This window comes from Crotalus tigris, unplaced genomic scaffold (assembly GCF_016545835.1).
Source record: "Crotalus tigris isolate CLP2741 ecotype Arizona unplaced genomic scaffold, ASM1654583v1 scf7180000024350.909852, whole genome shotgun sequence".
In the NCBI taxonomy this organism is placed as follows: Eukaryota; Metazoa; Chordata; class Lepidosauria; order Squamata; family Viperidae; genus Crotalus; species Crotalus tigris.
In genome coordinates, this window is record NW_024100519.1 from 734,619 (window position 1) to 795,566 (window position 60,948).

Sequence of the window (60,948 nt, forward strand, 5' to 3'; positions counted from 1 at the left end):
AACAGCCCTCGGCTGGAAGCCTGTCCCAGTCCCTGAGTCTCCCCAACTGAGTCTCAAACGGGAAGGGAATCCTTTTGGATCGCTTCCCTCACTGGCCATGACGATCATGATCAGTGAAACCAGAGAGACAAAAGAGATGCACTATTCCTGATTCCATCTGTGTCGACCCCCTTCTTTAGGCCTGGACCCTTGGCCACGCCTCCTTCGCCCCCTGCCACTCACCTCAGCCCAGCTACAGCCCGCTTTCCTCCTCCGCTGCCCTCCCCCAGCCATTCTCCAGGGCCAATGGGCCCTCGGCCCTCTGCCCGTCGCCCTTCAGTCCGGCCACCCACCAGACCCCTTTGGTCCTGGGTCTTTGGCTGTGGGGGAAGAAGAGCCCCCAGCCCATCGGGTAGCAGGCAGGAACCATGGGGCTGCGGGGGCAGTGCGTGATGGGCAATCCCAGGGGCTGGGGGGGGGGACAGCTGGGATGCAAGAATCACCAGAATCAGAAGGAGGAGGAGTGGCAGCAGGAGTAGCAGCCACCGGTGCCCCTGGGGGGGGGGCAGTCAGGCAAGAGTATGTTGGGGGGACGAGGGAGGGAGGGGGGCCACAAGGGGGCTTCACAAAGACAGCTTGACTCCCAACTCAAACTGAAGAGGAGGAGCAAAGCCGGAACAGCTTCTGCCATTGCCAGGGGTGGACTGGGGGGGGACGCACAGGCAAACAGCAAGGGAAGCGCTGGGAAATGGCAAGGGCTGGGGATGATGGGACTGATGGGACTGCGTGCGCCATCCTGGGAGGGAAGGGAGGGCAAATGGGAAGGGCTGGGGCTGATGGGACTGCGTGCGCCGTCGTGGGAGGGAAGGGAGGGCAAATGGCAAGGGCTGGGGCGGATGGGACTGCGTGCGCCGTCGTGGGAGGGAAGGGAGGGCAAATGGCAAGGGCTGGGGCTGATGGGACTGCGTGCGCCGTCGTGGGGGGGAAGGGAGGGCAAATGGCAAGGGCTGGGGCGGATGGGACTGCGTGCGCCGTCGTGGGAGGGAAGGGAGGGCAAATGGGAAGGGCTGGGGCGGATGGGACTGCGTGCGCCGTCGTGGGAGGGAAGGGAGGGCAAATGGCAAGGGCTGGGGCGGATGGGACTGCGTGCGCCGTCGTGGGAGGGAAGGGAGGGCAAATGGGAAGGGCTGGGGCTGATGGGACTGCGTGCGCCGTCGTGGGAGGGAAGGGAGGGCAAATGGGAAGGGCTGGGGCTGATGGGAATGCGTGCGCCGTCGTGGGAGGGAAGGGAGGGCAAATGGGAAGGGCTGGGGCTGATGGGACTGCGTGCGCCGTCGTGGGAGGGAAGGGAGGGCAAATGGGAAGGGCTGGGGCTGATGGGACTGCGTGCGCCGTCGTGGGAGGGAAGGGAGGGCAAATGGGAAGGGCTGGGGCTGATGGGACTGCGTGCGCCGTCGTGGGAGGGAAGGGAGGGCAAATGGCAAGGGCTGGGGATGATGGGACTGTGTGCGCCGTCGTGGGAGGGAAGGGGGGGCCTTGCTGTTTCCCTGTGCGCCCCCCAGCCCTCCCTGGCAATGGCAGAAGCTGCTCCGACCTTCCTCCTCCTCTTTCCTTTGAGTTGGGAGTCAAGCTGTCTTTGTGAAGCCCCCTTGTGGCTCCCCTCCCTCCCTCCTCCCCCCAACATACTCTTGCCTGACTGCCCCCCCCCCAGGGGCACCGGTGGCTGTTACTCCTGCTGCCACTCCTCCTCCTTCCGATTCTGGTGATTCTTGCATCCCAGCTGCCCCCCCCCAGCCCCTGGGATTGCCCATCACGCACTGCCCCCGCAGCCCTGTGGCTCCTGCCTGCCACCCGATGGGCTGGGGGCTCTTCTTCCCCTACAGCCAAAGACCCAGGACAAAAGGGGTCTGGTGGGTGGCCGGACTGAAGGGCGACGGACAGAGGGCCGAGGACCCACTGGCCGTGGAGAATGGCTACGGGAGGGCAGCGGACGAGGAAAGTGGGCTGTAGCTGGGCTGAGGTGAGTGGCAGGGGGCGAAGGAGGCGTGGCCAAGGGTCCAGGCCTAAAGATGGGGGTCGGCACAGATGGAATCTGTGAGACCCACCCTGGGAGGGAGACCCTTTCAATCCCCGAGTGAGCAGCCGGGGCGAGTCACACGGGAGGAGTCAACAGCGCTCAACTACAAGCCTCCTCCGGTGCCCCAGCTGAGTCTCAACCTGGAAGAGAATCCTTTTGGATCGCTTCCCTCCCAACTTCATACCCTGAGAAATAATGTCAGCTGCAGCCAGATCTCTTGGAACCAAAAGCAAACTTGGTGACGCACTTTAATACCAGGCATTGCCATCTCAATAAATTAAAAAGTAGTGTTTTACTAGGGTGAGACATTATGTCCTGGAACTGGAAAATAAATCTGTGTGACCCTTTTAAATTCTCTATGTGGCCATTGAAACCCTGAGTAGATTCTTGCCTGGCTTAATTTAGGCACGATGTTGGTTCTTAGAACCAGAAAGCATCTCAATGGCCCTTTTTAATGTCTGGTGTGGCCAGTGATTAATTATAGATATTATAGTTTTCTGCCTGGCGTAAATTTAGCCACGACAATGGTTCTTAGAACCAGAAAGAAAACCTCAACAGCTCTTTTTAATGTCTGGCGTGGCCAGTGATTGATAAAAGATTTGTATTTGGAATAATTTTATCCTCTGCTGTTGTTTAAAATGTGTAAGTTACGTTTTGACTGATAAATATTAATCATGACACACAGTATGAGGCGGTCACCTCAAGAATTTTGATTTCTTTTTGTCACACACATTTGTCTTTTTGTTCCTGAAATATCTCTAAATGGGATTCCCGCTTGGTAACATTCTGTTTGACATGTATTTTTTGTAATACAACTGAGTTTTACTCCTGATTTACTGTTGTTAAGTAGTTGTGATGCTTATGGTAGACAAAGTATTTTGTCTTTGGCTTGTTTTTATGTATCCTTTCTTATCACCATCTCTTCACCAAGAGATACCTGTTGTGATATTCATGTATTTGAACACTGAAGTTGTGTTTTCTTTCGATGTCAACTGTGGTTACTTTTACCCCTCACCTTTTTTTTTATCAAAAATGTCATTTTAAATTAGCGAACCACTTAACCCATCATGCTATTGTATGGTTGCTTTTTGCAATTTTTGTGATTATGTGACTTTTTATCATCCTTAAAATATTGGATGAGGCTTTTATGTATTGTATCTTTAGAACTGTATTATGATTTGAATTGTACAAACTGCTGCAGCTGAGTTATGCTTGGAAGATGTGACGCTTATTGTGTTAAACAAACATTAAAATATTTGAAACCACTTCCAAGACTTCCTTGACTATATTTGTGATCCTGAGTCGGGAGCTTGGACCTGTTGGGCACCGTGCGCTCCTGCTCTTTGCCGAAGTCACTGAGGATCTTCTCTTCCGAGGATTTGAGGTTTGGTGGTGTATTCAGAAATGTCCTCTCCTATCAAAATAAGCCTCCCATGAAATTCTTTTTTCACTTTTCATTTTCATAAAATATTTCAATCTCTATCTCTCTATCTATCGATCTATTTATCTACTATCCATCCATCTATCCATCCATCCATTCACCTACCTACCTATCTATCCATCCATCCATCATCTATCTACCTATCTAATCTACCTACCTCTATCTATCTATCTATCTATCTATCTATCTATCTATCTATCTATCTATCTATCTAACTATCCGTCTATCTGTTATTCTATCTATCTCCTATCTATCTATCTATCTATCTATCTATCTATCTATCTATCTCTGTATCTATCTATCTATCTATTACCTATCATCAATCTATCATCTATTATGTATCTGTCATCTATCCGTCTATCCATCTATCTTCTATCTATCTATCTGTCTATGTCTGTCTATCCATCCATCTACCTCCATCCATCCATCCATCATCTACCTACCTACCTACCTACCTATTTAATCTACCTACCTCTATCTATCTATCTATCTATCTATCTATCTATCTATCTATCTATCTATCTATCTAACTAGCCGTCTATCTGTCATTCTATCTATCTCCTATCTATCTATCTATCTATCTATCTATCTATCTATCTATCTATCTATCTATCTATCTCTGTATTTATCTATCTATCTATCTATCTATCTATCTATCTATCTATTACCTATCATCAATCTATCATCTATTATGTATCTATCATCTATCCGTCTATCCATCTATCTTCTATCTATCTATCTGTCTATGTCTGTCTATCCATCCATCTACCTCCATCCATCCATCTACCTACCTACCTACCTATTTAATCTACCTACCTCTATCTACCTATCTATCTATCTATCTATTTATCTATCTTACTATCCGTCTATCTGTCATTCTATCTATCTCCTATCTATCTATCTATCTACCTATCTCTGTATCTATCTATCTATCTATCTATCTATCTATCTATCTATCTATCTATCTATTACCTATCATCAATCTATCATCTATTATCTATCATCTATCCATCTATCCATCTATCTTCTATCTATCTGTCTATGTCTGTCTATCTATCCATCTATCCATCTACCTACCTATCCATCCATCATCTACCTACCTACCTACCTATTTAATCTACCTACGTCTATCTATCTATCTATCTATCTATCCGTCTATCTGTCATTCTATCTATCTCCTATCTATCTATTACCTATCATCAATCATCTATCATCTATCCATCTATCTGTATCCGTCTGTCTGTCTATCTATATCTATCTATCATCAATCTATCATCTATCATCTATCTGTCTATCCATCTATCTTCTATCTGTCTGTCCATCCATCCCTCTATCTATCTATCTATCTATCTATCTATCTATCTATCTATTACCTATCATCAATCATCTATATCATCCATCTATCTGTCTATGCGTCTGTCTGTCTATCTATCTATGTTATCTATCTATCATCAATCTATCATCTATTATCTATCATCTATCTATCCATCTACTATCTATCTGTCTATCCATCCATCCATCTACCTACTTACCTACCAATCTATCTATCCATCCATCTATCTACCTACCTACCTATTTAATCTACCTACCTACCTCTATCTATCTATCTATCTATCTATCTATCTATCTATCTATCTATCTATCTATCTATCTATGTATCTTACTATCCGTCTATCCATCTATCTGTCATTCTCCTATCTATCTATATCTATCATCTATCTGTCTATCCATCTATCTATCTTCTATCTATCTGTCTATTTATCCATCCATCCATCTATCTGCATTTATCTGCATCTATCTCTGTATCTATCTATCTATCTATCTCTATTATCTATCATCAATATTATCTATCTATCCATCTATCTATCTTACTATCCGTCTATCCATCTATCAGTCATTCTCCTATCTATCTATCTATCCATCTATCATCTATCTGTCTATCCATCTATCTTCTATCTGTCTATCCATCCATCCATCTATCTATCTGCATCTATCTCTGTATCTATCTATCTCTGTATCTATCTATCTATCTATCTCTATTATCTATCATCAATCTATTTATCTATCTATCTATCTATCTATCTATCTATCTATCTATCTATCTATCTTTATCCATCTCTCCTATCTTTCCATCTGTCTATCCGTCCATCCATCCATCTAACTATAACATCAATTTTATCTAATCTAAACTATGAATTATCCTTTTCTGCCGTATCTTGGAAAAAAATGCCAAGGACTTTCCTGGCCCCAGGAGGGCAGCATTCCCTGTTTTGCCCTATTAGAAATGAAACTTTAGCTCCTGGAACTAACTTTTCTATTCCCAACAGCCCCTTTTGTGGCTGCTTTGAGCTTTCAGCAAAGTAAAGAAATGAAAGAATTAAAATAAGCCACTCCAGGACTTATTTTGCAAATGTTCCTACACTAGTTGAACTTCTTCCTGCATAATAGCATAATAACATGTTGATTAATAAAAGAATGATCGGATTCCTTTGCTGGAGCCTAGCCTTCCACACGGGATAGTAGCCAGTTCAATACACCATGCAAATCCCCAAACACGTGTGAATCAGTCACAAAGAGAGGAGGCTCGTGTGAATCCGACCTCTGGCTTTTCGGGTTCATGAAAAAGCTAATAAAAAGGGACGAAAAAGAAGTGCCCTGCACCACTTTTCTTTCGCCACGAGATGGCAGCATCGCTCCATGGTTGGGAAAGGAAGGCGGAAAACACCCGTTTAAAGTAAAAGAATTAATTCAGGGGCCTTCCATTTTGGCCCTTTTATGACTTGTGGACTTCAACTCCCAGAATTCCTCAGCCAGCAGCATGCGTGGCTGAGGAATTCTGGGAGTTGAAGTCCACAAGTCATTAAAGGGCCAGGTTGGAAGACCCCTGAATTAAATAAAAGTTTAAACTGATTAAAAGAATATTACACACTTGTGCAAAATAATCTTTTATTTGTTGCAACACACAAATGTCCCGATGCGATTGCATTGAATTCAGGGGGCAGATGGATTTCGTGAGAATCAAAATAGGCATGCGCAGATAGGAGAAGACAAAGGGAGGAACCAGACCCCCGAAATGGGCGGGTGTAACACATATAAAAAAAATATCTTTAAAAAAAAAGTCGAGGAGCTCCATCCGCGGTCGTTCTGGCTCCGCCCACTCGCTTAGTCCCTCCCCTCCGGCTTGCATTCAACAGGGAATTCCTTCCCTAGTTGAATTTCTGCCTGCAAGTTTACTAGCCCACTCCTTAGTCAAGGTTTTGTGTGTGGGGGGTAATGTCCCAGGGCATACTTTAAAAAGTCATTTTATTATTCATAACGTTAACACACAAAACGTTTATTTTATAATCAGCTGAACTTGCCAAGGACATGAGCAGGATTCGAACTCAGAGCCACGTTAAAGCAGGAGCCCGCTTGGAAGACGATATAATCAAATGTCGATTAATAAAAGAATAATAAAATTCCTTTGCTGGAGCCTAGCCTTCCACACAGGATAATAGCCAGTTCAGTGCCCCGTGCAAGCCCCCCCCCCCCCCAAACACGTCCCTAGGCAGGAGGCTTGTGTGAATCGACCTCCGGACTTTCGGGTTCATGAAAAAGCTAAGAAAAAGAAACGAAAAATAAAGGCAGTGCACCACTTTCCTTTGGCCACGAGATGGCAGCATAGCTCCATGTTTGGGAAAGGAAGGCCGAAAACACGCGTTCCCCTTTAAAAGGAGAATAAAATAAAAGTGTAAAGAATATGACACAGTTGTGCGAAATGATCTTTTATTGGTTGAGACCCACAAATGCCTTGATGTGATTGCATTGAATTCAGTGGGAGGATAGTAGTGCCATGAGAATCAAAACAAGCATGCGCAGAAAGTAGAGGACCAAGGGGAGGAGCCCGCTGCCCAAAATGGGCGGGTATTAACACACACAAATATTATCTTTTTAAAAAAGTCGAGGAGTTCCATCCGCCGTCGTTCTGGCTCCGCCCACTCCCTTAGGCCCGCCCCTTCGGCTTGCATTCAACAGGGAATTCCTTCACTAGTTGAATTTCCGCCTGCAAGTTCAGTAGCCCACTCCTTAGTCAAAGTTTTGGGGGAGGTTCAGGCGGCTACATAAAAAAATCATTGTATTATTCCTAAGTTTAATACATAAAATGTTTTTATTTTATGAGCTGTTCCTGCCACTGCGACCGTCATAAATACGAGTCAGTTGCCAAACGTCTGGATTTTGATCACACGATCATGGGGATGCTTGCACTCGTCGCAAGAGTAAAAAAAAATCACAGTCAAAAGTCAACTTTTAAATTGAGGACTACCTGCAGTGACAAATACATTCCATGTTCGTCTGATAAGTTGACTTCTCAAACAATTCCAAAAATGGGTATTTTTCAGGCAAATAGAACAGCCACAGACCGTTTCTATTGCTCCTTGGAGTCAAAACTAGTACAATTTTCCATGCATGCCTTCTGGATCAGACTGGTGTTGTCTCGGAAAACGTTCGACAAATAAAGCTATTGTGTTCCCCAAAAGATTCTTCTTATTAGTGGAACTAGACGCGCACAAAGACGTTTAGAGAAGGAACAATGTTGTACAGAGTCCTCTGCCTACTGCTCTGGGCAAATCACATGAGTGTTTTTCACTTGTCAAATGGAACTAAGTTCCCTGGCATTTAAGTGAAATGAAGAACAGTTGCAGAAACTGGGCACCGTCTTCAGCCCTGAATAAGAACAGCAAAGATACACTGTGGAAGGAAATTAACAATGAAAGCTGGACAGTAGGCTGTAGACCTAGACCACGGCTCTTCAAACTTGGCCCTTTGATGACTCGTGGACTTCAACTCCCAGAATTCCTCAGCCAGGCACGCTGGCTGAATTAAAGTTTCCAGCAACTGCGGCCAAAAACAGCCATTATGTAAAACGCTGGGTGTGGTAGATCTAACGAAGAAGACATTCATGAAAAGGGCGATTAACTTTGGAGAACCCCTTTATACTGGCAGAAAATGTTCCTCCTGTGCGAGAACATTTGTCTGCTTTTCCATCGTTCTTAGGGTGGTTAAGTGGATCCTCCCAAAAAGTTCCCTTTCTTTGCTTCCTGCTTGGAGAAGTTGACTCACCCTTGCCAACTCTCTCCAGTTCTTCCTCCGACCTTCTGAAGTTAACCATAAAAAGGGAAGCATTTAAAAAAGAAAAAAAAATTGGAAAAAGATATTGGGAGAACACGTAGATTTTAAAACTGAACTTCTTTTTAATTAGGTATAATACCAGAAAAGACTGATAAACAAAGTTATACATTTGATTTTTGCATGTTACAACAGGGGCAAGAATTATATTTGCGCAATATTGGGAAAACGAAGCAATGCCATCAGATGAAGGAATAATTTAAAAAAATACTAGAATGCGCAGAGATGGATAGACTATGAGTGAAAGAAAAAGAAGAAACGGAATATTACCAAACTTGGGATTTATTCTATCGATGGCTAGAGGAACAAATAAAGGATTAGGAACTAAATATGTTTTAGTGCATGTAACTCAGACAGCGTGTTTGTTGAATAAATATTATTGAATGTATGGGGGGGAAAACCAATAAAAACCTTTTTAAAAATGAGATGTATTAACAGCTTTCTACCTGCCATCAATAAACACTGGAACACCATAGCAAAGGCCAAACAAAATCATTTTTTTTCCTTTTGGATAGCAACACGGTGCAGATGAGTACGACAATGAAGCTATAAAGCCAATGTTAAAAGTATAATTTTAATTTTCCCATATAGGGTGTCTATTACGTTCCTGCAGAAGAGGGACAAAGAGAGGATGCTGGTCCAGAACATGGTCTCCTTCCATCTCTTGCAAGCTGTGAATCTGTCGCCTGTCAAACCACGGTGAGTGAGGATGATGGGAACTGTAGTCCTAGGGCAGAAGGCTGTGGAAAAGGAGTTGGCTGCTTAGAAAGGATGCTTCAACGGGCATCACCTTTATAAATGCACGGATACTTTTCTGCTGATGTAAACACAGCCGCCTGGGTAGGAACTGCCTTCTGACTTTTTCAGAAAGCGGCAGGGCGGGTGAAGGAAATCTCCACTGGCAGGGACAGTCTACCCCAGGATCCAAGGAAGGAGTCAACGGGTGGGCGCCAAGCTGGCTTCATCAGAGAACTTTGCATGCAGCTCAGGCACTAACTACGGGGTTCTTGGTGTGTGCTGGACAAATATCCCGAAGACTAACACAGTTGGAAGGGACCTTGGAGGCCATCCAGTCCAACCCCCTGCTCAAGCAGGAAACCTATGCAGGTCAGCCAAGGGGCCGTCTAGTCTCTTCTTCAAAGCCTTTCTAGGTTGCTTCTCTCCTGGATTTGTTCCACTTTTACGCACGAACAGCGGCGTGGCCCGAAGCCGGCCAGCCCTGCCCGGCTCCTCCCCGGAGCCGCTTCTGCGTGGCCCGCAGCCTGCGGAGCGCTGGGCGGAGCGCAGGGCGGCGGCGGAGGAGGAGGAGAAGCGGGGAAGGAGGGGGGGCTCGACCCGACCCCTCCCATCCCAGCCGGATCTTTCTCCCTTTCTCTGCCGTCTCCGCCGCCTGAGAGTCTTAAGAGCGCTCTTTGATTCATCATCCACTGCCCAGCTAGGTAGGATTCCGGGGGGTGGGAAGAAAAACGTTGGGTAGACCCAGCGGGGAAGGGGAGACCCCCCCATCCGATGTGGCGCTGCGCTTTGGATACGGCTGGGGGTCCTGGTCAGACCCAGCGAGGGGGTCTCGGGCAAAGCCGGGCAGCCGCGGCGGGAGCGGAACCAAGGAGGGGAAGCGGAGGGGGGGGCTAGATGGAGAGATTTGGGGAGGGGGCGAAGAGGTGTGGCATTGGTGGGGCGCCAAGAGGCGATCCGTGGGGCTCCAAGAAGCCTGGAAAGAAAGACAGCCGGCCGGCGGCAGGGGGGACCTTTGGCTAAAAGAAGCGCTCGGGCGTCTGGCCAGATTTGAGCGCACCGCCCGGTAGTGGAGGCTGAGAAGTTGGGGCGCATCGGTGGAACGCAGGGCTACTTTGACCGGGACGAGGGGAATTCCTTCTTCCCTTCCTTAACTTCCTGCTTCCCTCCCTTCCTCTTTCCGTTCTCCTTCCTCTTTCTCTTTCCCTCCCTCCCTCCCTCTTTACCTCCCTCCCTCCTTCCTCCCTTCCCCCCTTCCTCTTTCCCTTCTCCTTCCTTCCTTCCTTCCTCCCTCCCTCCCTCCCTTTCTCTTTCTCTTCACCTCCCTCCTTCCCTCCAGTGGGCAATCTCCCCAAAGTTTGGGATTTTAAAAAGGGGAAGGGGCAGTTCCAGCCTCTGTCTTCCACCAGGCACTCTCTGCCCCTTACTTCAGAGGCACATGAGGCTGGGTCAGGAATTTGTTACTGTGACCCACAAATAAACCCGCAAGGTGCTTGATCTGTCAGCCAAAGAGTGAGAGATGCTCACCTTCCTTCAGGACAATTTCACAAGCTAGGCTAAGACCAGGAGCCAAAGTTAGATTTTTTTTTTTATTTATTCTTCCAATAGGTCTTTTTTTTTTTAAGTTTTTTTTTCCCCCTTGAAGCTGAAAACTCTCCGGGTCCAGAACCCCTAGGCAAGGGCTGAAAAACAGGGCGTCCTGGACCCCAGAGGGTTTTCAGCTTCAAGAGAAAAAAAAAAACTTTAAAAAAGACATTACAAACCTCCTCTTTAATCCAAAGAATGAATCCTCATCAAATCCTGAATTTGGACAGTAGAATTGCAACTCCTAGGGAACACCTCACCTGAATGTTTTGGAGAAGGTTTTTTTGTTTTTGTTTTTAAATAGCAGTTGTGAAATCTTTGTGGAAGAGGCAGCACAAGTTTTCCTAAAATCCTTTGCACTCTTTGGCAATCAGGAAAAATCTTTTCTTTTCTTTTAATAATAGCCACAGGGTTTTATGGTGTCACTAAAAGCATCTCTATGCTGGATCAGGTTGCCACCTTTCTCGTTAAGTCCTGCTCCTGTGCTTTCTGCAGAAACAATAGGCCAAGCTCTAGCTTGCAAAAAAATAACCCGCGTAGCCAAACGCCTCTTGAAAGGGCAGAATGCAGGAGAATTAACTCTGGCTGGAGTTGAAGGAGGCTAAGGTGATTGTGGCTCATGACGGGGCCGAATTTAGTTCTCCATCTCTCTATCTTGGTGTGTACAAACACAGCGGCTACTCTGTTGCTTGCAAAAAAATAATAATAAAAATTAAAAGGCAGAAGTGTTCAGCGTAGGCTCACTGTTGCTTGGGGCAAGACATAAAACTGACTAACGAATAGTTATTCAGCATAGTAAACGTAACCTTTATGCTTCTTTATTATTTTTTTAAATAAATAATGCAAGGCCGCAAGCATATCTAATATTTCAAGGAAGCGAATATAATATAATATAATATTATAACTTCCTTCCCATAAAAACACTGCAAGGGGGTTGAGCTGAGAGATAGGGACTGGCCCATAGTCACCCAGCTGGCTTTCGTGCCTAAGACGAGACTAGAACTCACCGTCGCCTGGTGACTGGGCCAAAGTCACTCAGCTGGCTTTTGTGCCCAAGATGGAACTAGAATTCACAGTCACCTGGTGATTGGCTGAAAGTCACCCAGTGAGCTTTCATGCCTAAGGTGGGACTAGAACTCACCGTCGCCTGGTGATCGGCCCAAAGTCACCCAGTGAGCTTTCATGCCTAAGGCGGGACTAGAACTAGAACTCACAGCTTCCTAGTTTCTAGTCTAGCGCCTTCACTGCTCATCCAAACTGCCTCTCTTTTGTCTTTTGAATCCTTTGACAAAGATTTGGACATAAAGATATAAAAAAATCCTTTGCCTTTAAAAAAAAATGACAGTTTGGTGTCCTTGGTGGCTCTGAATGTATGACTGAAGTCTGAGGAACATAATAATTATATCAAGTCAGCCCAGTAGCTGATTTAGTTCAGTTCTTTCTGTATACTAATCCACTGCATTCCCGGAGCTTTAGACCCGATTCTTTTTATAGCGTGATTTGAAGATTGGATATTTGGCAAAGCAAATGCAGTTGTTGCAGCAATGAGCCTGCTCTGGATTGGCTAAAACTGACCCTCTGTTAACCAGAGAGCTGTCATCGCTCATCACTTCACTTTTTACAATAGGAACTGGCTTACTGGATTAATCCATTCTCTGGGTTAGCCCAACACACAGGAGCATCTAAAAAAAAAAAAAAAAATCAGACCATGCAACTAAAATCAGGGTCTTGTGTAAAGCCCTTTGCTAGGTTCGGGTTTCATATGTGTGAATACAGCTGTCTTGTGTGAATACAGCTGTTGCCTGCAGCAGGTCTTTGGGAGCTGAAATTAGTTGATTTAACTGGAGCAGGCCAGGAGAAAGGGTGAAGGGAGGACCACCGCAGTGGGAGTCATAAGGCTGTTTGAGCAGAACAGATTCCTAATCGTGTGGAACGTCAATTCCCCCCAATCTCAGATCTACAGATTCACACACCCAGTCCTGCCTCTGTTGGTGTACAGCCTGCTGCACCAGGAAAACATGACTCTACATTTTAAAACGAGAATCCAGTTTACCCAAGAAGGCACATTAGACAGTGGATATGTGAATAAGATGCAATAGAATGGAATACGTGTAGCTCAGGGTTGACCTGTGGGGTCCTTGGTGCTCTCTGAGCTGGGTGGTTTTCTTGCAGACCTTTCATTGCCCATCTAAGTAGCAGAATGGAGGAGGAGGAGGAGAACTGTGGGATCCTTGGTGCTTTCTGAGCTTGCTTGTTTTCTTGCAGACATTTCATGACCCAACTAGGAAACATCATCCATGCTAGAAGGGAGTGGGGCTTGTAGAGAGGAGGAGGAGGAGGAGGAAGAGGAGGAGGAGGAGGAGGAGGAAGAGGAGGAGGAGGAAAAGGACTGTCCTTGGGGCTCTCCAAGCATGGTGGTTTCCATGCAGATGTTTCATTACCAAAACTAGATAACATCATCCCTTCTCATTTAGATTGTCTGCTTGAAAGCCCAAGCAGATGATTTAAAGAAAAGGGAACTACATTTTTTTTCTGAAAAGCAAATCTACAAGGGGGGGGGTTCTCTTTACCCCAGTGGCTTTCCCTCTGGAAAGGAAGTGGAATTCATAGAATCCTGTCAGAACTCCAAGCCTACCCAGGCCAAATTGCTTTCAATTGGAAAAGTGGAAATGAGTCTAATCTGCACTCTCCTTCGGTGCCTGCAGGCCCTTTCTTCCTTGGCTGCTCTCCAGAGGAGCAGCTGTGAATTTTCCTGAGTTTAGATCCCAAGAGGAAGAGGAAAAAAGCAGCGTGAATCATCTTGTGGCTCGCCCTGCACCTTCACGCCCATGGAATGGGTGGCGATTTTCATATGTGCTCTATTAAGTTGACGAGTCAGTGGGCACAAGCCCAATAACTAATAACGAATGAATTCTCTGGAATCCATTGGAAGTTTTGGAGCCCTTGCCGGAGGGAAAGCCCAAAACGCAAAGAGGGAGGAACGGATGGGGGGGGGGGAGGAAGGAGATCCTGTGGGCTCAAGGTTAATTGATAAAGGAGGATATTTGAAGGGGCCTCGGAGGATGTGAAAAAAAAAAAAGCAAGCAGGCGGATCTTCATCCCCCTTCTTACAAATAATGGCATGGCGCCCTCTCCTCCCCACAGTTAACCTTGCCAGGGGTCCATGGTGCTCTTTGAGCGGTGCTGTTTTCTTGCAGACATTTCATTGCCCAAACTAGGTGACATTATCAGTGCTAGAAGGAGGGGGGGGGACAACAATTGTGGGGTCCTTGGTGAGCTGGGTTGTTTTCTTGCAGACGTTTCATTATCCAAAATGCATAATGTTATCAATGCTAGGAGGGGGAAGAGGGGGGAAGGAGGGGGAGGGGAGGAGGAAGATGACTATGGGGTCCTTGGTGCTCTCTGAGCTTGCTGGGTGGCTCAGATAGATGATAGATGGATGGAGGGATGGACAGACAGATAAACAGACAGACAGATAATAGATAGTGATAGATAGACAGCGATAGATAGATAGATAGATAGATAGATAGATAGATAGATAGATAGATAGATATCGGTGATAGATAGATCGATAGATAGATAGATAAATAGATAGATAGAAAGAGATGGATAGATAGATAGATAAATAGATAGATAGACAGAGATAGATAGATAGATAGATAGATAGATAGATAGATAGATAGATAGATGAATCAGATGGTGATAGATAGATAGATAGATAGATAGATAGATAGATAGATAGAGATAGATGGTAGGAGATAGATAGAAAGATAGATGATAGATAGGAGATAGATAGATAGATAGATAGATAGATAGATAGATAATAAAGATGAAAGAGAGAGATTGAGAGATGGGGAGAAAAAAAAGAGAGAGAAAAGCACTTAGTGGAAAGAGAAAGTGGCAATTATCTCATAAAAAATTGCAGTATTTTTTTTAGTATTTTTCCGTTCTGGCCCAGCTCAAGCAGCTGACAGGATGAAACTGCTGATGGGGCATTGACTGTCAAAGCGTTTTTTTCCCCTTATGCCACTGACATGGGCATTTTGCCCAAAGCTGGTTAAAAATAGCTTCAAACTTCATGAATACCAGCAGTGTGAATGGGCTTCTTGATTTAAGGCCGTGTTTACTGTAATTTTATTCCCTCCCCCTTTCCAGATGTTATGGAAAGCGATTCCCCCCCCTTTTCCTTCACAGCCTCTTCTTTTCAGATCTTGTGTTCCAAAGTGGGGGGAGGGGAAGGAGGAAATCTCTTTTTTTTTAAAAAAAAACCGACAACTGCTTGTGTTATTGTTGTTGCTGTGCCTTGCAATGCAGCCATCTAAACCCTATTTAAAATGTTTCCTAGGGAGAGTGTGTTAAAAAAATAAAGTTATGGGGATGACTTGTGTGAAAGACGCCAAGGTAGGAAGCTAAGATCTGCTTTCAATAAATTGCTTGGAATGTTAACATGCCTTTTCCTCTCTCGGGATGTTATGAGACGATCCAACTTTGCTAACCATGGATACTTCTTCCCGCCTTCTCTATCTCCTATCTCCTTTGTCCCCTTCCTCTAGAGTATGTATTTTTTCTCTTCTCGGTGGTCATCTAAGTCCCTGTTTCTTTTTCGCAACCTGCCTCCTCTGCATGAATTGAGATATCTGCCTTGGGAAGCGGGTGGGAAATTTTTTAGAAAAAAAAACCAATAACGACAACCAAGAGGGCGGATGTCAGAGGAAATAACTTTCTCTCTTTCTCAATTGATGTTGACATGTCTTAAGATCTCCATGTATTGATTAAATAATCTGCTTTTTGGTCACCTGGGTTTGTGAGGTCCATAAATTCTACCCTGCCTTAAAAAAACACACACACCCTGTGAGGTATTCTTATTTGTCAGATGCTTAGTGGAGGTCACCTCATGGATCCATGGCTCAAGGAAAACCTGAATGCAAATCTTTGTCTCCTCTTCCATTCTGGCCCCAGTTTTATAGACTAGACTAGACTAGACTAGACTAGATTAGACTAGAAGAGTAGAGTAGAGTAGAGTTAGAATAACAGAGTTGGAAGGGACCTTGCAGGTCATCTAGTCCAACCCAATCCACCACCCAACCAGGCGACCCTACACCAGGGCTCTTCAAACCTGGCCCTTTTATGACTTGTGGACTTCAACTCCCAGAATTCCTCAGCCAAGCAGCTCAACAGGTGGAAAATATCCAGGTGATATTTCAAGCGCCTGCTCTTCCCAACCTCCTTCCTCTTTCCGTGGAAGCTCAAACCGTCTGCGTAAGAAGGACCTGTTGTTCGCGACCGTTTCCAAAGCAGCCATGCGGTTCTCACCACATCCTCTCGCAGATAACTCCGGGAGCCTCTGCGTTCGAAACGCTGCACTTCCTTATTTATTTTATTTATTCGGTTTTTAAAACTCTCCCCTTTGCCGTCCAGTCCTTCCACCAACACAACCCTTGAAACTCTTCCAGGAGGGGCTGTGCTTCCTCCACAAGGTGCAGGAGGTTGGAGACTTCAAACTAGGTCTCCCTAATGGTTTTCCGTCCATCTTTTTAAGCATAATCAGCTCCGGTGCTTTTCACCCTCAGCACCATAAACTCTTGCAGCTCTTGGGCCAGACTTCTCACAAAGCCCTCTGTCTGTCGAAGTGCACAAAATTAGCGAGCTATTAGAAGCACCGAGAGCATCCGTTGTTCTCGGTTCACACAACAGCCGTTATTTAGCAAGATCTGCGTGGAGCGGTTCTCAACTTACAACACTTTGTTTAGTGACTGTTTGAAGTTACAACGGCACTTGGAAAAAAGGGGGGACTTAGGATCGTTTTTCACAGTTAACGACCGTCGCAGCGTCCCCCATGGTCACACGTGATCGAAATTCATTTGCTTGGCAACTGACTCGTATTTATGACCGTCGCAGCATCCTGATCCCCTTTTGGAACCGTCTGGCCATCAAACTCAATTTGGAAACCAGAGTCATTTAACAAGCGTGTGACTAACTTCACATCTGTAGTGATTCACTTAACAACGGTGGCACTAAAAGATGCAAAACTCATTTAACAGATATCTCAGTACCAGAAATGTTGGGGTCAGCTGAGGACGTAAGTCAAGGGCTACCTATATTGGATTCTAACATCCCTAAACCATGTGGCCTATGGGGGTTGCAATCCAGCATGCTATCTAGCCCGGATTAAAATAATACGATTCAATATCATCGTATCCAAAGAGAATCAATTTAAATTGAGTCGGTCTAGTAATCCATTTTTGCAATTGTACTTACAAGTGACTAGTCCACACTGTTTCCTCTATCCTACTTGGTCTCACACATGCATAGCACCTTAGCAAATCTAACCAGCCTTTTAGCGGTGGTTAGTGTCAAAAGACCTTCCTTTGCCTTGATCCACCAGGCAAGCGTAGATTTCATCACTTCCTGTCTGGAAAAGTCAACCAAGCTCAGAGAGCATCCAGGTTACGTCCACACAGACACACAGAGGTTGGATTCACCCCCACAAGCAGGATAGAAGAAACACTGCGGACTAGTAACCTGTGGGTGCAATTGCAAAATTGATAGGCTCAGTTAAAGGTACCCAGCAGATGCATTCATACGACATGCTAGATTTGCTTAGTGGTTAGCCCTGATGTGTTAATTTTGTGTGAATTTAGACAACTGCAGTATCTTATAATCCAAAGCCATTGTGCAAATCCAGGAAAATCCACGGATTAATCCAATAATCTAGTTAAGCAAGCCCTTACTGAACAGAAAGAATTGGATCAAAAATATAGTCTCTCCAAGGGTGTTCTTCCATTATTGTTCTCCCCATTATTGTTCTCTCTTCCACAATAATGAAAAATAAACTTCTGTCTTTACAAAATACGCCTTTCCAATTATGCCACTAAATGTTGAGGGCTGATAGTTCTCTCTTATTAAAAATCTCCAGAGAATAGAATAATAGAATAGAGTAGAGTAGGATAGGATAGGATAGGATAGGATAGGATAGAATAAAATAGAATAGAATAGAATAGAATAGAACAGAATAGAATAGAATATTTTTTTTGGCCAAGTGTGTAGTTAGACACACAAGGAATTTGTCTCCAAGACAGAAGCTTTCTGTGTACTTGCCAAACAACAAAGAAAATAAAAACAGTTATTATGAACTAGAGGTATCAGTAATTATATACAGGCAGCTGGGCAAGGCTTTGGGCTAAAATTAGTAATCACACAGGAGAGTTTCATGATAGCAAAAGTTAATATATAAGGAGGAGCAGGAGAAGGAGAAGAAACATATGAGAAGGAAGAGGAGGAGGATAAGGAAGAAGAAGAAAAAGAAGAAGAAGAGGAGGAGGAGGAGGAGGAGGAGGAGTGAGCGTGTAATACAGTCCCATTTCGGATGAGACGCCTCCCTGGGTCAAGATGAGGGATCGTTTGTGCAGGATTGCAAGGGGTCGATCGGAAGACCATCCTGCTCTTATAGGAACGGAGACCCTGCAAAGACACAAACACAGTTCAGAGAGATCTGCTCAGATCCAACAGAGGTGGAAGGCCACACGATGCAACGCCAGGCGGAAACATTTCCTGCCCCCCCACCAGAATCTGATGGAAAGGAAGGAAAAAGTAGCGGCAGCCGTAGTCAACTAGGGCCAACATGGTCGCTCTTGATGGTCCAAGGGGCAACTTCCTCGCTGCCCCCACCGCCGTTCGTTTATCGCAGCCACCTCAGGGCCTTTTTCTGCTCCACATCCGACTGCCTGGTTACCCAAAGGTCACTTCCCAAACTTCTTCACGAAAAAGCCAGGCCGATTCTTCGGCTGGAAACCGCAACAACGTCAGCATCTTCCATGAGATTCTTCACAGCCCTTCTGGCAGGGGAGTACAAGGCCGCGTCTTGCCCATATTAGGAGCTTGTCAGCTAGCCCCAGTGGCACCATTTCAACAAACGATTGTGGATTTTTCCACCGGACTAAGAGGAAGGGGGGAGGGGGGGAGGAAACCAAAAGAAAGAGGAAAAAAATATATCTATTCCAGCTGTTCGTTCCAGCTCCAAAGGCTGCAGGGATGGAATGGAGAATAGGTCACCAGATGTTCCCCGTTTGATAAGGTTGCCCTCCTCCCGTTTCAAAATACAGGCAGTCCTCGACTTAACGATTATTATTGTTGTTGTTGTTGTTTTCCAAGAGTTCAGTTGTTCTAATACGATAACAGACGGTGGCCTTATATCTCTACATATCAACTTGATTTAGTGTGCATTAGGCAATTTCATGCATCTAAGGACTGGTTTTTCCCACACGGGGAATGAGACCCTCATAGCCACAGGTGAAAACATGCCGTAAAAAAACCCACGTCTTTGAAGCAGTTCGTCATCCCTTGAGCTAGGAGCCTTTTCCTTAGAATAGGATAGGATAGGATAGGGTAGGATAATATGAGATAATATGGGATAGAATAGAATAGAATAGAATAGAATAGAATAATATGGGATAGGATAGGATAGGATAGGATAGAATAGAATAATATGTGATAATATGGGATAGAATAGAATAGAGTATATAGAATAGAATGGAATAGAATAGAATAGAATAATATGGGATGGAATGGAATGGAATGACAGGAATAGAATAGAATAGAATAGAATAGAATAGAATAGAATAGAATAGAATGACAGAGTTGGAAGGGACCTCGGAGGTCATCTAGTCCAACCCGCTGCTCAGGCAGGAAACCCTATACCCTTTCAGATAAATGGTTGTCCAGTCTCTTCTTAAAAGCTTCCAGGATAATTGACTTAGATTTGAATTCCAGTAGTTTCTGTTATCCCCAGGAACGCAGCACTGCCTTTTCTCCCCTTTTCTGATCACTCTATCCCAGTCAAGTCTTGCTTTTCACAACTGGATTTTACGATTCTTCAAAAGAGCCGCCAGGCTTTGCAAACTTTCCCTCCCTAGCAAAGCTTGGGACATTCCTCCCTGCTTGCTAAGCCCAGCTGGCACACCTACAGATGACTCCTACACAAGGCTAGTCTTTTGAGAACTCTAACTCAAGAGAACGGGAACAGATATGTAGGATTTAAGTTACAGGAGGGTAGATTTTTCGTGGAATTTCAGGACAAGCTTCTTAACTGGAGAAGGCGCACATCCTTGATGGGTTTGTTTTTTTAAAGGAGGGGGAACAATACGGAGGAGAAGAAATGTAATCCAGAAATGTAGTCAGATACAAGCGTTGTGTTTCATTGAAGAGTGCGACGGTTTGTTCAGAGGGTGGGCTTCATTCTAAGGCTGGGCTGACTCAGCAGGCACCAAGCCGGGCCAGGATCGGGAGAGGGCGTGCCTGGAGAAATCGCTCTTTTGCGGCTGGGCAGAATGTTTGTTTAGGCCGCGATCCGTACATTGATCAAACCACAATCTGGAGGCACACAATTTAGTTGACTCAATCACATTCCTGGGCACTTTTAGCAGGAGCAAAAGAGAAGGTCTGCCCTGCGTAGAACAGAAGAAGCGTAATGCCCTGGAAGTCAGCAGGAGATATGGATTGGGTTCAGGCAACAGGCTACCCAAGGCACAAATGTAACAGTAAAAGGAGACTTTGGAGGTCTTCTAATCCAACCCCTTGCTCAAGCAGGAGACCTTGTACAATTCCAGACTAATGGTTGTCCAATCTCTTCTTGAAAACCTCCAGTGAGGGATCATCCCCAACTCTTGGAGGCCAGCCGTTCCACTGATTGATTGTTCTCAGAGTCAAGAAATTTCTCCTTAGTTCCAGGTTGCTTCTCTCCTTGACGAGTTTCCATCCTTTGCTTCTTGTCCTGCCTTCAGGCACCTTGGAGAATAGCTTGACTCCCTCTTCTTTGGGGCAGCCCCTGAGATATTGGAACACTGCTATCATGTCCCCCCAGTCTTCCCTTCGTAACACTAGACATACTCGATTCCTAGAACCGGTCATCCTTGCTGTTATCCTCCTTCGTAGGTCTTCTCGGCACTCTTTCCAGAGTCTCAACATCTTTTTCGTACGAGTGATACAAACTTGGTATATGTGACGGAACAGACTTTGGCTGCTTTGGGGGGAAAAAAACTAAATAGACTCCTGCCTGTAGTTCTTGGATGAGAGATCTCCAGGATGTCTGAAGGGTTGCAGATTAAGCTGTAAACTTGAGAAAACAAGCGAGACACGCGATTAGGAGAAAATGCATGGTTGTTCCGTGGTTGTAAGCCCAATTCAAAGGCGACTTTGCATTGGAATTATACATACTCAGCACACTCAGTGCCTGATGGAGAATTAGGATGCCTGAATCATAAATGAATCACTACGTTGTGTTAAGACTGGACTATTGACAAGGGCCGATATTATTATTATTATTTTTGCTAACTCGCTTATCTGTGCCTGCCACTTTCAGTCATCAGACAGCGAAAAACTCAGGGTTGAAATGACGGGTCCTCGGTGCCCTCTGAATGTGGTGGCTTTCTTGCAGATGTTTCAGTACATGATCAGGTAAAAGGGAATGGGGTTTACAGAGAGGAGAAGGGAGGAGGAGGAGGAAGATTGTGGAGTCCTTGATGCTCTCTGAGCTGGGTTGTTTTCTTGCAGATGTTCCATTACCAAACTAGGTAACATCATCAGTGCTAGAAGGAGTGGGAGAAGGAGGAGGAGGAGGATTGTGCGGTCCTTGGTGCTCTCTGAGCTGAGTTGTTTTCTTGCAGATGTTCCATTACCAAACTAGGTAACATCATCTGTGCTAGAAGGAGTGGGAGAAGGAGGAGGAAGAGGAAGATGGTGCGGTCCTTGGTGCTCTCTGAGCTGAGTTGTTTTCTTGCAGATGTTCCATTACCAAACTAGGTAACATCATCAGTGCTAGAAGGAGTGGGAGAAGGAGGAGGAGGAGGATTGTGCGGTCCTTGGTGCTCTCTGAGCTGAGTTGTTTTCTTGCAGATGTTCCATTACCAAACTAGGTAACATCATCTGTGCTAGAAGGAGTGGGAGGAGGAGGAAGAAAAAAAGACTTAGTGCTCTCTGAGTTTGTTTCTTTGCAGACGTTTCATGACCCAAACTAAGTACCATTATCAAAGCATTTGTGATTTATATATACTGTATATCAGATGTTCAAACATATCAAGGTAAAGGAGATTTACCTTTTCCCAACGGCCCGTATAATCTATTCTGAAATCTGATTAAAGAAGGCAAGAAACATAATGTAACTATTTCTTTAGGGTGAAGGCCTTGCCTTCCTACGAATTTTGGATTTTATTTCCTGGTCTGTCTATCAAGACTTTTGCTTTTTTTTTTTTTTTAAAGTGGTGTTCGTGTGCCCTCTGCTGCTTCAATCCAAAACTGAACCACTGGCTTCAGTAACTGTATTTGAACCACCCCAATGAATGTGAGGTTTCTACTTTGGACCGCCAACCTTCAGGAAATTTGAGAAGAGGCGGGACACTTGAAGCGAAATTGCTGGAATTTAGTCCTCTGTTTTGGAACCTGTGGCTTTGTGTTTGCAAGTTTTATTTGCTTGCTTCCTTTGAAGCCATGCATAGATCCACGGATTAACTTTAATGTTTATTTTTTTTAAGTTCCTGTACAGTTCAAACATCTCCTAGAAGATATCTGACTGTAACAGCCCTGCAGTGGTTATTCTAGGTAGCAATTTTGGTCTCTGGATGCCTTTAAACTTGTTTCAAACATATTTTAGCACTGGAAGAGCAAAATAAAAATTTTAAAAAATCCCTTTTTAGCATTGGAATAGCAATTTTCCCTCAGCCAGATGGGTTGGGATGCAATTTTCTGAATTCCCCAGCCGGCGTGGTCAAGAATTCTGTCCCAAACCATCAAGGAGACATCAGGTCTTCAAGAGGGCTGGTGTTAGAACTGAAGAAGCTTCTTGGATAAGAAGTGAAAGGCCTTTAAGTCCAGTTGCCTTTTGAAAAAGCACCTTGGGTCTTCTGCTAACAATGGCAAGAAAAGGCTTGAATTCAGTATTCCAGGCCTATGTTTGGAGAGTATGGATTCTGTTGTGTTGTAGGTGAGCTTTGGGATTGTAGGACCATATAGCTACAATACCTTGTTTGATCGTAGTAGCAGAAAAGAATCGAACTACCTGGAAAGGATCTGACACATTAGATGACGAAAGCATTGGTGGGAATGTTCTTCCTCAAGATCCGTGTTTCCTAAACTGGCTTTCTTCTGCTAAGCTGAGCTGTTGGAATATTGTGCAACAAGCAATTAATGAGTGCTACCGGCATGAGTCAGGTTTTTTTTTTTTAAAAAAAAAATACTCGATTGACATTTATATGAGCATGGAAGTCCTCCAAGACAGCCAGTTTGGTGTAGTGGTTAAGGCATCAAGGTAGAAACCAGGAGACCGGGAGTTCTAGTCCTGCCTTAGGCATGAAAGCCAGGTGGGTGACTTTGGGCCAATCACCAGGAAGTGGTGAGTTCTAGTCCTGCCTTAGGCATTAAAGCCAGCTGGGTGACTTTGGGCCAATTATTAGGAGTCAGTGAGTTCTAGTTCCATCTTAGCCATGAAAGCCTACTGGGTGACTTTGGGCCAATCACCAGGAGACAGTGAGTTCTAGTCCCACCTTAAGCATGAAAGCCAGCTGGATGAAATTTGGGCCAATCACCAGGAGAGGGTGAGTTCTAGTCCCGCCTTAAGCATAAAAGCCAGCTGGATGACTTTGGGCCAATCACCAGGAGAGGGTGAGTTCTAGTCCTGTCTTAGCCATGGAAGCCAGCTGGGTGACTTTGGACCCATCAATAGGAGATGGTGAACACTATCTTGCCTTAGCCATGAAAGCCAGCCGTGTGATCTTGGGCCAGTCAGTTCCTCCCAGCCCTAGGAAAGAGGCAATGGCAAAGCACTTCTGAAAAATGCAGGGACTTACCCAGACACGACTGAATGGGGGAAAAACAAGACTTCCCAAACTTGTTGGATAGATGGGCCACTTTGGCTTTGGGTTAACGTTCCACTGAGCAGGAAGGCTTTTTCTGTTTGTTTTTTGTCATTGCAACTGCTGGTAACTAATATTATTTTCTCCCATGGGTTGGACCCTGGGACAAGGGCCCTCCTGGTACCGTCTGTTATGGGAAAGGACGGGAGCAGAGGCTTAGCCAAATTCAGGCCGCGACCTGAAAACAAAGATCTGAGGACATTCAAGCCAAATTGTTTTGCTTTTGGTTTGGAAAATGAGTCCTGGGGGGAGAAATGGAGTAGCTCCTTTCTGAAAAACATGTAGTACTTTCCTTAACTTGGAGGACAATGATGGAGCAAATCAACACAGTGTTCTACTCCTATTCCCTAGAGGAGGCTCAAATTTGGATTCTGGATTCTGATCCAGACAAACAAATTGTTTACGTTGCCTAAACCCAACCGTTGTAACACTTTGGGGCGTTCAAATGTCCGGTTTTTATTTATTATTCGTATCCCGCCCTGATTGTTTTTACAACTAACTCAAGGCAACAAATTTACCCCACGCACCTCCCTCCTCCTACGGGGAGGCCTCGTCTTACGTCCTAAAACTGGGCTCAACATTTCCGTTCTTAAGTGAGACGTTTGTGAAGCGAGTTCTGCCCCCTTTTACGACTTGTCTTCTCACAATTGTTCAGTGAATCATCAATGCGGTTGATAAGTTGGCAACTCGGGATGTTAAGTGTATCTGCCTTCCCAATCGGCTTTGCTTGTCGGATGGTCACTAAAGGGGGGTCATATCACCCTCTGTGGGACCCTGGGACCGTCATAAATAGGAGTCAGTTGCCAATCATCTGCATTTGGATCACGTGACCCCGGGCAAGCTGCAACGGTGGTTAAGGGTGAAAAACAATCTTTTTTTCAGCCCTGTTGTAATTCTGAACGGACACTAAAGAAAGCATCTGTAATTTGAGGACTCGCCGTATTTCCCCCACCACAATCAAAGGCCTCATCCTGGCCTTACATAACTTGTTGGCAACTCCCATCCCTTCCCATGAATTTCAGCCTGGGAGTCATAAGCACCAGTTGGCTTTCTGCCTTGATAGCCTCCAGGGAGTTGGCCTTTCCTGCACCTTGATTCTTTGTCCCGTACACAGAGGCGTATCCAGCTGTGCGCTTCAGCTGGAGCCGGGCCTGCCCAGGGTGGGATCCAGCCCAAGCAAAGCACACAGAGAGGAGATAAAAAGCAACGTCCTGGATCCCCTCTGCCTCTCCGTTCCAAGGCAGACTCAGAAAAAGAACCGGGCGTGTTCAAGCTTCAGCGCAGGGCCTGGGCTGGGAGGAATCTTTGGAAGTTTTTGGAGAGAGTAAACTGGTGGATCACAATGGCCTTGGGAAGATTCTCTCCTCTTATCTCCTTGATTGTCGTGCTCTTGGCTGGGGTGAGTGACAAGGATTTTTTACGCCCAGGTTCTCGGACCCGGCTCAGTAGCTTGCAGTAAAACCGACAGGAGAATTTGGGGATTAGCAGATGGAGTCGCTAGCTCTGAACTTGTATTTTAAGGCTTATGTTTGTCAAGTTTTTGGCAAGTCAGGTGATGAATCAGAAACACGTCATGTTTGTACATAGTAGGTAAGTAGATACTGTAGATGATATAGATAGATAGGATAGATAGATAGATAGGTAGGTATGTAAGTAGGGAGAGAGAGAGGAGATAGGAGAGAGAGAGAGAGAACAGATACATAATAGAGAGAAAGGGAGGGAGAGAGATAACAGATAGATACACAACAGAAAGAGAGATAGAGAGAGAGATAAAGAGAGAGAGAGAGAGACAGACAGACAGACAAACAGACAGAGAGCTAAATAGAGAGAGGATAGACAGACAGACAGACAGACAGACAGACAGACAGATAGATAGATAGATAGATAGATAGATAACATACATAATAGAGAGAAAGAGGGAGAGAGAGAGAGAGAGAGATAACAGATAGATACATAACAGAGAGAAAGAGAGAGAGATGCCCAGGGTCACTTGATAATGGGATGGGTGGCACATAAATGTAATAAATGAATGAATGTCCTGTTTGAGAACTACCTTTATTCTCCAATTATCGGACTGCTATAGACCCATGCATCTGCAAAGTCACTAGAGGAGAAATGTGTGTGTCATTTTCCGCATGATTTGTTGAGGCAAAACAACTCTCCCAAGGATGAGACTCGAAGGAATTTCTCTATTGAAACCAACTCTCTCTCTCTCTCTTTTAAAAAAAGTGTTTATTATTCATGTCGCAACCAAACTGGTTTGGTTAGTCCACCCTCTTTCCCTTCTCCGAGAAGATTGCCGAAGTCCTGAGAAAGATTATCGGCAGAATCCTGTCCATTCTTTCTAGGACGGTGACAGGATGCCATTTCGGCCTGTTTTTCTTGTGCATTTCCTGGAGTAACCTAAGCGATGCAGCTAAAACAAGACTTTTGAGTCATGTGCATTCAATAAAGCAGCCTTTAGATACGGAGAAGTGGGTTTTAGCAAGAAGTGGCTGAAGGTTTCCTGCAACAGAAGCAGCTTATGTCTTATTTTAGCAGGGCAGAGGAACTAAAGAGAGAGAGGGCTGGCCTTTAGGGCTTATCTCTAGCTTGCACAAAGTCCTGTGTTCCTAAACACCTGGAATCTCGGAAAGCTCATTCTGTTAATGGATTACAAAAAAAAGAGGCCACTGGGGGATTTGGAAGCACTGAACCAGTTGCCACTTGATTAGCAGCTGTGATTTTGTTCCCCCACCTCAAGAAACGACGTGTCTATGGAGACCCTCAGTCATCCAGGTCATGGTGCTTCTTCAAAAGGCAGCTGGACTTCGTTTGAAGACGTTTCTCTTCTCCTCCAAGAAGCTTCCTCGGTTCTGAATGAATGGTGGAGAATGGAAAGATTTACGTGCCTTTCAGTCATCCGCTCATTGGCGCTCCTCCTGAGTCATTGGAGGTTTATCTGTGCCCCCAGGGTCAGCTGAATAGCGCCAATGGGGGTGGAGCCTTCTTGGAAGTGCTGAAAGGACTGTGTTGCAAACAGGAGACAGATGGTGTCCTATCCTCCCCCAAGTCAGAACTGAAGAAGCTTCTTGGATGAGAAGCGAAATGTCTTCAGGGAAAAAACAAGTCCACTTGCCATTTGGAAAAGCAGCTTTGGGATAATGGAATTAAAACTTCCTTTCCCCCCCCCCACCCTGTCGATAAGGAAAACTGCTGTTATTAAGGCAGCTTCAGTTGCACCCTCCTAAGTCCAGGGTAAGCTGACAGTAAATCAGCACTCCGGTTGCCTGACAAGGGGCCCATTTTCCAGCTTTCAATCTTTTCTCTGGCTGTTTTTGTCACTGCTTCGCCAACAATCTGAATAGCTGCAAAACTGAATGCATTTTAGAGATTGAGACGTTCCCTGAGCGTGAACCCTAGCAGTATCCAAAAGCTTGGGGGGGGGAGAGAAACCCTCTGGTCCCGGTGACCGATTCAGATTGGATCCTGCCACATTATTCTGGGACCCGTATATTTGCTTTCGTTTCCTGAGGTCAAATTTGTTGCTTAAAAGGAGCTGCCTTTTGGATGTTGAAGACTGGCTCTCTGGAAATAAGAGGGTGCCTTTGGCTTTGCAAGCAGCGGGAGAAAGTGAGCAAGTCAAACGTGCTAATCCATGAATTTCTCCCCCCCCCCTTTCTCTTCTCCCAGCCGGTGAGCATGGTGGAACACGCCGAGTTCCTGAATGCCGGCAAGCAGCCGGGCCTTCAGATCTGGAGGATTGAGAAGTTCGATTTGGTCCCGGTGCCGAGAAACCTCTATGGGGATTTTTTCATGGGGGATGCTTACGTGATCCTCAACACAATCCGACAACGTAACGGGAATCTGCAATACGACCTTCACTTTTGGCTAGGTAAGGAGAACTCTGTGGGACTCCACTCTCCGAGCTGACTCTAATCGCAGCTATATCAGTTTGAATAATCAATCAATCAAAAAATTAATTAAATGTATCAGCGATCATTCTCCACATCATGTCAGAGTTCAAGATTCAGTCTAAGATTCTATCAATTTTTTTTAAAAAAAATACACAAGTTTCTAGTCGTGAGGGAGGATGCCTGTGCATTGCCTTGCCTGTGGGTGTATATTTCTATGGATGTGAAATGATAAAGAATTCAGCTTGGAAGAATTGCCACGTGTTGTTCTTGGTTTGGGGCCTGGCGCGTGCTGACTGAGCAATTCTGGGAGTTGAAGTCCCCACATGAGGTGATAGAACATATTAAGGAGGTAGGTCTACGGGAGGGAGGGAGGAAGAGGCTGCGTCTCAGAGGAGTAAGAGGCAACTTAGCCTGGATTATCATGTGTGAGAAGCAGAGGGTGAAGACAGGACCTCCTTAATAGTTCCCAGAGCGTACTGTAGATGCAGATAGTTGAGTCTTCAATCTAGCAAAATTCTGTCTATAGGTATGAGACAATGAAGAAGAATCATTATGCATCATTCTTGGTTTGGGGACTGATGTGTGGTGACTGAGGAATTCTGGGAGTTGAAGACCACACACAGTGGCTGATGAATGCTGGGAGTTTGTCCACATGTAGTGGCTGAAGGATTCTGGGAGTTGAAGTCGACACACGATATGATGGAACTTAGCAAGGTCTCCAGGAGGGGGAGAGTGCATAAGAGGCAGCTCAGCTCCGATATGTGTGTGAGAGAGAGGGTAAGGACTGCCCCTTCCTAATAGTTCCCAGGGTGTATTAGAGATGCAGAGATGTTGAGTCTTTCGTCTGTAGGTGTGAAACAATAAATAACTCAACTGGGAAAGACCATCACTTATCTTTCTTGGGTTTTTGGCCTAACACCCTACGAGCTGAGCCCTCTTGCCCTCTTTCCAACTCTTTGGTTTATTTTCTTTTTTTTCTTTTTTCCAGGCAACGAATGCAGCCAAGATGAAAGCGGATCTGCCGCCATTTTCACAGTACAACTGGATGACTATCTTGGGGGAAGGGCGATCCAACACCGGGAAGTGCAAGGACACGAGTCGTCCACTTTCTTAGGATACTTCAAATCAGGACTGAAGTACAAAGTAGGTGCCAGCTGGAAAACTTCTTGAGTGGTGCTCAGAACCCTGTTAGCAAAGAGCCCTGATCCAGAGGGGAACCAATAAGAATAGAATAGAACAACTGCGTTGGAAGGGACCTTGGAGGTCTTCTAGTCCAACCTCCTGCTCAGGCAGGAAATCCTATCCCATTTCAGACAAATGACTGCCCAATCTCTTCTTAAAAACCTCCAGTGATGAAGCACCCATAACTTCTGGAGGCAAGTCGTTCCACTGATTAATTGTTCTCCCTGTTAGGAAATTTCTCCTTAGTTCTAGGTTGCTTCTCTCCTTGAATAGTTTCCATCCATTGCTTCTTCTCCTGCCCTCAGGACAATGCAGTTCTCTTTGGCCCCAGATGGAAATCTCATTTCCTCCAGATGTTTCTGATAGGCCAAGTCCTTCCTATATATATGAACTTACGATGCCTTGAGGGTCATCTTGGTGGAGGGTCATTTTGTTTCTGTTTTGTTCTAGGCCGGTGGTGTGGCCTCGGGCTTTCGACATGTGGTGCCCAATGAAGTCACAGTCCAGAGACTCTTGCAGGTCAAAGGCAGGAGAACCGCACGGGCGACCGAGGTGCCCGTCAGCTGGGACAGCTTCAACAGGGGTGACTGCTTTATCCTGGATCTGGGCAGCGTAAGTGCTCCATAGAGTCATTCGTAACAGGATTTGGGCACTTGGGGACGAAAATTACATGACGTTGCTTCGAAGACGTGGTCCTTCACAGGCTGCGGAAGCCATAAAACATATTTTAAGAAAGTCACAGAAAGAAAAACTCAGAGTCTTTTATTAGGTGCACGGTGAATATACCACGCTTTCGTTAACAAAGGGGAAAAATATCTGGCTTTTCTAAATACATTTGAAATATTACTCCATCAAGCAGCAAGTGACTATCTTACTGGGTAAACTATTATTCTGGTCTTTGACCCACAGGTGAGTGAAAGGGTCAAGAATCTGAGTCAGCTTGTTTGCCACGAGAAACCCAACTTGCAGTGCTTTTGCGTACACAAACGCACCACACAGACACAAATCCCTTTAGCGCTGGCCTTGTGTTTTTTCCCCCACTGACCCTGCGGTTGTTTCATCTCCTGTAGAACATTCACCAATGGTGCGGCTCGGATGCCAACCGGTTTGAAAAACTGAAAGCCACCCAAGTCGCCAAGGGCATCCGGGACAACGAGCGGAGTGGACGGGCCAGAGTCATAGTTGAAGATGACGGGGCTGAACGGGACGAGATGATCCAGGTCTTTCTCCAGAACTCGTTCCTTCTCATCTTGAGCGGGCAGAGATTTCTCCAGTGGCTTTTTCCCTCCCTTTTTAGAAACAAAAAAACTTGGTAGAGAGATCTCACTTTCCCTTCTCTTCTTTTCCTCTTTATAACTACCATCAGTCTGGTCACTGGGTTGATGGAGAGGTCCCCGGAACAATCTTAATTGGTTGTTATTTTTCCATGCACAGGTTGTTTGCTCTTTGGGAAATATCTGGGGAACAAAGTTTCTAAGAATAGAATTTAGAACAGAAAAGAACAGAACAGAATAGAATAGAATAGAAACAGGAATAGAATAGAATAGAATAAAAACAGGAATAAGAATAGAATAGAATATAGAATAGAATAGAATAGAATAGAATAGAATAGAATAGAATATACAATAGAATAGAATAGAATATACAATAGAATAGAATAGAATAGAAAATAGAAATAGAAGAATAGAATAGAGTAGGTATACTAGAACGGAACAGAATGGAATAGAATAAAATAGAAGATAGAAGATAGAAAATAGAAATAGAAACAGAAGAATCGAATAGGTACAGTAGAACAGAACGGAACAGAAGAGAACAGAACAGAATAGAATAGAAGAGTCGGAAGGGCCCTTGGAGGTCATCTAGTCCAAACCCCTGCTCAGGCAGGAAACCTTATATAGTTTCAGACAAATGGTTGTCCAATCTCTTCTTAAAAACTTCTAGTAATGGAGCATTCATGACCTCTGGAGGCATAACTTCTGAAGTTATGAAGACAACAGACAACGATAACTTGGAAGGACTGACACCCCTGTGTTTTTCAGGTCTTGGGACCCAAACCTGCCCTGCCAGCAGCTACAGCCGATGACACCCAAGCTGACGCCACCAACAGAAGGCTGGCTAAACTCTACAAGGTATAAGCTAGAGCAGATCCTGAGGTGGGGGCCTCAGGAAATGGGCTGTGAAAGTCTGCCAACGTCCTTTGGGGTGTCTTGAGGTCAGGAATCTGGCTTGGTTGGTTTGGCTGAGGGCCACATTTGCATCTGAGGGCTGCAGGCCCAAAATCGAATTGGGACAGAGCAAATGCAAAATGTACTTTTCAGGGCCATTAAATTAATCTCCCCCGATGCAATGTCTTCCCATAGATTACGCTATCTTTGCTCGCTGAGGTAGGCAACGTGGCAATTCACTGCAGGGGGAGAGAGGGTGCCTGGCATTTAAGTAATGCAAATTTTGCACACCCAGATCCAGAATTCCAAGCCCTTAACAAATTAAGGGACGGATCCTTTCTTTTAGCTAGAATTACAAACAGACAAAAATCAATACCAGGAAGGCACGGGGGTATAAATCAAAAATGACACCGGGAAGCCCAGTCAAACCGCAGATGTGTAAGAGTGACAGAGCAGTCGCACATTACAAGCCCTGCTAGCCAACATTCATCCTTTCTGAAGACAGGAACAGTGGTTTAATGGGAAAGAGAGTCAGTGGAACAAATTAGAAGCGTCTTTTTCTATCCGTTCAACGCCCAAAGTCCAGTCCACAGGAGACTGCAAGGGTAGTCATATGCACCTATACTGCGAAATAAACCTCATTCAGCTCCGTTCCCGGGGAAGGGACAAAAAGATTTTAGAAGTCTAGATCGGGGGGGTGTGTGTGTTAACTTTGGGTTTCCAAGTGGGTAAAAAGCACCAATGTGTTTGGTTACAGGTCTCCAACGGGGCAGGGAACATGGCCGTTTCCTTGGTGGCTGATGAGAACCCCTTCTCTCAAGCAGCCCTGGTTTCTGACGATTGCTTCATTCTGGACCACGGGACAGATGGCAAAATTTTTGTCTGGAAAGGTACATCCAGAAATGAAAGCCAATCATGTATCAATCAATCAATCAGAATAGAGCTGGAAGGGACCCTGGAGATCTTCTAGTCCAACCCCCTGCTCAGGCAGGAGACCCTAGACCAGTGGTTCTCGACTTTTTTAATGCCGCGACCCCCAACCGGTCGTAAGTCGAGGACTACTCAACCGGTCGTAAGTCAAGGACTACTCAACTGGTGCAACACCGTTTGCAGAATGGGACTTTGGGCGGGCTCAGCAGGGCAGAGACAGCCTGGACAATTCCTATTGGCTTTTGAAAGACAATAGAATTAGACTCTATTCAAGAGAGTCTATTCTATTGGCTTTCAAAAGCCAATAGAATAAAAGGGAGTAGCACAGCTAAGGAAAAGGGGGAAAAAAATGGCGGACTCCGTTGTTTGGCGACCCCCGTGAAATGGTCGTTCGACCCCAAATGGGGTCCTGACCCACAGGTTGAGAACCACTGCCCTAGACCAGGGGTAGGCAACCTTGGCTCTTTTATGACTCGTGGACCTCAACTCCCAGAATTCCTGAAGCCGGCCATGCTGAGGGGAAAGGGAGAGGTTTCCAAGCTGTGCCATGCTGGCTCAGGAATTCTGGGAGTTGAAGTCCACGAGTCCTAAAAGAGCCAAGCTTGCCTACCCCTGCCCTGGACCATTTCAGAGAAGTGACCATCCAGTCTCTTCTTAAAAACCTCCAGTGATTGAGCACCCACAACTTCTGAAAGCAAGGGAAGGGTCTACGACAATTCGCCACTAAGCAAATGGTTATTTGTGAGAGACAACATGTACTGTAGGACAAGGAAGTAAGTAAGCATGTCTTTTTTAAAAAAAAACAAATTCACAGAATGATTTGAGCTACCTTAAGAGCTGGCAGTGAACCAATATTTTGACCCTAGTGTGGGAGAGTACATCTGGATTTTAGCTCTCCAGAGGATTCCCACCCCGGAGAGATAAAACTTCCCAGGGCAGCAAAACATTTGCAGTATAAGCATGCACCTGGATAACGAATGCAATATCTCTGTTTCCTCCCTTGTTAATAACAGGGAGAAATGCCAACGCGGAAGAAAGAAAAGCTGCTCTCAAAACTGCTTCTGAGTTTATCAGCAAGATGAGTTATCCAAGACATACACAGGTAAGCCATGGAAGGGAAATTATCTAAAGCTCACCTTCTGCTAGACAGTGAAATTTAGGATCTGTGGAAAATGCTTGCCTGTTGGGATTCTGTTAGGACTTGTTAGCCCCAGGAAAATCAGAAAATCCAGATAGTTCAAATGGGTGTAAAGATTGATCGCGAGCTTAAGCTCTCTTCAAGAATCTGAGCTACTAACGGTCAAAGCAAATTGGCGGTGGACAAGAGTGAAAGGAATTCAAGGAGGGCTGGACTCAGATCTCTTGTGGGCACAAAGGGACTTGAGACTGATGGCACGTTTGACCCCTCCCTCGGGCTTAGCCTGGTCATCTCCTACCCCACCTGGGAATTCCAGAATTAGAGGCTGGATTGAGAAGTAAAACCAAACATCTTCCATACTGTTGGATGTAAACATAGAGTTACGGGGTGTCAAAAGTCCAGTGTTTAGCTTATCTATAGAAAAGAATTGGACCATAAGAAAGGCTGAGCGCCAAAGAATGGAGGCCTTTGAACTCTGGTGCTGGAGAAGGCTCCTGCGAGTCCCCTGGACTGCAAGGCGATCAAACTGGTCAGTCCTAGAGGAGATCAACCCCGACTGCTCTTTAGAAGGCCAGATCCTGAAGTTGAAACTCAAGTACTTTGGCCACCTAATGAGAAGGAAGGACTCACTGGAGAAGAGCCTGATGCTGGGAAAGATGGAGGGCAAGAGAAGAAGGGGACGACAGAAAAGGAGGTGGCTGGATGGAGTCACCAGCAGTAGGCGTGAGCCTCAATGGACTTCAGAAGATGGTAGAGGACAGGAAGGCCTGGAGGAACGTTGTCCATGGGGTCACGATGGGTCAGACACGACTTCGCAACTAACAACAATAGAAAATAATATTTGTAGCTCAGGATTGAACTGTGCGCTCCTTGGTGCCCTGGTTGTTTTCTTGCAGACATCTCATTACCCAGCTAGGTAACCTCATCAGAATGGTCCCACCAATAGGGGCAGTGCACGCCACTTGTACATAAAATGAGAGCAGACCCTTGATGCTTAGGGTTTTCTTTCGTCTCAGGTCCAGGTCCTCCCAGAGGGTGGGGAGACTCCTCTGTTCAAGCAATTCTTCAAGAACTGGCGCGACAGAGACCAGACAGAGGGACTGGGGGTGGCCTATGTCTCTGGCCATGTGGCCAAAATTGAGCAGATACCTTTTGACGCGGCCACCCTGCACACCTCGCCAACAATGGCAGCCCAACACGGAATGGAAGACGACGGCACTGGAGAAAAACAGGTAAGGAAGTCTAGGAGACTGGAGGGGCAGAGTAGCTACTCTTTGGGCTAAAGAGTTAGGTGTATTAGCGAACAGCCTGGATCTCGGGCCCAAAGAATGAAAAACAGAAGTAGGAAAAATCGTAAAAGCAGAAAATGTAACAATCCAGTCGGATGGACGGATGCCGCGATCTGTGTCTATCCAGGTTTGCACACTACAGTGGACCGATGTCTGCGGAGAGTCTCAACTCTCCAGATTGCCCACGGTTGTCCCCAAAGGTGCTTTTTTCTCGCTTCGTTCCCTTACAAACATTTCGCTTCTCCTTCCAGAAGCTTCTTCAGTTCGCTGTAAGCTGGACTGCGAACTGAAGAAGCTTCTTGGAGGAGAAGAGAAACCTTTTCAAGGAAAACAAAAACAAAACAAGGAAGTCCAGTTTCCTTTTGAAAAGGCCCTTCGGGACTACAACGGACGAGTTTGCTTAATGCGCCAAACCCAAAGCAGCCACATTTACAGCTCAGCCCAATGGGGCGCATTCTGCTCAATCTAATATCAACCTATAAAGGAGAATATTTGTAGCTGGGGGTTGAAATGAGGGGTCCTTGGTGTTCTCTGAGCTGGGTGGTTTTCTGGCAGACGTTTCGTGACCCAAACTAGGTCACACATCATCCCTTCTCATGAGTACTGATGATGTTACCTAGTTCGGGTCATGAAACGCTTGTCAGAAAACAAGCAAACTCAGAGAGCACCAGGGACCCCTAATATCAACCTGTTAGCTGAGATGCAGGACGTCCATAAGTTGACCCCGACAGAAAAAGAGAGAGGGGCTTACGGTATGTATAAGTCCATCTCCCAACCAGTTCCTAGAACTACATTTCCCAGAAATCCAAGCCAGGCTAGGCTAGTCCCTTAGGAGCACTGTCGAGGAGTCATCCGCAGCTTCTGAGTTTCTCCACTAGGCGACACTATGGGGCCTTGTACGAAGAATGTGAACCAAACTTTGTGGTGAGGGCAGAGTAGGGAAAGGGTTTATGAAAAGCAGCTCATTCCATGCAATTATTTCCGTCTGTTTGTATCTCTGCTGGAGCTACTTCAGTAAGGTTCAGAAGGGGAAATGACTGGGGTTTAATACTCAGGACTAGGCGGTGTGGCATGGCGATGGTGTTGGACGTGCACCTGGGAAGTTTAGATTCCTGTCCCTCCTCAACCATGGAAGCTCCTTGGGAGACTTTGGCCAATGCTGTCTTTCTCTGTCTCTGTCTTTCTCTCTTTTTCTCTTTCTTTTCTCTCTTTCTCTTTGTTTCTGTCTTTCTCTTTCTTTTTTCTCTCTTTCTCTTTCTCTTTCTTTCTGTCTCTAGCTGTCTCTGTCTTTCTCCTTCTCTCTTTTTCTCTTTCTGTCTGGCTGTCTATTTCTCTGTCTCTGTCTTTCTCTTTCTCTCTTTTTCTATTTTTCTTTCTCTCTGTCTGTCTCTGTCTTTCTCTTTCTCTCTTTTTTTCTTTCTGTCTCTGGCTGTCTGTCTCTTTCTCTGTCTCTTTCTTTCTGTCTGGCTGTCTATTTTTTTCTCTGTCTCTGTCTTTCTCTTTTTTCCTATTTTTCTTTCTGTCTGTCTCTGTCTTTCTCTTTCTCTCTTTTTCTATTTTTCCTTCTCTGTCTTTCTCTTTCTCTTTTTCTTTCTGTCTCTGTCTGTCTCTTTCTCTGTCTCTCTTTCTCTTTCTTTCTGTCTGGCTGTCTATTTCTTTCTCTGTCTCTGTCTTTCTCTCTTTTTCTCTTTTTCTTTCTCTCTGTCTGTCTCTCTTTCTCTTCTTTCTGTCTCTGGCTGTCTGTCTCTTTCTCTGTCTCTGTCTCTCTTTCTCTTTCTGTCTCTGCCTATCTCTGTCTCTCAAACAAATGCACCTCACGCGGGGGAAGCAGAATGGATGATGCCTTCAGTTCCTGCCCCAAAAGCAGCCTAAGAAACTAACAAATAAATACATGAGCTACCTGAAGAACAGGGAAAAAAACAATAATGAAGTTCTGGCCTCCCCCTTTCTCCTCCAGTAGCTGTTTGAAACTCAGAGGAGACAACAGAGAGGAGAAGCAGCCTGGTTCCTTCCTCATTAACTCCAAAAGTTCTGGTTTGTGGAACGGCACTTGCTTTCCTCCAATGAAATCTCGAGAGGGTGTGCTGCACAACTGCTTACAAAACACACAACCGCCCCCCCCCCTTTCCCCATTTTCTGTTCTGCTTCTCCAATTGACCTGACCGGTTTTTGTCCCTTTCTCCTCTTTTTGCAGATCTGGAGAATAGAAGGCTCTGCTAAAGTTCCTGTAAATCCTGCAACTTATGGCCAATTCTACGGGGGAGACAGTTATATCATCTTGTACAATTACAGGCATGGGAGCAAGCAGGGAAAGATCATTTATACGTGGTAAGACAGCTTCTACTTGAAGTACGGCCAAGGGAGAATAAGGGTTAGGTCACCATGAACTCGTAGAGCAAAATGGACATCGCCAACAAACTCGGAGTGCTTGGGTATGGTTAGGAGGGCACTGACCTTTGTAGGCTGCCCTATCTTTTTTCTTTTTTGTAAAAAGGTTTTATTTTCAATTTTACAATACATTACATTCTTAAAAATACTTCAGATAAAAAATAAAACAAATGGATACACACCACTGTCGGTATTGCTCACCCATTTCCCCCCAAACCGCATCCACCCTCTAACCAACTTGCCTCTTTTCCTCTTCTTCCTCTTCCTCACTCACCCCCTCTCTTACTTCCTCAACCTTCCTACTTGCTTCTCACCTTCTGCTATCTTCTAGCTCCAGATGCAGTCCAAGGGAAATGTAGGCTGCCCTATCTATGTTTCCTGGTAACCCATACCCAAGCACTCCGAGTTTGTTGGCGATGTCCATTTTGCTCTATGAGTTCATGGTGTCCTAACCCTAACCCTAAGTGGAATTTTCCTCCAATGGATTTTCCCATGTATTTTACCAGGAAACGTAGATAGCGCAGGCTACAAAGGTCAGTGCCCTCCTAACCATACCCAAGCACTCCGAGTTTGTTGGCAATGTCCATTTTGCTCTATGAGTTCATGGTGACCTAACCCTAACCCTAAGTGGAATTTTCCTCCAATGGGATTTTCCCATGTATTTTACCAGGAAACGTAGATAGCGCAGGCTACAAAGGTCAGTGCCCTCCTAAGCATACCCAAGCACTCCGAGTTTGTTGGCGATGTCCGTTTTGCTCTATGAGTTCATGGTGACCTAACCCTAACCCTAAGTGGAATTTTCCTCCAATGGATTTTCCCATGTATTTTACCAGGAAACGTAGATAGCGCAGGCTACAAAGGTCAGTGCCCTCCTAACCATACCCAAGCACTCCGAGTTTGTTGGCGATGTCATTTTGCTCTATGAGTTCATGGTGACCTAACCCTAACCCTAAGTGGAATTTCCTCCAATGGATTTTCCCATGTGGAATAGATTCAGTGCCCTCCTAACCATACCCAAGCACTCCGAGTTTGTTGGAGATGTCCATTTTGCTCTATGAGTTCATGGTGACCTAACCCTAACCCTAAGTGGAATTTTCCTCCAATGGGATTTTCCCATGTATTTTACCAGGAAACGTAGATAGCGCAGGCTACAAAGGTCAGTGCCCTCCTAAGCATACCCAAGCACTCCGAGTTTGTTGGCGAGGTCCATTTTGCTCTATGAGTTCATGGTGACCTAACCCTAACCCTAAGTGGAATTTTCCTCCAATGGGATTTTCCCATGTATTTTACCAGGAAACGTAGATAGCGCAGCCTACAAAGGTCAGTGCCCTCCTAACCATACCCAAGCACTCCGAGTTTGTTGGCAATGTCCATTTTGCTCTATGAGTTCATGGTGACCTACCCTAACCCTAAGTGGATTTCCCCCAATGGGATTTTCCCATGTATTTACCAGGAAACGTAGAAAGGCAGGCTACAAAGGTCAGTGCCCTCCTAACCATACCCAAGCACTCCGAGTTTATTGGCGATGTCCATTTTGCTCTATGAGTTCATGGTGACCTAACCCTAACCCTAAGTGGAATTTTCCTCCAATGGGATTTTCCCATGTATTTTACCAGGAAACGTAGATAGCGCAGCCTACAAAGGTCAGTGCCCTCCTAACCATACCCAAGCACTCCGAGTTTGTTGGCGATGTCCATTTTGCTCTATGAGTTCATGGTGACCTAACCCTAACCCTAAGTGGAATTTTCCTCCAATGGGATTTTCCCATGTATTTTACCAGGAAACGTAGATAGCGCAGGCTACAAAGGTCAGTGCCCTCCTAAGCATACCCAAGCACTCCGAGTTTGTTGGCGATGTCCGTTTTGCTCTATGAGTTCATGGTGACCTAACCCTAACCCTAAGTGGAATTTTCCTCCAATGGATTTTCCCATGTATTTTACCAGGAAACGTAGATAGCGCAGGCTACAAAGGTCAGTGCCCTCCTAACCATACCCAAGCACTCCGAGTTTATTGGCGATGTCCATTTTGCTCTATGAGTTCATGGTGACCTAACCCTAACCCTAAGTGGAATTTTCCTCCAATGGGATTTTCCCATGTATTTTACCAGGAAACGTAGATAGCGCAGGCTACAAAGATCAGTGCCCTCCTAACCATACCCAAGCACTCCGAGTTTGTTGGCGATGTCCATTTTGCTCTATGAGTTCATGGTGACCTAACCCTAACCCTAAGTGGAATTTTCCTCCAATGGGATTTTCCCATGTATTTTACCAGGAAACGTAGATAGGGCAGGCTACAAAGGTCAGTGCCCTCCTAACCATACCCAAGCACTCCGAGTTTGTTGGCGATGTCCATTTTGCTCTACGAGTTCATGGTGACCTAACCCTAACCCTAAGTGGAATTTTCCTCCAATGGGATTTTCCCATGTATTTTACCAGGAAACGTAGATAGCGCAGCTACAAAGGTCAGTGCCCTCCTAAGCATACCCAAGCACTCCGAGTTTGTTGGCGATGTCCATTTTGCTCTAGAGTTCATGGTGACCTAACCCTAACCCTAAGTGGAATTTTCCTCCAATGGGATTTTCCCATGTATTTTACCAGGAAACGTAGATAGGCTAGAAAGGTCAGTGCTTCCTAACCATACCCAAGCACTCCGAGTTTGTTGGCGATGTCCATTTTGCTCTATGAGTTCATGGTGACCTAACCCTAACCCTAAGTGGAATTTTCCTCCAATGGGATTTTCCCATGTATTTTACCAGGAAACGTAGATAGCGCAGGCTACAAAGGTCAGTGCCCTCCTAACCATACCCAAGCACTCCGAGTTTGTTGGCGATGTCCAATTTGCTCTATGAGTTCATGGTGACCTAACCCTAACCCTAAGTGGAATTTTCCTCCAATGGGATTTTCCCATGTATTTTACCAGGAAACGTAGATAGCGCAGGCTACAAAGGTCAGTGCCCTCCTAACCATACCCAAGCACTCCGAGTTTGTTGGCGATGTCCATTTTGCTCTATGAGTTCATGGTGACCTAACCCTAACCCTAAGTGGAATTTTCCTCCAATGGGATTTTCCCATGTATTTTACCAGGAAACGTAGATAGCGCAGGCTACAAAGGTCAGTGCCCTCCTAACCATACCCAAGCACTCCGAGTTTGTTGGCGATGTCCATTTTGCTCTATGAGTTCATGGTGACCTAACCCTAACCCTAAGTGGAATTTTCCTCCAATGGGATTTTCCCATGTATTTTACCAGGAAACGTAGATAGCGCAGGCTACAAAGGTCAGTGCCCTCCTAAGCATACCCAAGCACTCCGAGTTTGTTGGCGATGTCCGTTTTGCTCTATGAGTTCATGGTGACCTAACCCTAACCCTAAGTGGAATTTTCCTCCAATGGATTTTCCCATGTATTTTACCAGGAAACGTAGATAGCGCAGGCTACAAAGGTCAGTGCCCTCCTAACCATACCCAAGCACTCCGAGTTTGTTGGCGATGTCCATTTTGCTCTATGAGTTCATGGTGACCTAACCCTAACCCTAAGTGGAATTTTCCTCCAATGGGATTTTCCCATGTATTTTACCAGGAAACGTAGATAGGCAGGCTACAAAGGTCAGTGCCCTCCTAACCATACCCAAGCACTCCGAGTTTGTTGGCGATGTCCATTTTGCTCTACGAGTTCATGGTGACCTAACCCTAACCCTAAGTGGAATTTTCCTCCAATGGGATTTTCCCATGTATTTTACCAGGAAACGTAGATAGCGCAGGCTAAAAAGGTCAGTGCCCTCCTAACCATACCCAAGCACTCCGAGTTTGTTGGAGATGTCCATTTTGCTCTATGAGTTCATGGTGACCTAACCCTAACCCTAAGTGGAATTTTCCTCCAATGGGATTTTCCCATGTATTTTACCAGGAAACATAGATAGTGCAGCCTACAAAGATCAGTGGCTTCCTAACCATACCCAAGCACTCCGAGTTTCCTTTTGGGAAAGTGTGTTTTGGACAGCAGCCGCGACCTGGATGATGGAGAATCTCCATAAACATTTACCCATTTGCAAGTTTTTTTTTCTTCTTCCCAGGCAGGGTGCAGATTCCACTCAAGATGAGATCACCACCTCAGCTTTTCTTACTGTCCAGCTGGATGAACAGCTGGGAGGCACAGCCGTGCAGGTAATAAGAAAGCTTACCCTTCTTGAGGTGGGCACGCACTGAAGGATAGAAGGTGGAGGAGAACCAATGAGACCATCGATCAGAGGGAACCACATCAGAGGCCCAAGTAGAGAAAGGGACAAGATGCAGAATGGATGTTTTGGATAAGGCAGACCTTCTGCAGCATTCTTTGGTCAAGAGAAGAGGAAGAAAGAGATAAAGGATCAACATAGATTTGTGCTGTCTTAAGTGCTTCAAAAAGATCCAGGTCTTCCATTCAAGCGTGACTAAGATGCTGGGGGGAAATCTGAAAGATGAACAAGTTATTCCCCAGAGAGCTCAACAAACTGGGCTGAAACCTGGTATCCTCAGACAAAAGAAACATGGGGGAGAGAGAAAATGAATAAAAAAAGGTCACCTGCACATGATTTTAGTCCTCGCTTCGGCTTTAAAATAGATCCTTAATTTGATAGAGGAGAATATCTGTAGCTCAGAGTTGAAGGTTCTCTTCCGAGCTTGGTGGTTTTCTGGCAGAGCTTTCATTGATGATGGTTACTGAATGTCCTGACGATGTTACCTAATTTGGTAATGAAACGTCTGCCAGAAAAGCACCCAGCTCAGAGAGCACCAAGGACTCCAGAACTTCAACTTTTCTCTATTCTCTTCAGTTTCTGCCTTGTCTGAGTTGGTGGTTCTTCCTGCCAAGTTCTTTTCACTCTATCAAGGAATTACCAAGAGAGAAAACCCTACTTCTTTTGAGCACTGATGATGTTACCTAGTTGGGTCATGAAACGTCTGCAAGAAAACAGCCAAGCTCAGAGAGCATCAAGGACCCCACAGTCCTCCTCCTCTTCCTCCGCTTCCTGCTCCTCCTCCCCTTCCTCCTCCTCCTCCTCCCCCATTCCTTTCTAATACTGATAATGTTACCTAGTTGGGTCATGAAACGTCTGCAAGAAAACCACCAAGCTCAGAGAGCACCAAGGACCCCACAGTCTCCTCCTCTTCCTGCTCCTCTTCCTCGTCCTCTCCCACCTCCCCTTCCTCCTCCTCCTCCTCCCCCATTCCTTTCTAGCACTGATGATGTTACCTAGTGGGGTCATGAAACATCTGCAAGAAAACTACCAAGCTCAGAGAGCACTCAGGACCTCTCAGATCCTTCATCTGTTTGATAATTTATTTATTTATTTATTTATGAGACTTATATACCGTTTTAAGTGCAATAAATATGCATTTCCACAATTTTCATGATCTCCTGTTCCCCAAACCTTTCTTATCTTGAAGACTGACCCTGTTATTTTTTTTTTTCTTCCTTGGTAGAAACGAGTGGTCCAGGGCAAAGAGCCCCCTCACCTCATGAGCATCTTTGATGGGAAACCATTAATCATATTCCAAGGAGGCACCTCCAGAGAAGGTGGTCAGACCAGCCCGGCACCAACACGGCTCTTCCAAGTTCGTTCCAGCACATCTGGTGCAACCCGGGCCATTGAGGTACCTGACTTAAAATATGAAATTTGAGGACAAGAAAAACCAGTGACCAATCAAACTGAGCCAAAAATGGCACCTATCTTGCATCTGAGTCTTGGTAGGAGTTAATCCCAGGATGTGTGTCAGATCTGCCATGACTTAAACTTCTAAATAGAAACTCCATTGGTTGAGAAAGTAAAGTTTATTAGAGATCAAATGTATTGCAGTAGTGTAAAGCCAGGACTGAGAATCGCATGGCCAAATCCCTAAGTTCTACTTTTCCCTCCCTTATCTCATTGCCCACCCCAGTATCACGAATCAGGTTCACGCAGAATGTTTTCATAACAGTCACTCCAAGCGTAGTTTGATAGGTAACTGCCTCCTTCTTCCAGCTGGGTGACCTTGAGGCAGCGTCTCAAGGACATACAGCAGTTACTTCCGCTTCCCCAAGCATTCTCCCCTTCATTCCGCCTTCCCACGGTTTATGGCAGTCTGTCGCCACATAGCTGCGAAGCACAAGCAAGCATCCGTAGCAGCTGACACAACGTCCTCTTCGTATTTTTACAGATCAGCCCGGCTGCTAAAGAACTGAATTCCAATGATGTCTTTGTCTTGAAGACCCCAACAACTGCTTATGTCTGGGTGGGCCAGGGAGCCAGCAACACCGAAAAATCAGGAGCTCAGGAGCTGTTGAATGTTTTGGGAGCACAGGCAACTCAGGTTGCAGAAGGCCGAGAGCCAGGTTTGAAATGCATGTCTGAAATTAAAAGTCGGGTTTACGCCTCAGGCTAAAGAGAAGGTGGTTTCTTCAGTTGTGGTTCAGCATAACGTGTGAATCCACACTGATCTTTCACCCCAAGCCCACCTTTTCTCATGAGAGGAAGCACTGACCAAGAAGCTTCACTCAGGCTCTTGGTCTGTTTTGCAGAAAGTTTCTGGGAAGCTCTCGGCGGAAGGGCTGCGTACCGCACCTCCCCACGGCTGAAGGATAAAAAGATGGACGCTCACCCCCCTCGCCTCTTTGCCTGCTCCAACAAGAGTGGACGCTTCACCGTGAGTAGCTGAAGCCTAACTTGGTTGGCAGGTTAACACACATCCTTAACAACCAGTTAACAACATAGCTTAACACCCATGGGGCTAACTCAGGGGTCTTCAAACTTGGCCCTCCCAGAATTCCTTAACCTTAGCTGGCTGAGGAATTCTGGGAGTTGAAGTTGAAGTCCACAAGTCATGAAGGGGCCATAGTTCCCCCATGCTGGCTGAGGAATTCTGGGAGTTGAAGTCCACGAGTCATGAAGGGGCCATAGTTCCCCCATGCTGGCTGAGGAATTCTGGGAGTTGAAGTCCACAAGTCATGAAGGGGCCATAGTTCCCCCATGCTGGCTGAGGAATTCTGGGAGTTGAAGTCCACAAGTCATGAAGGGGCCATAGTTCCCCCATGATGGCTCAGGAATTCTGGGGGAAGTCATAAAAGGGCCAGGTTTGAAGACCCCCGGGCTAACTCAACAATCCCTGTGATTCCCGTAACAACTGTAGCAAGAAAGGTTGTAAAAACTCATTTAACAACTATCTCGCTTAGCAATAAAAAATTTTTTTGGCTCAGTGATGGTCGTAAAACAAGGAAGATCAGTACTAGTTCCAAATGTTTTTAAAAAATAAGTCTTTAAATAATGGCAGCCCCTTTCTCAGAAGCATTTGGTCATTAAAGAAGACGACATGTTGAATGGGACAGAGGCTACTCTGGTGTTATTTGGACATAACCAAAAGAGAATTTGTGTCCTGTGGAGTTGGGTGGCCAATAGATTTAAAACAATCAAATAATTGATAGTTATTCATCAATATAAATCAGTGAAAACTCTTGAGAATTCAGAGAAAGACCTGATTTTCAACTACCTGGTCAGAGAGCTAAGCCTTAACCTTATTGTTTTAAAGACATTTTCCATTTCAAACTTCTTAGATTGAAGAAGTACCCGGAGAGTTGACTCAAGATGACTTGGCAACAGATGACGTAATGCTTTTAGACACCTGGGACCAGGTAAGTGCCCCACTCATTAATAAATGGAGGGTGATGGGGGGGGTTGGGGGTGGGGTGGGAGAGGGGGATTATTTTATTGTAAAACTGTAAAAATTTTCAATAAAAAAAAAATGGAATTATCTCTGCTCGGTACCGTAAAAAAGCACCTGTATCACGTCAATTTGGCTTTTCCTTCAAAGGTCTTTGTGTGGGTTGGGAAAGATGCCCATGAAGAGGAGAAGACAGAATCCCAAACATCAGGTGAGTTGATCACTCCTCAATCTTTCACATCATCCAACTCTTCGTTGGCAGCTCAGCATCTCAGCATTCTCCAAGCTGGTGGGTTGGTTTCATTACCAGGCTAGGCAACATCTTTAGTGGAGTTCAGGAGGTGTCAATGTTGGTGTTCTTCTGTTTATAAGGGTTTCAGGTGTGGGGGTGTCAAGTGAGGGTCTTGTGATGGGTCAGATGTGATGGGGATCTTGTGATGGTCAGGTCAGGTCATTGGGAGGTGACCTGCTGGTGAAGGGGCTTGTGTGGGTTGGTTAAGTGTCAGTGCTGTCTCTGGTTGGCTGTGCAGTTGATTTAGATTCTGAGGGCTCTGTAGGGTAGTTGTAGGTTGATGTGTCTGTTGAGGGAATGGCTGGTGGAGTGCCGGTTCATCGCCCAATGACCCTGACTTGATGTAACTTCCCCATCACAAGACCCATCACTGGTGAATCACACCTGGCCCATTACAAGACCCTCACTTCACACCAGTGCTGGAATTCAAATACCCGAACAACCGGTTTTCTTATTCGATGCAGGCCTGGCCTTTCAAGGCCTAGAACGGACTTCTGGAAGTGGCATCCACGCACTTCCGGTGGGCCGTTCTAGGCCCAGAAGGCCTCCTCCAGCCCTCAGAAGCCTAGAACGGACTTCCGGAAGTGTCATCCATGTACTTCCGGTGGGCCATTCTAGGTCTGGGAGGCCTCCTCCAGGCCTCTGAGGCCTAGACTGGACTTCTGGAAGCCAGCCAGTTCTCCGAATTCAGCAAAATTTAGCTACCCGAGCTGCAGATAGTCGCCACTCTTCCAGCACTCATGGTTTCTGTGCTGCTTTTCTCCCGGTTGCATCTTTTACAGCACGGAGATACATTGAGACCGACCCTGCCAACCGCGACCGGCGGACACCCATCACCCTCATCCGACAAGGGTTCGAACCTCCTACCTTCACTGGCTGGTTCCTGGGCTGGGAGGATGATTATTGGAACGTGGATCCTTTGGAGAGGGCTTTGGCAGAGCTGGCTGTGTGACGAGAGAAATCTCTCCCTTTTTTTATTATTATTATTATTACTGGGAAGGAGAAAAAGTGTGCGGCTTTCGAAGGTCTCCTTCCATCTCCTACAGGCACTTTTTTTTAAAATAATAATAATAATTAAAATTAACAAATAGCTCCAGAAGCTGATCAGTAGCTGAGGCAAGTCCACGAACTGTATTGTTTTGACCCCTTGCTGCTGCTTTGAAGAAGAAAAAAAGGCCTTTAATAAAGCTTGTATAGAATCAGTAAAAAGGCTTGCCAGTTTTGGGGTGCTTTGGAAGAGAAGTCATCGTTCTTATGTTTTAGCCTCCAGCCCCCTAATCATACGAAAAATGGTTATAGGAATTGGGTATGTCTGGTCTAATGAAAAGAAGCAGTTTTCCAATATTTGAGGGGCTCCTACAAAGACAGGTGTGTGTGTGTCAAACTCTTTTCCAAAGCACCAAAAGGCAGGACGAGAAACAATGGATGAGTGAGGAGAGAAGAAATCTAGAACCAAGGAGATATTTCCTAATCATGAGAACAATCAAGCAATGGAATGATTTGCCTTCAAAAATTTTGGGTGCTCCATCACCCACAATGTTTTCAGAAAAGAGACTGGACCATCATTTGTGTGAAATGGTCTAGGTTCTTCTGTTCGAGCAAGGGTTAGACTAGACTAGAAGACCTCCAAGGTCCCTTCCTACACTATTATTCTATGTTCTAAGTATTGGGGTTGACATCTTGGTCTCCAAAGGGCCTTCCCCGTTCCCATCTCAGGCTAAGAGACATGGATGTTGGCCAAAAGAGAACATAGAATCACAGGCTTGGAAAGGACCTTGGAGGTCTTCTTGTCCAACCCCCTGCTCAAGCAAGACACTCTATACCATTCTGAATAAATGGATATCCAGTCTCTTCTTGAAAACCTCCAGTGATGGAGCACCCACCACTTCTGGAGGTGCTTCAATCAGAGTGCCCTTCAAGGAAGTTGTGCAATTGTTGCCCCTTCGGTTGTACGAACTCATGCCAGTCTATTCACCAAACCATGAAGAAACCATGGTTCCTGAACCGATCCTTTTGCTAACAAGTTCCCTTCCAGGAGCCACCTCAAGCATCCATAAGCTCTGAACTCACCATCGCAGGGAACTAGCTGCCAAGGTGATCCCTGTCTTTAAATTTTATTGGTATTGTGGGGAAGGGAGAACAATAGAAACAATATCGAACCTTAAAAACAAACAAACAAATACATCTATCCCTGTATCTTCCTTGGGTTCTGGAGGACCCCAGCTTCTTGCCAAAGCAGCCTGCGTTCTGGAGAAGCAGCTTCTGTTGATGGCTTCCTTCTCAATACTTTTCCGCTTAGCTTGGTTAACTAAAGATAATAGTGGAGATGTGTGGGCTAGGATGAGCATTGTCTGCCTTCAAGCAACGGAGTTGGATGGAGACAGGAGAATCTTGAAGGAAGATAGAAACTTCTTTCAGTGGTTGTGGCGTCACACTCCTTGGGGAGACAACCTAGAAGGAAGGAGACCACTGTGAGGATTGGTTGCAGAGTGACTTTTCCATCACCTGTCATGGTTCCGACAGACGAAACTCTTCAAAGAACTTCGAGGCATTGTTTTCCTTAAAGAATCTTTATTCGAGTAACATAGCTTCGGCAGGTACATAGGTGAAGCCAAAATCTGAATTCCTCTCCCCTGAACACATAGTATCTAGCGCAATTCCCTCCTCTAATTAACAGTCATAAGTCACATTCTTCAATTAGTTTGAAATGCAGGCTTTCCCTCCAGTTCTCCAACCTGCCATTTCTTATCACTTCTTATTTTAAAAAAACTTGATTCTCAACTACTGCAATATTGTTGTGTCTAACTAACTACCATACACATTCCTCTCCCCACTCTGAGAGTAAAACAAAGTAAAGGGAAATGGCTGTATCTCCATATGTTGTCAAAGCAAGAACATCCGATGTTAGCAGCGTTGACATCACCGTGGTAACCCCCGCCCTACTTAGCTAAGTTACAACTGACTAAATCTGCCCGGTGTATTGAGATAGAAATCCGTACAGTTGGTAGGTGTGGAGGATAGAAACCCAAACAAGGGCATTGTAGGTTAAGAGCGAAGAATAAACCCAATATCTTCACACTGACCCTCTTACATTTACTTGTGTCTTCACATTCTTGATCTCCACATGCTCCACCTTGACTCCCCAGTCACGTGTGATGTTGTCTAGCAGGACCTGGTGAAAAAAAGTACAGAGATGTGGATTATAGGTGACAGCATAGCAGTCTTCCAATATTTGAGGTGCTGCCACAAAGAAGAGGAGGGGGGTCAACCTATTCTCCAAAGCACCTCAAGACAACACAAGAAGCAACGGATGGAAACTCATCAAGGAGAGAAGCAACCTAGAACTAAGGAGGAACTTCCTAACAGTGAGAATAATTCATCAGTGGAACAGCTTTTCTCCAGAGGTTGTGGGTGCACGAACACTGGAAGTTTATAAAAAGAGATTGGACAAACATTTGTCTGAAATGGTATAGGTTCTCCTCCGAAGTAACTCCACATGTTGTTCTGTGTGCTTTGGCCCTGGTGGGTGTACCTGGATCTCTTTGGCAATTTTTTCTCTGTCGGAGATGAGGTGGGAGAGGGTTTGAGCCCCAAGTGTGTTCTTCATGATGGCTTTGGCTAAAAGGTTGGTGGCAGCATCCACATCGGAGATTTTGGTTACGGCAAGGAAGGCATCTTGGACGCGGTAATAAATTACCCCGTCGACATCAATGATCAGGGGGTCCTTAGTAAAAATCTGCAAGGAGAGACGGAATGGAGGAGGATCATCTTTATCTAATCATCTCGCCATCATCTTAATTACTCACAAACCATATCATTGCTCGGACATGGATTTGTAAGTGTAGGCAGTCCTCACCTTACTACCGTTCATTTAGTGACGGTTCGAAGTTACAATGGAGCTGAGGAAAAGGACTTTGGACCATATTTCACACTGAACAACCGTTTCAGCATCCCCACATCGAAATTCTGAGGCTCGGCAACTGACTTACATTTATGACGGTCGCGGTGCCCCGTGATCCCCTTCTGCGATCCACTTAACCACCGTGTTAATAACAACTGCAGTGTTTCACTTAACAACTGCTGTAAAATGGGCCGAACTCACTTAACAACACAAATTCCGACCTCTGTTTTTGTCGCAAGTCAAGGGCTACATGTAATTTGATTTGGGGGAGAAACACAGTTTTTCCTGCTGACCACATTTCATTTTATTTCTCCCCTTTGTGCTGCTGCCCATCTCAAATAATGACTCCCGGCTTGCTTTAACCCTGGTTTAAATAAGCCAGGACAGCCTGGTTCACATATTGTATTACTTTAGAAACCACAGCGGTCAATTTCATGCGACGTGTGAAATCTAAACCAAATAACCGCAGGGCACATGAACACCCATGTGTGGATCCCGCCTTTCTCTTGCTTTCCCAGAAATTTCCACCGTGCTCCCAAAATCGAAAGATCAGCCTTAAGCCGAGCTTTGCAAAAGGATGAGCCGCTGCTTATAAAAAGAGAGGTAAATGTCACTGAAGGAAAAAAAAAAAGAACAGAAACACAAAGGAGAGAGGATGGAAAGACATCGTTGGAGAAATTCGACAGCAGCAAACTTAATTGGCTTAAAGATTATTAGATTTCCAGACAGTTAAACTTGAGTCAGCTGGACCAGCATACGTAATCTATTTAACAATGATTAGATTTACGGGCAGTTAGTCCTGAATCAGCTTTAAAAAACAGTTGCTGTGTCTTAAGGGAAGGGTCAGGCAGTGAATCTGGAAGAAACTCAAGATTGAACAGAGGGCCTCCTGCTGGAGCAGAGGGCTGGACTAGAAGACCTTCAAGGTCCCTTCCATCTCTATTCTATTCTATCCTATTCTATTCTATTCCATTCCATTCTATTCTGTATTCCAATATATTCTATTCTATTCCATTCCATTCCTTAATTCTATTCTATTCTATTCTTATTCCATATTCTATTCTATTCTATATTCTTATTCCTATTCTATTCCATATTCTATTCTGTTCTGTTCTGTTCTGTTCTAGTTCAGTTTTCACTCTAGACCACTTTGCCGCACTAAACTACAGGAGCCTATTAAACCTCCAGTGGAAAATGTAGTATTAATATCTGCACCACCCAACTCTCAGCGATTCTGGGTGCTTCACAAATTAAGCAATAAATAACACAGGGATTAAAATCCAAGATGTCCCCAAACTAGACTACCATCAATTGTAGTATACAATGGGAGACCCAAAATTGCAAACAACTTTTAAACCAAAGGATGGCCAGCTTGAGACTCCCTGGGCAACATGAGAGATAGATAGATAGATAGATAGATAGATAGATAGATAGATAGATAGATAGATAGATAGATAGAGGTAGGTAGATTAGATAGGTAGGTAGGTAAGTAGATGATGGATGGATAGATAGATAGATAGATAGACAGACAGACAGACAGACATATGATATGATAGATATGATCGACAGATAGATCGAGGGAGAGGGAGAGAGAGAGAGAGAGTCTGTAACATTTGATCCTCATAACCAAACAGTGAAAAGAAACACTCACTTCCTGGAAGGGCAATTCTATTGCTTTTGTCCTCATGTCGACTTTGGTAAGACTGTCCGTGCAGGGCAGAATGAAATAAACCCCTTTGGGAAAAGAAATGACATTGCCATCAAAATAAAAACTACACATCCACTTCAAACCCACGAAACAAATCAACCACACGGTGAAGGAAACATCTCAGGTGCCTCATCCTTTTTGTTAGTTCTAAGAAAAACCGTCAACTGGGACTCTGCAGACTGAAAAACATGAGCAGCTTCTAGGGCCTATAAGGGCCCTGTTTCTCAACCTTAGCAACTTTAAGATAGGTGGACTTCAACTCCCACAATTCCCCCCGGTTGGCTGGGGAATTCTGGGAATATCTTAAAGTCACCAAAATCGTGGAATGTTGCTAATTTCACCCACCCTCAGAAAAAAATAAAAGAGAGGCATTCTAAAATAAAATAAAAAAATAAAATATCCGCACCATGCCCCCCAAAGGGGAAGAAGAATTAACTGTGAGAATTTAGCCCAATGCACACCAAGGCTTCATACGAACTACTCACCTGCTCCTTTTCCGACATTTTTCCGTGCATGTCCGAACCTCATGATGACGGGTTCTTCGTATTCGGTAACAACCTGAAACAAGGTATCCCCCTGCAAGTTTCAGCCTAATTTTGTACTCCATTTGTAACATCCCAAACGGAAACATAACACAGGGCAGAATGTAAAAAAGGAGAGAGAGAGAGAGAGAGAGGGAGGGAGGGAGAGAAAGAGAGAGGGAGGGAGAGAGAAAGAGAGAGGGAGGGAGAGAGAGAGAGAAAGAGAGGGAGGGAAAGAGAGAGGGAGAGAGGGAGGGAGGGAGAAAGAGAGAGGGAGGGAGAGAAAGAGAAAGAGAGAGGGAGAGAGAGAGAGAGAGAGAGAGAGAGAGAGACTATTAAAACAGGTTAACAAGTGCAAATGGGATGTGAAAAGCGTGAACTTTTTGAAATTGACTGATGCAGAGTTTATCAATGCCAAGGGCGTCCAAGTATTATTCATTTTATTTTACCTGTAAGCAGAACCAGATCGAAACGGGAAAAGTCATGAGGAGGCATAGAACTGACAAGATCAGCAGGAACAATTCTCCTCGTGCCAAATTATCTTCTGGATCTTTGCAGAGGGGTGGGGGAGTGGGGAAGAAAGGGGGAAGAGAAAAGAAAAACGTGGTTTTTGCAATCTGGATGCAACGGTCATCTTCACAAAACCCTGAAGGGTGCTTGGTGCTCTCTGAGCTGGGCGGTTTCCTTGCAGACGTTTCATGGCCCAAACTTGGTAACATTATCAGTGCTAGAAGGGAGTGGGGTTTATTGAGTAGAAGAAGAGGAGGACTGTAGGGTCTTTGGTGCTTTCGGAGTTTGCTGGGTTTCTTGCACACGTTTCATGACCCAACTAGGTCACATGATCAGTGCTGGAAGGGAATGAGATTTGTGGAATAGAGGAGGCGGCTGAGGACTGTGGGGTCCTTGGTGCTCCCTGAATTGGGTTCCTGTCCTCCCCCTCGCCGCCTTTATGCAAAAGTAATAATCTCCTCCCCCCGGAATGAGTCTCTGCCCCGCCGCTCTCTTTGGTCCTTGCCTTGCAACGTGTCGGACCCCTCCGATTCCTCTGGCTTCTTCAGAGACACCGACATGCTTCGCCTTGCTCTGGTCGCTCCGGAGGCGCTCAGAGAAGCCCACCCGCCCGTGCGTTCTGGCAGCCCCTCCCCGGCTGTGGACGCGCCGTGGGCGGCGGTTGCTGGGCTGCTAACGCTCGAGTCTGGCGTTCCTCGCTTCTCTCCTCCAGCCGGCTCCAGCTTGCGCCTTTACGCGCGGGGGGCTCTCCAAGCGCGCCCGACGCCCCTTCCCCGCTTTTGCCACCGGCCGAAGTAAGGTGAAACCCCGCGGCGGAGAGAATATTTGCAGCTCAGGGTTGAACTCCGGGGTCCTTGGCTGTCGCTGAGCAGGCTTGTTTTCTTGCAGACGTTTCATTACCGAACTAGGGAACATCCTCAGTGTTCGAAAGGAATGGGATTTGCGAAGAGGAGGAGGAGGATTGTGGGGTCCTTGGTGCTCTTTGAGCTTGGTGGTGTTCTTGCAGATATTTTATTACCCAACTAGGTCATGTCAGTGCTGGAAGCCAACCTCATTCCCTTCCAGCACTGATGACGTTACCTAGCTGGGTAATGAAACATCTGCAAGAAAACAACCCAGCTCAGAGAGCACCAAGGATTGCTCAACCCCGTGGTGTTTGGCAGCAAACTCAGGAGCCCCCAACGGTGCCCTGGCAGAGGTGAGCATCTGGTAAATTGCACGCCAAGGGTGCCATTCTGGAAAAACCAGTCTATGTTCTTATGGAAGAGTGGCACAGACCAGGATTAAGAACAGGGTGGTGCTGGCGCTAAGCCAATCTCCGTTCGTTGTTTAGGCTTAGCATGGGAATCCAGCAACGGTGGTTTCCCATCGCTTGCATCAACATTGTTGATTGAGACGTCCATGGTGAACCAGGGGATGGGATAATGTGAAGGACCTCTTTTTAACAGAAAAAGAACAGCTGGAAGGGACCTTGGAGGTCTTCTAGTCCAACCCCCTGCTCAGGCAGGAAACCTTATACCATTTCAGACAAGTGGCTGTCCAATCTCTTGTTAAAAACTTTCAGTGATGGAGCATCCACAACTTCTGGAGGAAGGTCATTCCACTGGTTAATTGTTCCCACTGTCAGGAAATTCCACCTTAGTTCCAGGTTGCTTCTCTCCTTGTTTAGTTTCTACCCGTGGTTTCTTGTCCTGCCTTCAGGTGATCATATTAACAACCATGTTATCAATTTAACAACTACAGCAATTCCCGTAGCAAACACAGCAAGAAAAATCGTAAAATGGGGCAAACATCACTTAACAAATGTCTCACTTCGCAAGCCTAAATTCTGGGGTAAAATTGTGATCATAAGGGGTCATTGAGGACTATAGCTGCATTTGATGCAAGCACCCACTGAATTGAGGGAGGGAATGAAGAAAAGAGTCGGGCATCCAAAATGGTTGACTTTCCGTTGTTGAGTCTACTCTGTGTTGACATTTTGGTCACCTTCGTGCAAAAGTTGAAAAAAAATAGATCTTGTACAACAGTGGTCCCAAACCTCTGGGCGACAGCCCAGAACTGGACCGTGGCTTATTCGGAACCAGGCCGCACAATGGCGGGCTGGCATACACACGAGCAACTTGATTTACCAAAGTTGAGTTGTGCATGCATGTGTGTGCGAGCCTCCCAATGCTTGTGCAAATTGAGCTGAGCGCGTGCGCACTGCCCCGCAACTCGTGCGGTCCGCTTCCCCTCTCTCTCCCCCAACCCCAGCCGGGCCACCAAGCTGCAAAGCCGAGGACGGTTGTTGTACAGGCACCTCTGTGTAATGTGCACGCAGGTTTTTATTCAAAGGGCTTGGAGAAGGAAAGCAGCTGTTGTCTCTTTCTTTTTTCTTCCTCACCGCAGCTACTGCTTCGGAGGGATAAAACCGTGCAATATGTCTAAAGGAAGAGGGAAGATGATGGTGGAATTCTTCTCCGCAGCGATGGTGGTCAGAGTTTGCAGGTAGCGAAGCTGCAGTGCGGCCGGGTTTTCGCAGATGATGGCTGCGGCCTTCTGCAGAGCCCGTGAGGCGTTCATTTCGCCCTCCGCTGCGATCACCTGGAAGGCAGGAGGCCGAATAAAAAAACCAGGTTAGTGGGATTTGTGGCGCTGGTTTCTCTAACCACTTTGTTAAACCAGGCACAGTTGGCTGGGTTCGACCACCCCAGCCTGGATGCCCGAGCCCTGATAGGTGATTGAGCTAAAATCCATCTTCTCATTCAGCCCGAATTCTGAATCTGAATAATTGTCTCCTCTTTCTTCTGTTCTCCCAAATCTGATGCATTTATTTATTTGATTTTTATCCCACTTTTATTATTGCTTATGAGAAGTAAGGCGGCAAACGTGTCTTAAATCCTTCTTCCTCTCTTTATTTTCCACACTAGAACAAACCTGTGGTTGACTGAAAAAGAGTCCTTGGCCCAAAGTCACCCAGCCGGCTTTCATATCTAAGAGGTGACTAGAACTCACCATCTCCTGGTGATGGGCCCAAAGTCACCCAGCTGGCTTTCACTGGAAATTGTCCCCCCATTTCTAGACCCCCTCCCACAAAAAAAGCATCATTTCCCACCTTGGCCCTGGCTTCGCGAGCAGCTTCGGCTTCAGCCGCCATGGCTCTTTGAAGCTGGAAGGGTAACTTGACATCCTTGATCTCCACAAGCTCCACTTTTATGCCCCAGTCGTCCGTGGCCTTGTCCAGGGTGATCTTTGAAAAAGAAAGAAAGAAAGAAAGAAAGAAAGAAAGAAAGAAAGAAAGAAAGAAAGAAAGAAAGAAAGAAAGAAAGAAGGAAGGAAGTTCTCTGTGTTTTTCATACACTTACGACCATTACAGGTCGTAAAATGGGGGCAAAGCTCATTGAGCAACCTTCTCGATTAACAACATCAATTTTGGGCTCAGCTTGGTCTTTTGTCAGAGGCCCCCCTGCAATTTGGGAATTAGCCAACCGCCGATAGTCATTGATTGAGAAGGACAATAAGTAAATCTTTACCAAAAAAACCCCCAAAACAATCAGCCAGAACTTTCAGAGGATTTCTTAACTGGTGATTGGCGTTACACGTTGTGAGCATAGCTTCCTTTGCCGGTGGTGACATGCGTGGCATCAGGGAAAACGTTTTGCACAGTTTGATCCCCGCAGGCTGAGACTTGCAGTTGTTGCATTGGTGCAACACACTTGTCTAAGCAAGTAAGTTAAAGGATTGATTTGCAAAGTCCTGGCTCCCTCCCTTGGTCGGTGTTAGTGTTCTTCTGCTTCCTAGATTAGATCAGATCAGATCGGATAACATTTATTGTCATTTTTTCCCTGTGGGCACTATGATGTAGCCTGGTACCCAAACTAGTTCACAAGCTCAGAGAACGAACCCTCCACCCTCATCCATCACCTGAGCTACAGATATTCATAGACATGTCCAGGAAATCACAAAGAATGAACTCAACTGGAAGGGAACTTTATTATTTTTGGATACCACGCCACAATTTGACCTTGCTGGAATTGGGTGTGTCTAGTTTGATGAAGAGAAGGACTTGGGGTGACATGCTAGCAGTGTTCCAATATCTCAGGGGCTGCCCCAAAGTCCAGCTATTCTCCAAAGTGCCTGAAGGCAGGACAAGAAGCAATGGATGGAAACTCATCAAGGAAAGAAGCAACCTGGAATTCAGGAGAAACTTCCTGACAGGGAGAACAATTAACCAGTGGAACCACCTGCCTCCAGAAGCGGTGAATGCTCCAACACTGGAAGTTTTTAAGAAGAGACTGGACAGCCATTTGTCTGAGATGGTGTAGGGTTTCCTGCCTGAGCAGGGGGTTGGACTAGAAGATTTCCAACGTTCTGTTCTATTCTATTCTGTTCCGTTCTGTTCTGCTCTGCTCTGCTCTGCTCTGCTCTGCTCTACTCTACTCTACTCTACTCTACTCTACTCTACTCTATTCTATTCTATTCTATTCTATTCTATTCTTGTTTTGTTCTGAATCTCCCCCAAAGACGCCACGGGTAGCTGGGGCTTTCTCAAACCTGCATGCTCTGGGCGATCTCCTCTCGGTCGGAGAGAATCTGAGCCAGGTCTTTGGTTCCCAAGATGTTCCTCAAGGTGGTTTGAGCCAGGAGCCGAGTGGCCGGGTCTGTGTAAAGCACGTTGGCGACGGAAAGAATAGCATTCCAAACCCGGTAATAAACGACGCCGTCCACCATGATCGTCACTGAATCTTTGGTAAGAATCTAGAAGAGGAGAGCGACGGAAAACGAGCAAAAAGCAAACGCATATCGGCACCCAAAGGCAGGGCCCGTGCTTCTTCACCAGCAGGAACCTAGCCTTCCCCTAATCTATGAAAATTGCACTTAAAAAGAAAAAGTACAGGTAATCCTCAACTTACAACTCATTTAGTGACCAAAGTTACAACGGCAGTGAAAAAAAAAGATTTATGACTGGTTTTCACACTGACGACCATTTGCACCATCCCCACCTGACCCAAATCGGGATACTTGGCCTCTTGGTACCTATTTATGACGGTTGCACATCCCCGGGCTCACGTGATCGAAATTCAGAAGCTTGGCAACTGACTCACATTGATGACGGTCGCAGGGTCCCGGATAGTTCACGTGATATCCCCTTTTGCGATTCACTTAACCGCCGTGTGACTAACTTAAGGGCTGCATTGATTCGCTTAACGACAGTGGCAAGAGAGGTTGTAAAATGGAGCCAACCCACTTGACAAACGTCACGCTTAGCAAGAGAAATGTTGGGCTGTTGTGGTCATAAGTTGGGGACTGCCCGTGGGGTACTTACTTCCTGGGGAGATATATCAAACGATATGGTCCGCATATCCACCTTGACCGCATAATCTAGGAGAGGCAAAATAAAATAGACTCCTGCGGGAGAACAAAAATTAGGATCTTTAGAGAAGTTTAAAGAACAAGACAGGGAAAGTGAGCAGCAAGGGGGGGGGAAGAAGTATCTTACCAGGACCTTTGGACCCTCCTTTTCGTATATGGCCCAGCCTAAAAATGACCACTCGTTCATATTGCATAACCACCTACAATGGAAAGATAGACACAGTTTCACTCCTTGCTGGATGTGTTCACTTTTCTGGCCCTGATAGTGCAGCTTTTATAATGTTCAACCCTGCCTACTGTGTATGGTATGGCAGAGTAAGTTGTAAGTTTCATCGAGGGAGGGAAGAAGGGAGGGAGAAGAGAGAGAGAGAAGGAAGGAAAGAAGGAAGGAAGGAGAGAGAGAGAAAAAGAAAGAAGGAAGGAAAGAAAAAAGAAAGAAAGAAAGAAAAAGAAGGAAGGAAGAAAGGAAGGAAGGAAGGAAGGAAGGAAGGAAGGAAGGAAGGAAGGAAGGAAAAGGAGTTAGGGAGGGAAGGAAGGAAGGAAGGAAGGAAGGAGAGAGACAGAAGGAAGGAAGGAAGGAAGGAAGGAAGGAAGGAAGGAAGGAAGGAAGGAAGGAAGGAAGGAAAGAAAGATAATTAGGGAGGGAAGGAAGGAAGGAAAATAGATCAAATCTTAGAATTCCAAGGCTCTATCATTACCTCTATGCACATCCAGATGGTTATGGGGAAGGTTAAAATTACAAAAATATACATTAGGATAATGAGGATCCATTCACACGGTCCGTAGCTTTCCTCAAAGTTCCCTGAAAGAAAGAAAAATGAACATAAAACCGTGAACACCACCCCTATTGTCTTTTGCTTTGAACAACAACTACATGCTCGCCCTGACGGCAAGGTCTGAGCGCTCCTTCCTGGCTTTCCACCATGTTTAAAGTCCCGCTCAGGAGCAAATGGGCCGGTCACATGAAGCAGGACGAAGGAGAAATAGAAGATGAAGAAAATAACCTCTCAAAGACTCTCGCAAGGCAGCCTCAGCTGAGATTCAACCAAACTAAGGAATGAGATGCTTGCTCTGAACCCGGCGGGGCCAGTTCGAAACAAAAATTCCACTCCCCTGGAAACATAAAATACTGTTTCGCCTCTTTAAACCACGAGGCCGAATTTCCTGTCCTGAATTAGCTGGGAAGCTGAAAGAGAAGGAGAAGAATTGGTAGGCAGAGTGACATGTCCCTCGTGTTATTATTAAAAAGAAAAATAAAGAATTGTGACATAAATGTCCTTTTAGCCTTAAGGCTGCCAGTGCAATGGAGGTGTCCATGTCTTGTTCTCTTTGTTGTGCTTTTGAGCCATCCTTGTCTCCTGCAGGCAAGCCCTTGCAGTTGACTTGGCAAGATCTCCCACATGGTTTGCCGTTGCCGGCTTCCTAGGGCTGAGAGAAAGTGGCTGGCCCAAGGTCACCAGGCTGCCTTGGTATCTCAGGCGAGACTCGAACTCTCATTCTCCTCGTTTCTAGCCCAGGGTCTGAAAACCACTACAACCAAACCGGTTCTTCACCTTTGCTGTCTGAAATAAACTATTCATTTCCTGTCTACAAACTTCTGGCACGCTTTCAAATTTTCTGTCCCCCCCCCCCCTCCAGCCAAGCATTGCTTTATCCTGTTTCACAGAAAAAGCCACAATCCACCGTGTGATTGTGATATGCTGACATAGCCTTAGCCATGGCCACGTTTGTGCAACACGCTAAACCCAGCAACCTGATTGTGGTTGTGTGTGTTTTTCCCCCCTCTCTAGTGTTTATCTGCAAGTGCAGGAAACGCCCTGATTGAAATATCCCCTCAAATTGTGCAGTTGAGACGTGTTTCCTGGCTTTGTCGGCTCTGACTGCTTATACATGCCAGTCCTGTTTTTTAAATATAGAATTGCAACCTCCACCTATTTTCAGAGGGTGATAACAGAGGCATAAAATTGGGATTCTATCCGTGGGGTCACCAGCTTTCTAGGATCACCACGATGTAAAAAAAGAACTTGAAACTCTAGAAAGAGTACAGAGAAGAGCAACAAAGATGATTAGGGGACTGGAGGCTAAAACATATGAAGAACGGTTGCTGGAATTGGGTACGTCTAGTTTAATGAAGAGAAGGACGAGGGGGGACATGATAGCAGTCTTCCAATATCTCAGGGGCGGCCACAAAGAAGAGGGAGTCAAGGAAGGCAGGACAAGAAGCAACAGATGGAAACTCATCAAGGAGAGAATCAACCTGGAATTAAGGAGAAACAATTAGAACAATTAACCAGTGGAACAACTTGCCTCCAGAAGCGGTGAATACTCCAACACTGGAAGTTTTTAAGAAGTTGTGATTGCTCCAACACTGGAAATTTTTAAGACGAGATTGGACAGTCATTTGTCTGAAATGGGATAGGGTTTCCTGCCTGAGCAGGGGGTTGGACTAGATGACTCCTTCCAACTTTACTATTATTATTATTATTATTACCTCCCTTGAGCCTAATCGACCAAAATTGTTCAGCTCGATGGCAGCTAATCAATCGATCAAAATTGTTTGATTTGATGGCACACAATCAATCGAACTCATAGGATTGATTTGATAGCCCATAAGCAATCAATCAGTTATCAATCAAATGCAGGTGATTGGTTGCATAGCACACAAAGCTTCAATCAAATGGTTTGATTAATTTGATAGCACATAATCAAACTCATAGGATTGATTTGATAGCACACAATCAATCAGACTCATAGGATTGACTTGATAACCCCTAAACAATCAAATGAGTTTGATCTGATAGCTTATGATCAATCAAACTCAATAGGATTGATTTCATAGCACACAAAGCATCAATCAAATGGTTTGATTGACTTGAGAGCACACACTCCATCAAACAAACAAACAAATGACTTTGATTGATTTGATGACACATCATTAATCAAAATTGGCTGATTGACTCAGCAGTACAAAATCAATCAATCAAAACTGATGAGCACATAACCAACTAATCAGACTTGATGGCACATAATCGGCCAAACAAAATAGTTTGATTAAGTCGACAGTACATAACCAAACAAATACGCTTGATGGATGTAAGAACCAGCTAAAGAAGTATCGTTGTGCCGGTGTAGTAACGGTGGAAATAAAGTCATAAATGATGGCGAAAAAGGCGGATGCATTTTTATATTTCCAGATGCCCTCTGTGCATGCTCAGAGGATCTACTTAGCAGTAGTACCCCGGGTCCCAATGGAATCGGCCAAGCTGAGCTTGCCTGCCAGGGAGACTTAAGTTCACGCCTCATCCCCCCTCAAGAATTGGCTTATGCTTTTAGATCCCCTCGAGTGGCGGCGCTCTGCACTGGCTCAGGAGCTCGCCGCGCCAATCCGCAGGTTAGGGAAGCTGCCATTTGGAAATCGAGGCAGCTAGGAAAGAGCAGCGGGGGCACAACCAAGCCCCGAGGCGGGTCGGTGGGTCTCACCGTCCAATTTCAGACCGTCTGGATTCCTCCGAGTGCCCCTTTCCATGTCGCCCATCAGCCCCACGGCGCTGTTGCCCAGGTTGGCGGACGGGACGGGCAGCAACAGAAACGGGGACTCCGCGCGGGACCCCGGCCGTTGGCGGCTGCGGCTCCATGGCTCGCGCGGCGCGGATTCCAACCTCTATGGCGCTCTGCTCTCTCGGCCAAGCCTCTGGGGGCATCCTGACGACCCTCCCAGGCACCTCGGGCTTGGCTCGCTTGGGCTTCTTTGGCAACTTCAGGGCTGCGAGTTGCGTCGATGTGCTCCCTCCCCCCTCCCCCTTCCTTCCTTCCTTCCTTCCTTCCTTCCTTCCTTCCTTCCATTCTCCCTCTCTTCCCATCTCCTTTCTTCCTTCCCTTCCTTCTATCTTCCTTCCATCCTCCCTCTCTTCCCATCTCCTTCCTTCCTTCCCTCCCTCCCTCCCGTCTTCCTTCCATCCTTCCTCTCTCTTCCCATCTCTTTCCTTTCCTCCCTCCCTCCCCTCCTGTCTTCCTTCCTCCCTCTCTTCCCATCTTCTTTCCTTCTTTCCTCCCTCCTTCCCTCCCTTTTTCATCTCCTTCCTTCCTTCCTTCCTTCCTTCCTTCCTTCCTTCCTTCCTTCCTTCCTC

General features: G+C 45.7%; 3 protein-coding genes across 9 annotated transcripts; 1 reads left to right on the forward strand and 2 right to left on the reverse strand.

Moving 5' to 3' along the window:
* Positions 1-9,951: 9,951 nt before the first annotated feature.
* On the forward strand, positions 9,952-46,038 carry GSN (gelsolin). 3 transcript variants are annotated; one of them, XM_039327098.1, is made up of 17 exons: positions 9,952-10,102; positions 27,557-27,758; positions 28,769-28,923; positions 29,413-29,574; positions 30,033-30,182; positions 31,002-31,091; positions 31,885-32,017; positions 33,071-33,159; positions 34,212-34,427; positions 36,679-36,812; positions 40,940-41,030; positions 42,327-42,497; positions 43,041-43,215; positions 43,402-43,526; positions 44,431-44,508; positions 44,688-44,748; positions 45,612-46,038. In XM_039327098.1, the coding sequence occupies exons 2-17, from the start codon at positions 27,566-27,568 to the stop codon at positions 45,779-45,781; spliced, it is 2,193 nt and encodes a 730-aa protein (XP_039183032.1). In that variant the 5' UTR covers positions 9,952-10,102; positions 27,557-27,565; the 3' UTR covers positions 45,782-46,038. The 3 variants fall into 3 exon arrangements, with proteins under 3 accessions (XP_039183032.1, XP_039183031.1, XP_039183030.1); XM_039327097.1 differs by lacking the exon at positions 9,952-10,102 and adding an exon at positions 15,328-15,383; XM_039327096.1 differs by lacking the exon at positions 9,952-10,102 and adding an exon at positions 25,056-25,283.
* Positions 45,718-52,246, reverse strand: LOC120300725 (stomatin-like). Of its 3 annotated transcripts, XM_039327100.1 has the most exons (7): positions 51,975-52,243; positions 51,409-51,509; positions 50,924-50,996; positions 50,382-50,464; positions 48,362-48,565; positions 47,921-48,001; positions 45,718-47,280 (listed from the first exon to the last, which is right to left on the reverse strand). In XM_039327100.1, the coding sequence occupies exons 1-7, from the start codon at positions 52,027-52,029 to the stop codon at positions 47,134-47,136; spliced, it is 744 nt and encodes a 247-aa protein (XP_039183034.1). In that variant the 5' UTR covers positions 52,030-52,243; the 3' UTR covers positions 45,718-47,133. The 3 variants fall into 3 exon arrangements, with proteins under 3 accessions (XP_039183034.1, XP_039183033.1, XP_039183035.1); XM_039327099.1 differs by having other exon boundaries at positions 51,409-52,241; XM_039327101.1 differs by having other exon boundaries at positions 47,113-47,280; positions 47,913-48,001; positions 51,409-52,246.
* A 952-nt stretch (positions 52,247-53,198) lies between these two features.
* On the reverse strand, positions 53,199-60,627 carry LOC120300727 (stomatin-like). 3 transcript variants are annotated; one of them, XM_039327102.1, is made up of 7 exons: positions 60,302-60,627; positions 57,520-57,623; positions 56,949-57,021; positions 56,775-56,857; positions 56,003-56,206; positions 54,564-54,698; positions 53,199-54,052 (listed from the first exon to the last, which is right to left on the reverse strand). In XM_039327102.1, exons 1-7 carry the CDS (start codon positions 60,354-60,356, stop codon positions 53,858-53,860), a joined length of 849 nt encoding a protein of 282 aa, XP_039183036.1. In that variant the 5' UTR covers positions 60,357-60,627; the 3' UTR covers positions 53,199-53,857. The 3 variants fall into 3 exon arrangements, with proteins under 3 accessions (XP_039183036.1, XP_039183039.1, XP_039183037.1); XM_039327105.1 differs by having other exon boundaries at positions 57,520-58,007; positions 60,302-60,624; XM_039327103.1 differs by lacking the exon at positions 60,302-60,627 and adding an exon at positions 57,826-58,919.
* Positions 60,628-60,948: the final 321 nt, after the last annotated feature.

What these genes read in the sequence shown, in the direction of transcription:
- GSN (XM_039327096.1), top strand. Translation starts at nt 25,227, where the DNA reads ATGGCCTTGGGAAGATTCTCTCCTCTTATCTCCTTGATTGTCGTGCTC. An exon ending in AACGGGACGAGATGATCCAG is followed by an intron (nt 30,183 to 31,001) that starts GTCTTTCTCCAG and finishes TGTGTTTTTCAG; the next exon opens with GTCTTGGGACCCAAACCTGC. An exon ending in TGGGAGGCACAGCCGTGCAG is followed by an intron (nt 41,031 to 42,326) that starts GTAATAAGAAAG and finishes CTTCCTTGGTAG; the next exon opens with AAACGAGTGGTCCAGGGCAA.
- LOC120300725 (XM_039327099.1), bottom strand. Translation starts at nt 51,678, where the DNA reads ATGTTACCAAGTTTGGGCCATGAAACGTCTGCAAGGAAACCGCCCAGC. An exon ending in AAATGTCGGAAAAGGAGCAG is followed by an intron (nt 50,465 to 50,923) that starts GTGAGTAGTTCG and finishes CTTTTCCCAAAG; the next exon opens with GGGTTTATTTCATTCTGCCC. An exon ending in AAATTGCCAAAGAGATCCAG is followed by an intron (nt 48,002 to 48,361) that starts GTACACCCACCA and finishes TTTTTTCACCAG; the next exon opens with GTCCTGCTAGACAACATCAC.
- LOC120300727 (XM_039327102.1), bottom strand. Translation starts at nt 60,356, where the DNA reads ATGGGCGACATGGAAAGGGGCACTCGGAGGAATCCAGACGGTCTGAAA. An exon ending in AGGAGGGTCCAAAGGTCCTG is followed by an intron (nt 56,858 to 56,948) that starts GTAAGATACTTC and finishes GTTCTCCCGCAG; the next exon opens with GAGTCTATTTTATTTTGCCT. An exon ending in TTGATATATCTCCCCAGGAA is followed by an intron (nt 56,207 to 56,774) that starts GTAAGTACCCCA and finishes CTCCTCTTCTAG; the next exon opens with ATTCTTACCAAAGATTCAGT.